The 70,414-nt window shown below is 42.9% G+C and overlaps 3 protein-coding genes across 14 annotated transcripts in view; 2 read left to right on the forward strand and 1 right to left on the reverse strand.

The window, feature by feature from the left end:
• The first annotated feature begins 11,795 nt into the window (after positions 1 to 11,795).
• Positions 11,796 to 55,244, forward strand: ZNF318 (zinc finger protein 318). Of its 6 annotated transcripts, none has more exons than XR_013992397.1 (11): positions 11,796 to 12,361; positions 14,659 to 14,807; positions 19,546 to 20,185; positions 20,931 to 22,376; positions 24,026 to 24,125; positions 26,030 to 26,334; positions 32,774 to 32,977; positions 43,666 to 43,820; positions 47,829 to 47,865; positions 54,308 to 54,345; positions 54,432 to 54,553. XR_013992397.1 is itself a non-coding variant. In XM_081035754.1 (11 exons), the coding sequence occupies exons 1-9, from the start codon at positions 11,906 to 11,908 to the stop codon at positions 47,860 to 47,862; spliced, it is 3,420 nt and encodes a 1,139-aa protein (XP_080891880.1). In that variant the 5' UTR covers positions 11,796 to 11,905; the 3' UTR covers positions 47,863 to 47,865; positions 54,308 to 54,345; positions 54,432 to 55,244. The 6 variants fall into 6 exon arrangements, 4 of the variants coding, with proteins under 4 accessions (XP_080891880.1, XP_080891879.1, XP_080891878.1 ...); XR_013992398.1 differs by lacking the exons at positions 43,666 to 43,820; positions 47,829 to 47,865; positions 54,308 to 54,345; positions 54,432 to 54,553 and adding exons at positions 33,087 to 33,184; positions 33,289 to 33,537; positions 34,373 to 34,491; positions 34,780 to 35,056; XM_081035754.1 differs by having other exon boundaries at positions 43,666 to 43,751; positions 54,432 to 55,244.
• A 5,489-nt stretch (positions 55,245 to 60,733) lies between these two features.
• CRIP3 (cysteine rich protein 3) lies at positions 60,734 to 64,083 on the forward strand. Of its 3 annotated transcripts, XM_081035832.1 has the most exons (8): positions 61,012 to 61,296; positions 61,514 to 61,608; positions 62,020 to 62,077; positions 62,171 to 62,302; positions 63,066 to 63,137; positions 63,262 to 63,356; positions 63,455 to 63,512; positions 63,677 to 64,083. In XM_081035832.1, the coding sequence occupies exons 1-8, from the start codon at positions 61,149 to 61,151 to the stop codon at positions 63,736 to 63,738; spliced, it is 720 nt and encodes a 239-aa protein (XP_080891958.1). In that variant the 5' UTR covers positions 61,012 to 61,148; the 3' UTR covers positions 63,739 to 64,083. The 3 variants fall into 3 exon arrangements, with proteins under 3 accessions (XP_080891960.1, XP_080891958.1, XP_080891959.1); XM_081035834.1 differs by lacking the exon at positions 63,455 to 63,512 and having other exon boundaries at positions 60,734 to 61,296; positions 63,677 to 64,068; XM_081035833.1 differs by lacking the exons at positions 62,020 to 62,077; positions 62,171 to 62,302 and adding an exon at positions 62,488 to 62,502 and having other exon boundaries at positions 63,066 to 63,356.
• The window catches only part of SLC22A7 (solute carrier family 22 member 7), a 6,547-nt gene continuing 143 nt past the window's right edge, over positions 64,011 to 70,414 (reverse strand). Inside the window, exons 1-11 of one of the 5 annotated variants that reach the window (XR_013992406.1) lie at positions 70,091 to 70,414; positions 69,356 to 69,459; positions 69,072 to 69,226; positions 68,779 to 68,947; positions 67,642 to 67,765; positions 67,222 to 67,331; positions 66,547 to 66,761; positions 66,218 to 66,326; positions 65,853 to 65,917; positions 65,256 to 65,462; positions 64,017 to 64,864 (exon numbers count right to left, since the gene is read on the reverse strand). The exon at positions 70,091 to 70,414 is cut by the window's right edge and continues 143 nt beyond it. Coding sequence is in view for 4 of the 5 variants with exons in the window: in XM_081035794.1 (XP_080891920.1) it covers positions 64,810 to 64,864; positions 65,256 to 65,462; positions 66,218 to 66,326; positions 66,547 to 66,761; positions 67,222 to 67,331; positions 67,642 to 67,765; positions 68,779 to 68,947; positions 69,072 to 69,226; positions 69,356 to 69,459; positions 70,091 to 70,414 (1,572 nt within the window). In the remaining variant the exon portion in view is untranslated. Of the gene's footprint in view, positions 64,865 to 65,255; positions 65,463 to 65,852; positions 65,918 to 66,217; positions 66,327 to 66,546; positions 66,762 to 67,221; positions 67,332 to 67,641; positions 67,766 to 68,778; positions 68,948 to 69,071; positions 69,256 to 69,355; positions 69,460 to 70,090 lie in introns of all 5 variants that reach the window. The other 4 variants (XM_081035794.1, XM_081035795.1, XM_081035796.1 and 1 more) reach the window with 4 other exon arrangements.

A 70,414-nucleotide genomic window follows, 5' to 3' on the forward strand; every position in this document is an offset into this window, starting at 1 on the left:
CAACTGTGGAAATGAATTATATTCCCTACCCATATTTCCTTCCATTTTTTTCTAAAATATATTCATATATCTAGATGAATTTCCCTTTGTCTTCTCTCCTTTCCATTTAAAAAAAAAGGTGTGTTGGTGATTGATAACTTTACAAGTTAATCTACAGAAATATCAAGATAAGACTGGGCAGAACTAGAAGCGGGCATCACAGAGACACTGGACTTGAAGCTGGATGCAGGGACTTAACCTGAGGTTGCCTTTTTTTGAGGAGGCAGTGAATGACTTTCATTTGTATAAGGAATGTCAAAAGTGTGTTGGATAGAATTATTTTTTCGAAGAGTAAGTATGGAAAGAAGAATAGATGATGTGTGATCACAAAATACAGTGAATGTTTAAGTTTAAAAAATGTATTACAGTAAAAGACACACTGCCATTTATCGTCCTCAAAATACTCCCCCTTACTTCGAACACACTTATCCCATTGTTCTTGCCACTTTCTGAAATAGTTCTGGAAGTCCTCTTGTGAATATCTTTAGTTGTGCTGTCATGGCTGCCTCGATGTCCTGAATCGATTCAAAACGTTTACCTTTCATGGCCATTTTGACTTTGGAGAAGAGCCAGAAGTCGCGTGGTGCCAGATCCAGTGAATAAGGTGGATGAGGACACACCATAATGTTTTTATTTTACAGAAATTGCTGTACCAGAAGTGATGTGTGACACAGAGCATTGTCATGATGGAGGTTGAAACTGCTTATTTTGTGTTAATGCGTTGTTTGTGACCTATGATTTAAGCAAACTTTAAAACACACCTTCTCTCAACCGTAGCTCACACCTGACTGACTGCACCGAACAAGTTGAAACTTGTCACACACTGTGACTAAGGTTTGATGCACTGCTTCCCATATTGAAGATCCCTGCCTTTCCGTTGGATGGCGCTCGGCAACAGCATGCACCGTAGTTCTTGATCACATCTCGTATGTGGATAATGGGCCATCGGAAGGATTTTTTGAGGTTCTTCTTTAGATGTCCCATCAATACTGAAAACTGCAATTTATGTTAATTTTATTTTCTGTTTAAGTTAGACAGAGTAGATTTTTTTCTGCTGACAACTAAAAACCCTGAGTGATACAGCCTCCCAACCTGCCTTACCCCTTCCTTTCTCTTCACGTCTATCAATTTCTTCCTGAAACACAGAAAGGGTAGATGGCTTTTTTGTTGTTGCCATCCTACGCAAAAACCTCCAAAGGCTTCCCCACTACTACAGGGTAAAGTCTCGACTCCTTACTCTGAAATCCAAGGTTCTCACCAGGCTGATACCAAGCTGCCTTTCCAAATGTGTCTTTGCCTGCTCTCTTCTCAAAAAATTCAAGCCAAATCATCTCCTGGCTGCCTTGGGAATCACCAAGACCATAGCAATGTAACCTCTCCTCAGGACAGAGGGTGTAGCCTTGTTTGGCCACCCCAGTTCTCAAAGAGGTCTCCATATGCAGAACTCCTGTCTATAATAATTGGACATAATAATTCACCACTTTATGACACCTTTTTATTGATATCTTGAACTGCTACCAAAAAGTAAATGAACCTGTGGGCTTCTCAAAGCTAGGGACCATATCTTATTCATCTTTATAGATCAGAACTTAACAGTATTCCTGGCAACTATTGTTAGAGCTTTAAACAATTCAGGGATATTTAAGAAAACTTTTTTTTCTTTTTCCAAGTAACAGTACTAATTTAAGCTAGCTTAAACTAAAAATGGAATCTGTTAGAAGGTTAATTTTATGTGTCAACTTAGCTGGGCCATGGTGCCTAGATATTTGGTCAAACATTATTCTGGGTATCTTTGTGCAGGTGTTTTTATGAGCTTTGTTCTTTAGATTCCCCATCAATACTGAGAACTGCAGTTTACATTCATTTTATTTTCTATGGATGAGATTAACATTTAAATTGGTAGACTTTGTGTAAAGCTGACGACCTCATCCAATCAGTAGAAGACCTTAATAAAACAAAATCTCTTCCATCCTAGCAAGAAGGAATTCTGCCAAGAGACAGCCTTCAGACTTGAACTGCAATGCTTCCCTTGGTCTCTAGCCTGCTGGTCTACCCTGCAGATATTGGATTTGCCAAGCTGCCACATGAGCAGTTTCTTACAATAAATCTCTCTCTCTCTCTCTCTCTCTCTCTCCATATATATATATATGTATATATATATATATATATATATATATACATATATATATATACATATATATATATGTCTATATCTATGTCTATGTCTATGTCTATATCTATATCTATATCCTATTGGTTCTGTTTCTCTGGAGAACCGTGACTAATACGAAGGTTATTAGGTTATCGTGTTATAACAAGAAATATATTTGGTCTTGGTCCCCCATTCCTGCACAAAGCTCCTAAAACCCTTGGAATTTCCTGAGTGATAGGACTGTCTTTGGTTATACATAAGAAGCCCCTTAGGAACACTCCTGAGTTTATTACAATGAGCTGACTTAGGATGGAGACCCTAGATAGCCTCAGGATGGGGCTAGTCCCAGTGATTAGAAGGTTGGAATTTTCAGTCCATCCACCAACCTCTGGAAAGAGGAAGAGGAGAGGCTACAGATTAAGCTCTATAAACTCTTGAACAGAGATTTGATGAGTTTCCAGGTTAGTAAATGCATTCATGTACTGGGAGGGTGGCTCACCCCTGTTCCATGAGGGCAGAAGCTCTTGTGCTCAGGACACTTCTGGACCTCACTCTGTGTACTTCTTCATCTGGCTGTTCATCTATATCCTTTATAATAAACTGGTAAACATGAATAAATGTTTCTCTGAGATTTGTGAGTCATTCTAACAAATGACTGGACTCGAGGAGGGAATGGTAAGAACCTCTGATTTATGGCCAGTCTGTCAGAAGCACAGGTGACAATCTGGACTTACTAATGGTGTCTGAAACGGGGGCAGTCTTGTGGGACTGAACCCCTACCCTTGGGATCTGACGCTATCTTCAGGTTGATAGTATCATAATTAAGTTAAATTTGTAAGACATCCTGTTGATGTCTGCTAAGAATGGGAGAATTGCTTGGTGGTATTGGAAAACATTCCAGAGTCATCTTATGAAATCCAAGAAAAATTAAATAATCAGATCTTGAGATGAAAAGAAACTAGGGTAACTTCTGGAATCTAAGCGGCTGGAGTTAAGCAGTCCATTGCCAGTAATGTGACTCAGTTTCTAATGGTTCTGTACATTGGTGTTTCTCAATGCAAAACTCACAGGAGAAACTAAATGTTGGCTCAGCTTGAATCAGATGCCCACCCATGCTTCAATCAGCTATGACCAGGGAGTGGTATTGTTAGGTAGAAGTTAGAAAATGTAGGAGAAGGAGGAGGGGGGAGGGGTTCCATAGTGCCCACAGAAAAAACTCGTAACTAGCTTGGATTAACTGCCTCCAGCCATATATCTCTTTTTATAACACCAGCTGACAAGAGGTGGTCTGGAGCAAGATAAGGATCTGAATCAACAGACCTCCACCCATCTTAGGAGGTCACGCTCTCCCGTGTAAGAGCACACACCACTTTTCCCCCAAAATTAATGTGTAACTCCCTCACCCCACCCAGCAAACTGTAAGTCCTTGAGACAAGGGCTCTCTCTCTCTCTCTCTCTCTCTCTCTCTCTCTCTCTCTCTCTCTCTCTCCCCCTCTCCCACCTCAGCTAGGCCCGTTCTCTTCCCTGAGAAGTATCACTAATAAACCCTGCTTGCATATTAATTAGCTTGCTGACCTTTGATTCTTCACTTTGTTGGCAAGAAGAACCAAGACTCCCCTAAAGTATTACAGAGCACAAACATGGTTGGAAGTGACATGTCTTTTGGGAAAGGCAGCTTCCAGAGAAGGATGAATTTTTTTGTGAAGACTACAACAAATTATAGTATACCAAACAAAGCATATTATAATTTAACTTCTCAAGCTACTATTTCTTGGTCCTAATTTGACCAGAGCTCTTTGAGGACAAGAAAGCTGAGGTATAATTGTTACTCTCTCAGAACTTAGCTCATATGACAATACTGATAATGTAAAGAAGATCCAAATATGTCTGCCTCTGGGATTCATTCTTACCTTAGCAGGTCTGATGAACCAGCACCTGGGTGGTGCTGGTAAACTAGTTTAGGGACCATTCTTGGGTAAGAACTCATTCTAAGGGAAGAGAGAATCTGACAGGTAAGCTTTGACTAATGGCAAAGTCTCTGTAATGGTTAATTTTATGTGTCAGCTTGACTGGGCCATGAGGTGCCCAGATATTTGGTCAAATATTATTATGGGTGTGCCTATGAGAGTGTATTTGGATGAAATTAAAATTTGAATTGGTAGACTGAGTAAATCATTGCCCGCCCTAATGTGAGTGGGCCTCCTCCAGTCAGCTGAAGGCCTGAATAGAACAAAAAGGCTAACTCTCCCACGAATAAGAGGGAACTGCTCTAGCCTGACTGCTGAGCTGGGAAAACAGTTTTTTCTTGCCTTTGGACTCAAACTGAAACATTGGTTCTTCTTGGGTCACAACCCTGCCAGTTTTCAGACTGGAACTACACCATCGGCTGGCTTGAGTCTCCAGCTTTCCAACTGCAGCTCTTGGGACTTCCGTCTCCGTAATTGTATAAGCCAATTCCTAATCCAAAATCTTTCTCTCTCTCTCTCCTTTCCCCCCCTCCCCATATATATACTTATTTATTTCCTGTTGGTTCTGTTTCTCTGGAGAACCCTGACTAATACAGTCTCAGATGAAAAAGAAGTGCAATTAGTGTTATTTTCAATTCACAAATTCAGGTGAGTGAAAAATAAAACCCTCTCTATTTTTTATGTCCATTTCATTTTTTAACTCTGAAATCTAATTTGATATCACAACCATAGTAGTACCCTGTTAGATTAGTAGTGGTCTCTAATGAACCATATCTTCAGGTATTCATGCCCTTGTGTATTCCCCTCCTGCCCTGACTCTGGACTTGGTCACATGACTTGCTCTGGCCAATGAGACATTAGCAAGTGTGATGCCAGCAGAGGTTTGATGAGCACATGCGTATGAAAGGCTTGCATATCCTCTTGTAACTTTCCCTCTTGGATCCCAGATGTTACAGCTGGTGATCCTTGGTTGTCACTTGTATTTAAGAGAGAAGCACTAAGAAGCTGAGCAGCTCTAGGGGTAGTGGTGGATTTGTGGACAAATGGGCTTCATTGCAGAGTTCCACAAATGTTGGTATCTATAGACCTTAGCTCTAGAATGGTTCAGTTTCTTTAAGGAAGAATCTTCCAGTCTCTTGGCTGGGAATATGGACCTGCCTGCTTGCATTCTGGAAGCAGGTAAAGAAAGGATTGGAAGGTGTTGCCAGGCTTTTGTCCTTTTATCAGTGTAATATCTCATCACCCCGCTCTGCTATGGAGACTGTTCCAGAAGTAACTTCCCATCTTCTGCGAGGAAAGGGAAGGAGCAGTCTTTTGGCTATATGGGCTAGGAAGAGACCAAGGGATCCATCTGCTCCTTATATCAACTTGCAATCCATTTCTACTGCTTCAACACCACCCCTAATCCCACCTTCAGAGGTACATGGGGTCTCTAACATAGTCAGAGTTCTCAGTATGAATCATCTGGTTTCTTCTTGGCTCCCTCCTGCATGCCTACGTTTCTGCTTTGCTGTCCAGTTACCCATCACCATCCCCTTTCTCAGTTCTGTCAACATCTGTCTGCTCTCATCATTTCTCCCATTCCCTTTGTCCTGTGTATTTGTGCCTTTTTTTAGTCCCTTGTTTCTTTTTCTTTTTAAATTGAGATAACATTCACATAACAACAACAACAAAATAACCATTCTAAAGTGAACAATCCAGTGGCATTTAGGGCATTCCTATCCCCAAATCAGGTCACATTCTGAGATACTGGGTATCAGGACTCCAACTATCTTTTTCTGGGGGACACAATTCAGCCCATAAAGGGAGCATGGATATTAGGTGGGAACTGGCATTGTCTGCCACACTTACTTAGAGAAAGAATCATTGGGCTTGTCATCTACAGCTGGGTGAGGAGCTTGCCCAGGCAAAGGTAGCCTGGGAATTGGAGTCAGAGTCCATGGAATAGGAGGGCTTCTAGTCCATGGGGTGACCTGCTGATGGATGTCAGAGCATGGGTGGGTTCAGGAGTGTGTTCCCAGGTGGGGGATTGGCAGCAGCAGCCTGGCACAGAGTGTCAGAGTCCAAGAGGAGTGGGAAGAGTATCTACACAGTGGCAGGGGGTAATGATGGCAATGGGATATTGGTTACATACTGGGAGGCTGATCAATAAAGTTCGCTAGGCCTTTGGATTTCCTCCTTTGAACACTTAAGTATTTTGTCCATGTTTTGGTTGGGGTGTCTGTCTTTGTCTTATTTTTTTATGGCTGTTGTTTATATATTGTAGCTATGAGTCCTTCTTATACGTAGCATATACCTTTTCCCACACCATTCTTTCAATGGTGTCTTTCGATAAACAGAAGTTCTTAACTTTCACGAAGTCAAATATGCCTTGTTAGTTGTGTTAGCCTCAGTTCCCCACAAACTAGAGCCTCATTTTATTGTTAGGGAGGCCAGGGAGCAGGTGTGAGGGACAAGAAGAGTAAAGCAAGAAAGACAGGTAAAACAACAGGATGTTTCATCAACCTGGCCACTACTAAATTAAACTGATTGCTAGATCTAGGGACTGTGCCCTCAATAAAGAAACTTCATCTCAAGACCATCCTGGGAGAAGTGAGATAAAGGAAAAAATGGCGGGGGGGGGGGGAATTATTCATTGGCTTCTGTCGCCCATTGATCAAAATTCTACCCCTCACACTTCCAATTTGCATATATGAGTTTATACCTTAAAAAAAAAAGATAAACAAAATGCTTTGGTGTCATTTTAGTGGGTTTTAGGTACTTAGTGATAAATGCATGAATTGAATTTACCATTTTTAAAGTCATATTTCCCAATTGGTTATTACTGGTGTATAGGAACACTGGTGATATCAGGGAATTGCCATTCCAGCCACTGAGCAGGAAGTACCTGTGCTTAGTTCTCATCTGAAGACTGTCAACATTTTTGTCCTCCCACCCATTTGACGCACAGCTTCCCATAAAGCTATAGCCCCAAACAGAAGTTTGGCAATAGTGTTGTTCAACTTGTATGTAGTGGCAGGGGTGTCCTTGGCCTCCAGCTGAAAACCTGGCCCACTTCCTCCACCTCTTAGAAGGCACTTCCATCTCTCTCCACAGGAACCAAATCTCTGACTGCTACCTTTGCTTCTAGACTTACCTCTGAGCCCAGAAGGTCTGTGGCTTTAGCATATTCACATAGGTGTTTACCTTATTCTAAATCCTAGGTCTCTTTACTTTTCTCTTTTTAAGTTTTAACTATCATTGCTCTGTGTGTGTGTGTGTGTGTGTGTGTGTGTGTATGAAAGACTTAACCCATTTCACCATTTTAATCAGAAGTCTAGTGAGAGTGTCTTGAATTGATGACAGACAATAGTTGTAATAGGATGTTAATTAGATTCTCCCTGTTGTCTTTGGAGTTTCAGCAAAGGCCTCAAAAGCAGAAAGCAACACAACAGATGCCAGGTAGCCCCTTTCCTCATCCACCTCAAAGAGCTGGGAAGAGATTGTGACCCAGTCAGGCAGCATTACTACTCATCCCCACTGAATCTGTATAAGAGAATTGTGTTGGAGAATTACCTGTGGGATCCACATTTCCTTTTCCACCACTCAGGGGAGAGAGAGGGGTTATTCCTTCTGCCTAAAGCCAAGTGAGACAGAGGCCTCCACTAGCACCTCTCAGATGTTTGGCTTATGTATCATGGGGTTTGGAAGTCTGTAGGGACTGATGTCCTAACTTCCACCTGAGGAAGTCCAAAGCAAGATGCTGGCTGACTAGCTGTCCTAGGATGGCGAGTCAGGCGGGAGGCATGGAAAATGAGCTGCACTGCCCTTGTCAGCAGGGCAAAGATGCATGAGTTGTTTTGTGGGCCAAGTGTACCTAGAAGGAAATTGTCCTGGAATAATTTTAAAAGGATCCTTCCCATGAGGGGTGCCCAGAGAGGAAAGGGTCCCAGGAGACTGAACTTTACATGGGATGAACCCCTAGAAGGCCAAGCACTGGTGGCAGAGAGGAGTCATAAGCAGTCAGCCAGAGGAGGGCATTGCCTCAGTCTCAGCAAGAGAGTAATAACAAAGCCCACAAAGGTGACATAAGAGAAAAAAGGCATTTGTGAGTCCTCCATGTCCATGGGCGACCAATTTTTGAAGATAACAGCATCCTACAACAACCAGGAAAGACCACTCTTTTCCCTAATCCCTTCTTCTGCACCAAATCCTTGGTGTGTGGGGGAGGAAAGGGGGAGATGGGGGTGGGGTCAGAAATAGCTTCTAGCCAGTGGGAGATGAGGAGTAAATTCTGAGGAGTAAAGGCAGGGATGTAGAGAAGCCTAGCACACCTCCCTTAATCACAGGAATCTTCATGTCTGAAGCAGGGAAAAGCTGGAGGTGAGAACCTTTAGCTTGAATGAACTTTAGAGTTGTAATTGTTACCCTGGGAAAGACATTTTCACTACTACAATAAGACTACTTGTGTGACTGAAAAATAATGAAGGGATCTGTAAGTGATTTCATACATGACATGGAAAGAACTATGTGAAGGGCAGGTTGAAAGGAAAGCATAAGAGTTTTCTGATTATATACCATGGAAGCCAGCTGCCTTGATAAAAAATAATTATTCAATGTTAGAAAAGAATTGAGGGAGACAAGTTGATACAGAGTGTAACTAATCCTGATTTAAAATGTATTGACTCCAACTGCCTATAAATACCTATCCCATTTTTTTCACATTTACTTGGAACCTACCAAAAATGAGCAACCAAAATTCATATACAGGCTAATATAGACAGGGCATACTTCTGGCATATTTTTAATTATTTTTTACTAAAATAACTTTTGTGGGGTTTTAATGTTTTATAATTTATATAAAAGTCAAAAAATACAGATGAGAAAAAACCAAAACAACAAAAAACATCCCCATAATAGTTATATTAGGCAAATTTTCCCTTAAATCTCAGTGCTTAACATAACAGAGTTTTATTACATGCTCATAGTACATGTTCAACTCAGGGTAGGGTTGATCCTCTGCTCCACACAATCACTCAGGGATTCAGACTGACAGCCTGCACCGTTTGAAACACATAGCTTTCTCAGTCGCCCACAGCAAGAGAAGAGAGAAAATGAAAATCTTATAGTAACTACTCTTCCCTGATTGGGCCTGGAAGTGATACAATGGTGCTTTCATTCACATCCCTTAGTGGTTGGAAATAGTCAGATGGCCCCCTTTCTCAAAGGGGGAAGGAAGTATCCCCTTCCTAGTACCCAGACTGAGAAGAGAACTATTAATAGATATGTGTCCTAGTAATCTGTCCTAGATCACCTAATCTCACCAACCTAGAGGTGATCAAAATTAACTTCTCAGAACATATTATGAAACACAGAGGGTGCCAAAAAAGAGTACACACATTTTAAGAAAAGGAAAAAACTGTCTGACTATAGACCAATAACAAAAGATGAATACAAGTCACATTTGACTTCGGCAATTACAAGAGGTGCTCAAAGTGGTTGGCATCAGTGTTCAGGCACTTCTGATACAGCGAACTACTGCTTGAACAACGTTTACCAAAGTGTTAACATCTCTTAAAATGTGTATACGTTTTTTTGGCACCCCCAGTATATTCTAGACTTCTCAGAAACCAAGCATTTAACTCGTATATTCTGGTTAGGAGCCATCACTTTCTCAGATTGCTTTATTTTCTTTTCTTTTACTTCCATCAATCCTAGTACTTAGTTTTCTTGTCACAAACAAATCACATTTAAAAAAAAATCTCTTTACTGTAAGTAATACAACCAAAGGGAAACAACAGAATTGGATTGAGATGTGGATAATTAGCGTTTGACAGGGTTCATTCATTAGTTGGGTAACTCATTCTCTCCCTATGACTTCCCAGTATACAAGTAATCTCAATTCATGTTTCAAACAAAATCAGTTATCCATCTGTGAAAAATAATTTTATATTTTAACAGATTATGTGAGGATTCATACGTAAAACCCCAGGTAAATATAGAAAATAAACTCATTAAAGTGTTAAAAAACATACGAAGGGTACCAAAAAAAATGTATACAAGTGGACACTTTGGTCAATGTTGCTCAAGCAGTAGTTCACCGTAATCAGAAGTGTCTGGATGCTGATGGTAACCACTTTGAGCACCTCTTATAATTGTACAGAAGTCAAATGTGACTAGTATTCATCTTTTGTTATAGGTATATATTGAGTATTACAATTTTAATAATTTCTTCCTTACTTAAAATGTGCATACTTTTTTTGGTACCCTCTGTATATAGAAGACTATATTAATAATATTGATATGATTAAAGTCTCCCTAAGCCACAAAACCCAAAAGTCAGGAATAGGAAATTGGAATGCCTATGGGAGCAGGCAGGTAATGTTAAGGAGTGAAGTAAACTGAGTGTAAGAAAATCAACCGGTAAAAATTTTACTTTATTGTTACTGATATATGACGTAAGCATATACCATTATATAATCACGTGAAATTTGATACATTTTAAATTTAACATATAGACATGTAAATTAGAAAAATGGAAATCTTTTATAACTAAATTTCTTTGTTCTGCCTTTGCTTTGTAATCAGAAACGTGATTTTCACACCAATTTCAGTTATTGTGTGTCTAGCTGATAGGTGAAAACTGTTAAGGTATTGTTTTATTTTTGGATAATTTCAGTGGTTTAGGACCAAACTTTTTGCGTGTTTTGACCATTGTTTTTCTTCTTCTGTGTTGTCTGCTTCTTGGCTTTTGTACTTTTAATACGCAGGGCCCTGAGACTGCGGACTACTCCCATAGCCAGATGTCCAGGAAATTCTGGTCAGATTGGGGAGTGTGAATCGCTCAGGAACACTCTCCAGGCCTTCTGTCATGATGTGGACTCCTGGTGGTGAGTGACCTTCCACGTGACCAGAAGCGTTCTGATGGAAAGCAAAAATGTACTCGGATGTCTCCTCTGGGTTGAATTCTCAACCCCAAATCAACTTCTCTATTCCACACTTCCCCATCCTGAATTTCAACCTCTAGAAATCAGGCACGCCGGAAAGAACACTGATGGTTGTCGCTCAGCTTCTGTGTGGGCCAGGACTTCACCGGTGGCTCTTACCTAGGTGGGTAATCTCCGACACACCTACTGTTTTGAGGGTTATTTATATTCCCATCATTCGTAACCATTCATGGATTTGCGGGACAGGGTAAGGGCCAAGGTGCTCGCACAGCCTGGACGCCAGTCGCACCCCGGGGCCTCAAGCATCCCGGGAAGGGCCAGGCCACTTCACCGCGCTCTTCTCTTCCGCCCGGCCCACGCCGCGGGGGGGGGGGGGGGGCCTCGGGGTCACGTGGCCGCGGGGGAGGGGAAGTGGGCGGCTCGGCGGCCGCCATCTTGCCAGCTTGGAGGCGGGGCGTGCGGCGTGCAGGTCGCGCGCTTTCCTTCGCTTCCCCTCCCCTCGCCCTGTCTCTCGCCGGCTTCCGCGCTCCTCCCCACTTCTGGCTCCTGTGGCCGCTCCCTGAGTGGAGAACCGGGGAGTCCCGGAGGGCGGGGGGGTGTGTCGGGCGCGTGCTCGCGCCCTCAACCTCCGGCCGCGGCCGCGGGGGCGCGCCCGGCCGGGCCCCCCGGGACAGCGCGGGCCCGCGGGGAGGGGGCTGCTCCGGCTGTGGGGGCGGCGCGCGGCGGCCGTGGCGGCCGGGGCTGCAGCTGCGGCGGCGCGTTGGGGCCCGGCGTCCGGGGCGCCCGCAGTCTGAGCTGCCGCGGCCGCTCTTGCCGGAGCCATGTACCGCAGCGGCGCCCGCTCCTCCGCCTCTTCACACCGGCCTAAGGAGAGCGGCGGGGGCGGCCCGCGCAGCGGCCGCAGCGCGGGCTCCTCCTCAGGCCCGGCTCGCCGCACCTCGCCGCCGCCGCCCTCCGGCTCCTCGTCGCGGACCCCGGCTCGCCGGCCCCGCTCGCCCTCGGGGCATCGCGGCCGCCGGGCCTCGCCGTCCCCGCCACGGGGTCGCCGCGGCTCTCCATCCCCGCCCCGCGGCCGCCGGGCCTCGCCGTCCCCGCCGCGGGGTCGTCGCGTCTCCCCGTCCCCGCCGCGGGCCCGTCGCGGCTCCCCGTCGCCGCCGCGGGGCCGACGACTCTTCCCGCCGGGCCCGGCCGGGTTCCGAGGTGGCAGCCGGGGGGAGTCCCGCTCCGACTTCGCCCGGGACGGCCGTGGAGACCATCCAGGCGACAGCGGCAGCCGGGTAATCCCACCCTTTTGACCGGGACTCCCTTCGTACCCCCGCCCCGTGGCCCCAGGTTCCCGCTTCCATTAACGTCCTCCGCCCCGGCGCCCCAGGCCGCCAGGCCGGGGTCCCCAAGTCGCAGGCCCTGCAGCCCCGTGGGCGCCCTCGGGGACGCCGGAACCCGGAGGCTCCTTGTCAGCCCCGGGAGCTTCCTTTGCACAGTAACGGACCCGGGCACCGCTCGGCGCCTGCTCGGGAGGCCGGGCTCCTTTTCCCGGGAATAAGCCGTTTCTCCGCCCGGGCGAGGTGTGAAGTTGGCCAGGGCAGGGGAGTTTCCTCCAGACCATGGGCCCGGGACTTTTTCAATAGCTGATGCTGCCTCCGAGTTCCGTGGTTTTGTGTCCCCTTAGACCCCAGCTGCCCGCGGACCTCAGAAAAGACGCTGACACCTGGGGTGTGACCTGTCAGCTGCCTGACGTGGAGCTGTTGCTCCGAAATGAAGTGTGCATACCCACGGCCGTTGTGATACGTGCGGCGGAGCATAGTTAGGTGGCAGGAGTGACGCTTAGCCCGTCACTTCACACGCTGCCCTTGCACACTCACAGCCCTTTGAGGGCAGGCAGTTAAAGTGAGGCGTTGTCAGAGACCAGCTGGGGAACCCAGAGAGGTTTGTCACTGAATCAAGCAGTGATGGAGCTGTCACTCAACTCCCATCTGCCTGGTTCCCAGCATCCGTGTGTTTTTGTCCCGTCCTGTTTCCCTGCTAGAGGGACAGCAGGAGGTTAACAAGTTTAGGCACAACATTGACCTCTGACCGGAAGCATCCCTCTGCAGAGCCTCTGGGCGGAGTCCCGTGTTTTGGAATTTATTTTTATTTTCAGTTCACCAATCTTTTTAAAAACCCCTGGACACAGTTACTAATCTCTTGAGTGGTTCCCTAACAGTGTACTCTGGTCACAGGGAATTGACTTGTCGCCAGGTTAAGATTTTCAGAGATGAGCAGGTGTAGTCTGTTAGTTACTACAGAGGGAGCAAGGAAAACAGAACACTTGTTTCCATAACCTCCCTTTTCTTCTCCAGCGTACAACCTGTTTGCTCTAGTCTTGTCTGTCTTGGTAAATGATGTCACCCATTGCCCTGCCAGAAACAGTGATCATCTCCCTTCTCCCACGCCTGATGGGTCAGATGAACTTTGTCTAACCTGTCAGCGGTCTCCACAATGCATCCCCAAAGCTGTCCTCCTGCCATCACTCTTGTCTAAACCCTGTTATGTCAAGCCTGGATTATTACATTAGGCTCCTTTACCCTCCGCTTTTGTTACCTTCCAGTTTATTCTGTACCCAACAATCAAAATGATTTTTAAAATCTTTATACATTTGAGAAGTATTTATTGAACATCTACATGTATTAGGTGCTGTCCTGGGTACTGGGGATATAACAGTGAACAAACTAGTTAAAAATCCCTGCCCTCGTAGAACTTATATGGTAGCAGAGGGAGCTGAATAATAAATAAGAGAAGTAAAATGTTTCGGCATGTTAAATGCCTAAGAAAACAGAGAGGGGAGTTATAATTTTTGATGGGGTAGCGAGGGTAGGCCTCCTGGGAAGGTGACTTTTTAATAACGGCCTGAAGTAGATGAGGATGTGAGCTATGTGAGCATCTGGAGGAAGGATGTATTCAGATCGTATCACTCCCCTGCTTGAACTCCTCTTAAGAATAAAATCCAAATTTCCTAACTGGCTTCTGTCTGTCATCTCTTCTGTCACTCTTATGCAGTCGCAGTGGCTGCCTTTCTGTTGTTACCCCAAACACCTTAAGCTCATTGCAGAGCTTGTTTTTCTTTTTGCCTGAAACATCCTTCCATCTGTTCTTTGCAAGACTGACATCTCATCATTCAGGCCTCAGGTTAAATGGTATCACCTCAGAAAAGCCTTCTCTAACCGTTCTATTAGAAGTAGCTCCTTTTTCCCAATCTCTTTCATACTATGTTTTGATAACTTTATAGCACTATCAGAAATACTTTTCAACTGCTTTTGCCTTGCCTTCTTCATTAAAAATATATAGGTTTGACAGCAGATTTAATTCACTCCTCTAGTCCAATGCAAATACCAGTAAATGAAAGAACAAGAGCTCAGTGATTGGGAGTTGTAAGTGTGGGCTTTCACCTAGGAAAATGGTAGTATTTTTTTAAAAGTATTTTTTGTAGTAGTATCTTACCATAGCCATTTCTTACCTTGTTGGACCACAACTTTGTGTATAAGGAAGAGAACATTTTGGGGTATAGGGATGTCTTGACCTATTGACTATTTTGTAGAGACGTTCTCCTGGTCTGCGTTCTGACTCTTTGGAACAGAGCTTAAGGATCACTGTTGGCAATGACCACTTCTGTGTCGGCATACCAGAACGGCGGCGGCTTAGTGATCGACTGGGGTCGCCAGTAGATACTCTGGAGGACATTGACAGGTAAGCTTCATCGGAGGCAGGACTGCAATAGGGGTTGAAGGTAGAAACGTTGCTGTTTTCTGAATGATGTATTTGAAAGAGTGGTGCCAGCAGTGAAGTTATGCGCTATGTCCAGTACAAAGTATAACACTGGAAAAGGCTTTCTGAGTGGGGGAGCATATGGATACAGACTTTTTTGCTTCAAGAATTATGTAGAAGAAAAGACTTTAAAAGGTCATCCTGGTGTAACTGGAAAGGGGAAAGCTGAGGGGACATAAACAGAGTCCCCCAAATTAAAAACAGTTGAGATGGTATGGATTCTAAAATACTGGTAATAGAGGTCTCTTCTGCAAAGGAAAGTTCTGGACAAAATAGGAAGTCTTTGTCTGATGGTATTATTTTTCAGCTTGTCCAGGCTGAACTATAGATTCAGAATGGGTTTAAATAAATTCATGTGTAATATATATATATAAATATATAAGTATTAATAGAAAGTTAGAGATCTTTAAAAATATTTAATTTCAGTTATTACTTTACAACTATTGAGTGCTGAGGAAGGGCAAATACACTCCACAGAGTATTAAATACAGATCTCAGGTACGAGGAACTTAACTATATATGGGAAATAAATAATCACATTAGATGTTTTTCACCTTGAAAAGTTCAAAAGAGTAAGGATTGGAGTGCAGGGAAAACACTCAGTTTCTAAGAGCTGAGAACACGTCTGTGATGGTCTCTGCCCAGCACATTGGGAGTTTTCACAGATGATTAGCAGTAACAATAACTCAATGTAATGTTCTTTCAAACTAAGACTTCTGTCCATGCAGTGGTCACACAGAGCATAGGCAGGCAGGTGGGGGACAGCTGGGCAGGAAGTCTGAGAACCAATGCTGCCCTTTGGTCATATTTACTTCAAAGCTCCAGTGGCTGTTTGATGCAATGAGGCAAGGCAGTCCTGTGTCATAAAACACTGAAACTTCTGAAGAGAGGGCTTCAAGGTATTATATGATTATATCACTTAATAGAAGCAACAGCCCTTGCCCCTCTGGCTGCTTCTATTTTGGGAGGTGATTGATCAGGCAGTCTGCATGGGTCGTGCATGGTGATCTTCTTCCTTTCTTGCTGACTTTTTCAAGCAACTTTAGCATTTCCTCTTGTTAGGCTTAGGGTGTCACCGCCCTTTGCATGAACTCATTATGCGTGTGTTCTTCAGATAGCCAGTTGTCTGTTTTGGAGTTCCAAAAACTAAAATTTTCCTTTTAGGGAGTTTGCGGCAGTAATCTCCTTTCCCAGGTCATGTATTTCAGAAAGACAAGTTTATTTTAGAGAAAGTGAGATTAAGGTTCTAAAAAGAGGTAGCAGGCCATTCTTTGGACTTCTCGCCCCTGCATGCACGCTCGCTCAGTATGGTTTGTGTGGGTAATGGCTGCCCTCAAACCAGGCCATAGGCGTTCTCAGGATGTCTCTTGACAATGAGGCCAGTTTTCAGGCAGTGCAACAGGTCATTTCTGTCTTTTGTATGTAGGTGTTTGTTTTCTCCTCAGCCCCCAAAATTCTTGAACTGAACTGAATCTGTTCAATTTTATATGAGGTGTGGGTTATAGCCAGATTTCCAGCGTTGTCAGTGTCTTTACCTTGGCAGCTCTGTGTGTAGGACTGTAACTTTTGAAAGTTAGGGAGTAGGAATGAACAGGTTGTGTGAAGACACTTAGCTTCTAGAGACTTGTGAGTGTAAGGCCATTTTCCCCAGGTTATCAAAGTACTCTGCACATTTCCATTCATGAAATTCTTATCCCCTAACTCCTCCTTGCCCTGACATAGGTTGAAGGAGTAGGATTTTACCCCCCTCTGATTTGTCTTAGGAAAAAGAAGCAAACAGCTTTTTTCAGGCATTTTGGGGAATCAGCAGAGGAAAAGAATGGGAATTTGGGGCTCTGGATGACCATTTTTCTTTTTTTATCACATACATTTTTTAATAGCTTTATAGAGCTATAATTCATGTACCATAGAATTCATCCATTTAAAGTGTATAGTTCAGTGCCTTTTAGTATGTTCACAGAATTGTGCCGATTGCTTTTAGACCATTTTTATTAGCCCTGCATCCTTAGCTGTTAGTCCCCCACACCTCCACCCCTAGCCTATCACTAATCTATTTCTATCTTTATGGATTTGCCTATTCTGAATATTTTCTTAAATAGAATCATACAATATGTGATGGTCCTTTGTGACTGGCTTCTTTCACTTAGCACATTGTTTTCAAGATTCATTCATGTTGTGGCATATAACTGTACTTCATTCCTTTTACTGCCAGTTTTGTTTATGCATTCATCAGTGATGGATGGATAGCACTTGGGTTGTGTCCACTTTTTGGTTAGTAGGAATAATGCTGCTGTGAACGTTGATGTACAAACTTACGTGTATACATATGTTATCATACGTGATTTTGCACGTGTTTAATGGGGTTCATAAACACAAAGTGGAACAGTGCAGTGAGCCTCCGCGTACTCATCACCCACATCTGACAATTAGTTTTTTAAATAGACCTCATTTTAGGGAAGAGTTGGACTTAACCAAAGCTTTTACGGAGAGTCTGTCACTGGACTATTCTGAGCTATAGGAGATTAGGCAGCCCTTTCTAGGGCTCACTTTTACTGCAGCCAGTTTTTTCTCTTATCCTTTGGGAGACCTAGGGAAGGAGGACATCAACTTCTAATAAGCAAACTTATTTATGTCTGTATTTACATGATAGCTCATTGTTTTAACTATGCCTTCATTTATTTATTTATTTATTTATTTATTGCCTCTTTTTGCTGGAGATTGCAAGGTTGGACTGAGACTTTCTGAGAGTCATCTCATTCGTTCTAGCTTCCTGATTCTAGTTCTGGATTAGAACTTAGGTTAGTATGTCATTTAGTGGTGACATGTAATAGTTCTTGTGGAGAGCTGAACATGGGAGCATGGATGTACTTGCCACTACCCGTGGAGCTTGTATTTTTTTCCCATTCACTAATATGATCAGAGATTTTTTTGTATGGTAGGTGGTGTTTTAACAATGGCGTGACTCAACTCATGGACATTCCTCCCTGGAAATAGGTGTGTTCATGGCTGACAAACCTACAGAGTAAAATATTTTACTCTGGTTATATTTGATTTCAGAGTTCATCCTTGGTTCATTCCCATTCTTTCCTGTTGAATTCTACATCAAGAACTTAAAATTCCCCAGATTCTTGGGGATGAGGTGAGTAACAGAAATCTGGATTCCCACAAGTGGCATTCTTTTAGAGAAGGTGATAAAGTTTATCCTTGATAGTCTTTCATAAAGTTATTTATAACTGTTATCCAGGTCTAAAACTTTGAACAAAGGCTGGGCTGGTGAAAAAGAAAAAGCGACTCTTTGCTGTTCTGCTAACTCAGTCCCAGAAACCGGAAAGCAACTATAAAAACAAAAACAAAACAAAACTAAAAACAAAAGTCATTTCCAGAAACTCACAAAAAACAAGAGTAGTTACTTAAACAAGAGTAGAAACCGTAGGAGACTCTGGAATGTGAGTGACATGTAAATTTTTCATTCAGATTAGTTAAAAGTTGTATGCTTAAAATGCTGGAGGATCTTTATTTCCATCTGTTATTTAAATCAGAAACTTTCTTTTTGGGCAATAGTAGCTCTGTGATCATAATGCCCAAAAAGGTTAGGACTGTGGTGTGTGGTATAGAGCTCTGAGCTGAAAGGACAGATGTCCCATCTTGTATTTTTACCTTCACGTCACAAAGGTCCAAGACCTTTGTATCTCTATGAAATAAAAATATATAGTGAATCAAACCATCACATCTTTCCTGGGCCCAAGTTTAGCAGAGTGCTTGTGGATATCCAGGCAAGGCAGGAAAGAGAGGAACAAAACAGGCTGTGAGGGAGTTTTATGGCTTTTAATATGTGAGCCAGCAAAACAAAGCATTGGAGAACCTTTTAAAACTTAGGAGAAAATCATGCCAATTAAATAAACCAGTAGTTTTAAACCCCCCACCCAGTTCCCCCAGCAAAATCCTTCTTTTCCAAGTGAAGTATTATGTAGAACTTTGCTGTAGAAACAGATAAAAGTGGGGCTAGCTCAGTTCAATGAGGTGAAAGGCCCAGAGCCACACGGTCTCTGCTTTCCTAGTACCTCCTTCCTTTAGGCAGCTCCTGAGCAGTCTTCAGAATCGCTGTGGAACACAGCTTGATAATCATTGATCTGGACTGGTGTTTTTCAAATTTTAAGGTGCATACAAGTCACCTGGAGATCTTGTTAAAATGCAGGTTCCGATTTAGTAGGGCTGGGTGGAACTTAGAATCTGCATTTCTGAAAGTTCTCAGGTGATACTGGCGCTGCTGATTCAGACCACACTTTTTAGGAGCTAGAATTTAGTTAGTGTGGAGTCCTGTAACCCAGGGCTCTTTGTATTCAGGTAGTGGTGTTCTCACAGCTCCCAAACCCTAGCATGAAACTCTGCAGCCCAAAGTCTCGTCGAAGAAATCAGCCTAAGAGTTCTGTCTGTATAGATAGTAATATTTCCCCTTAGTTAGAGGCTGCAACTGCTCGTGACCCTGAAGAGAGGAAGATGTTCCATGTAAATATATAGAGATTTGTTCCTGGACTTCATGATTTTTGTCTTTTGTCCTAAGCATTCTGTAGCCTCCTTCGCCAGCGTCGGTCTCTTAGCTTTGTCTGGTCTTGCTCTTTCCAAGTCCATTGTATTCAGTGACACTTGTCTCTTTCCTCAGGGATGACTTGACTGACGATTCTGTCTTCACTCGAAGTTCCCAGTGCTCTCGAGGTCTTGAACGGTATATTTCCCGGGAGGAGGGGCCTCTCAGTCCCTTCTTGGGACAACTGGATGAGGACTACCGAACCAGAGAGACTTTCCTGCATCGTTCTGAGTACAGTCCCCATATCAGTTGTCATGATGAGATGTTGCATGGAACAGAACGAAATAGAGACAAACTCAAAGGCTCCTACTCAGTACGACCTGAGGAAAGGAGTCAGGAGGCCAAACGGCCTCGTTATGATGACCCAGAGAAGGTGCACAGCATGGGAAGTGATCACCCAAGTTTTACATCAGGGAGCCGCAACTATCGACAGCGTAGACGGAGCCCGAGCCCTAGGTTTCTAGACCCTGAGTTTCGAGAGCTGGATCTTGCCAGGCGAAAACGAGAGGAAGAGGAGGAAAGAAGTAGGAGCTTGAGTCAGGAGCTGGTAGGAGTTGATGGTGGTGGCACTAGCTGTCCCATCCCTGGATTGTCAGGTGTCCTAACAGCATCGGAGCCAGGATATTCTTTACATCGGCCTGAAGAACTATCTGTGATGCCCAAGAAGTCAATTCTGAAGAAGCGGATTGAAGTGGACATGGAGCCTTCCATGCAGGTCTCTGCTGCATTTATTCTGTGGTCTCTTGGTACTCCCTTTAATGTCTTATAGCCTGGTTAGTTATCTCGGGGCTGTGCCCCTAATGGTATCTTTTTAATGTATTCTGGACCAACATTGTTATGCCTATGAGCTGCACCTCCCAGAACTCTCCAAAGGAAACTGTAGGCCTTATAATGCATCAGTAAAAGGCTTCTGTTATCATAGATTAGGCTTTCTAAACAGACGTTTTGGAGAATATCTATTGTGTCTATTTCTTTAAATTGGGTAGTCCTATAGGAATCTTTGAATATGGGTTTCTTGGAATTGAAGTTTGAAGTGCAAAAGGAGGAGATGATCTGAATTTTCTCTTTAGAGAGATGACAAAATGTATCTGAGTGGTAGGACACTAGACAAGAAATCAGGTTATTCTGATTCTGGACCCACCTATGCCACCAACTTGCTTTGTGATTTTTAGACAAGTCATCTTCCCATTCTGAGCCTTGATATTTTTTCCTGACCTATAAAAAAGATGGCCAGGCATGAGCACTAGTTTTCAGCTGTCCTCTAAAGAGCTAAAGGTTTCCGGAGAGGTGCGTATTGGCACTTAGGGAAGCAAGGGAAGGCTGATACCGTTCCTCCCTTTCATCCATACTTATCTTTCCCCTGTTAATTCAAGAATAACATCTCATCTAAGTATTTATCGCAAGTACTAGTTTTCTGAGTTTACGCATAAAGGCCAAATCAGGTGTGTTTGTCTTTGCAGCTTGAGAGTTTTGGCAGCAGTACTAACTCCAGCCAGGATCACCCTCTCTACTCCAGACACCCATCTGTTCCACTAAGTGGTACTATTGCTGCTTTTGCTTCAGAGATTGAAGACAACAAAGGGACTTTGGTAGAGACGACCCTCAAGGAACCTCAGGGCAACCTCTTCCAGTGGGGTCCCCTCACTGGGATGCCCAAGGACAGCAGTCCTCTCAGAGAGAAGTTTGGAAGTTTTCTGTGCCACAAGGAGAAACTGGATGTGAAGGCTGAGGGACCTGAGCGACACACAGACTTCTTGCTGCCCCATGAGAGAGCTAGCCAGGATGGCAGTGGTTTTTCCCGCATTCTGAGCATGTTGGCAGATTCTACCAGTACACAGGAAAAAAGACGACGTAGCTTCCCTGACATTGAGGATGAGGAGAAATTTCTCTATGGTGATGAAGAAGAGGATTTAAAAGCAGAATCGCCACCCAAGCCCATTGGGAGCTGTGAGAGTGAAGTTATGAGGCAGAAGTCAAGCTCCCTGCCCTCTTCGGCTCCAGCTGTAAAGCTAGAGTCAGTAGAAGAGACCAATCCAGAGTATGCCAAGATTCATGACTTGCTCAAGACCATTGGGCTGGATATTGGGGTAGCAGAGATTAGTAAACTGGCTGCACGCACCCAGGAACGACTTCATGGCAAGAAGCCGTCACGTTCTTCCGCTGATCGCCGTTCCTCAGTTGACCGGCACTTTCCCGCAGACCGCTGTTCCTCTGTGGATCGCCGTTTCTCAGCTGACCGGCGTTCCTCAGATCCTCACAAACTGGACAGCAGGGAAGCACACCATAGCAATACCCATTCGCCACAGGTGTCCCATCCACACCCAGTCTCCCCTGTGGATCCTTACCTGCTCACCAAAAACAGCCCCCCATTCCTAAAGTCTGACCATCCAGTGGGTCATATTGCAGGAGCAGAGGTGGTTGGCAGTGGATTTCAGTCATCTGTTGCAGTCCGCTGCCTTTTGCCATCAGCTCCATCTGCCCCAATTAGACTCCCACACCCTGCTTCTTTATCTCAGTTCCATGTGCCAAGAGCCTCTCAGTTTGCTCCAGCTCGGATACCTCCAAACTACCAGGGCCCTACCATTCCCCCTGCTTCCTTTGATGCCTATAGGCACTATGTGGCATATGCAGCCTCTAGGTGGCCCGTGTACCCCGCCTCTCAACCATCGAAGCACCCTCTGCCTGAACCACACAGGGTCATGCCAGGTACCAAACAAGCTGCTCGTAGCCGTCCCAATCTGCGCGTGATTCCCACTGTGACTCCTGCTGAGCCCAAGCAGGAGGAGTCAGTGCTCGGCTCAATTCCTGCCTCTCAAGTGCCTGTCCAGATGTCCATCCCATCACTCATAAGATACAATCCGGAAAAGATCTCGGATGAGAAGAATCGTGCTTCCCAGAAGCAGAAGGTGAATATTACCTTTGGGTATCCTGTGCCTGAATCTTCTATTTTAACCTAAATTTGTCTTTGTGTTTTAGAGGGAGCTGAAAAATTGTAAGGCCCTTTTACTTTAAGTTCTTTGGAGGCTGTTGTCATCACCCTAAGTAATGTATACCTCCCCCCTGTTTTTCTTAACATTTTCTCACTAAAACTAAAGTCTGGCTCTAGGTCCCACTATGATTGCTAGACTTCTTTTTTAAGTTTATTTCTCTATCTGAATTAATCTGCCTTAGAGCACTGTGGGTAGAAGCTGGGAGCCTTGCCGTCTTCAATATGACCTCATCAGGGAGCGAGTAACCAAAATTGGGTTGGGTGAAGGAGAATTAAATCAGATGTGTCATCCCATTAAGTTTTGGATCCTTTTCCTTTATGATTATGAGGGTTAAAAGCTAATAACTAGCTGCTTGGTAATTAAACCGAGAAATAAGCTTTGCTTGTTGTGGTTTATCTTAGAGTCTAGGAATAAAATTTTTATGTCACTTTTTTATAAAAAAGTAGTTTTTTATACTATCAAGGTTCATTGGATTCCCAGGCTGCAGGAAGGAAGCAGTGGCTGGGGTAAAGATAAAGTAATTCTAGATGTTTTAGAGCAAAAATTATGTAGGGTAAAAATTATGTAGGGATAAGGAATACTGAATAGAATTTTGAATGGAAAAACTAAAACGTACTGTTAACTTTAAAGGTCCTTAATAACTCACTTTGTTTAGGAACGAGAACATGTAATAATGTATAAATTTGATTTGCCAGTAGGAATCAAATAAATTTGATTTGACTTGAGGAGAAGAAAGAAAAGGAAAAATTGGAGGGCCAATTTCATTTTTTCTAGTTTAGAACAAGTTTAGCTAATCTTAAGAAGACAGAAAACATCTCTCTTTATTTTTCCATTGTACTTGGATACCCTGAACTTCACTCAGTCTTCCATTTTGTTGAAGTCTTTTGGGAAAGAGAAGGGAGGATAGTTTCAAAAAGACAAAACTTAAGACTGCAGAAACACTGGAGACTGAGCACTTTCCCTTTAAGAACCTAGCACTTAAGTCAGGGCTGATAATAACAGGTTTTTCACACTAACCCATTAAAGACAAGCCATATTTGTTTTTTCCATTAGATGGTAGTAATACAGTTGAAAGATCATGAGCTTTAGATCATATATTCCTGGATTTTAAATCCTCTTACTATATGACCTTGGATATGTTAATCTTTTATAACTTCAATTTTCTTACTATTAAAACAGATAATAGGAGGATTAAATAAGATGATATATATAATGCAACTAACACAGTGCCTCACCCGTAACACATATTAGTTCCCTTCTTGATGGTTCCTTTTGGGCTCAGACCCACTAATAGTTGCTATCAGTAGCTTTAGGTTAAAATTAATAGTAGTATGTTTCATGCATTAAAAATACTTTCTGGGCAGGGTAGTTTTGGAAAGGATAATTCTATTCTGGAACTTGGATCAGAATGAAATATCACCTGCACTATAAATTTAGAGCCTCTGTGTGCAGACATTTAGATCCTTGCGTTCAGATGTCATCTAGGCTGAGGGCTTATGGAGGAGTGCAGTAGAAAAGGGAGGATGTTGGATGCTGAACGATTCTTAGCATTTTGTACTTTGTAGGTTATTGAAGAGAGGGAAAAGCTGAAGAGTGACCAGGAAGCACGCCAGAAGAAGATGTACTATCTCAGGACCGAGTTGGAGCGGCTTCATAAACAACAAGGTATCAGACACTCTTTTGCATGACTGCCTTTTTGTAGTAACTTGAGTAAGAGATCCAAATGAAGCGTTTTGGGGACATTCAGACAGGTTCAGTGACCTGAAGTCTCACTTTAAAAAATGTTGACATAATTAGACTTACAGAATAGTTGGAATAATAGTGTAAATAATTCTCAGGTATTCTCCACGATTGTTAACATTTAACTATATTTGCTCTATCCTTTCTTTCCCCTCTCTCAACCTGTGTGTGTGTGTGTGTGTGTGTGTGTCTGTGTGTGTTTTCCTGAACTCTTTAAGAGTAAGTTTTAGGTATGATTTTCCTTTACTCCTAAATATTTCATCGTGTATCTCCTAACAACAAAGAATTGATTTGCATAACCATAGTACATTTATCAAAATTAGGAAATTAGTAGTAATATAATGTAGTCTGTTGATACTATTCATATTTCACCAGTTGTCCAAATAATATTCTAAAGCAAAAGAAAATGCAAGATTATGCATTGCATTCAGTTGCATATTTTTAGTCTCCTTTAATCTGTAACAATTCCTGAATATTTGTATTTCATGATGTTGACATTTTAGAAGAGAAGGTCACATATTTTGTTTTGGTTTGTCTGATGTTTTCTTGTGATTCACTTCAGGTTATGAAATTTGGTATGAACATCACAGAAGTGATGCTGAGTTCATATCAAGTATCATTTATCCCATTACTGGTGATGTCAACTTTGGTCATTTGGTTAAGGTGGTGTCTGCCAGGTTTCTCTACAATAAAGTTACTATTTTGCTCTTTTTAATGAGTATCTTATAGAGGAGAGACTTTGAGACTATGTAAATTATTCAGTTGCTCCTCAAACTTCAGCCTGTTAGTTTTAGCATTCATTGATGGTTCTTGCCTGCAGCAATTATTATTATGATGATTATTAAATTTCTAATTTCATCATTTTCTAATTTCATCATTTCTTCTAACTTTATTGTTTGGCTTTCTGTTGTAAGGAGCTTCCCACCCACCCACCCACCCCTCCTCCTCCATTTATCCATTTATATCAGTGTGAACTCACGGAGTTTTCATTCAGTAGGGTATATTTTACTATCATTTATTTTCGTGCTCAAATTGCCCCAGATTTGGCATTTTGGTTTTGCTCATCATTTTTGAGTACTTCCTTATTTTTTGGCACAAAAAGATATTACATGATATCTCTTGATTCTTTTGATATCTCCATCTATGCTTTTGGGAATTAACATATACACTGAGGAAAGAACATAATAAAGCTTCTAAGTACTACAGTTTGGTGATGGCATGGACGAACAGAGTGGGAGAAGACATGATTTCTTCTGTTTGGGTTTGGACTATTTAGGGATGAGAATCTTAATTATTAATCCTGTGAGGATTCCTTCATGTGGAGCTGCCATTTGGAATAAGAGATAACATTAGGTGAGGCTGAGGCAAAACTTAAAAACTCAATGCAGGCACTGGTGAATAGTCCTTAATTCAGATAAAGCCAAATACGTGACTGAATGATTTTTGCCCTCTGAATAATTCTTTGCCTCTGAAGAGGACAGCCACTGGATTCATAGTTACAACATTTTTTAGCCTCTTTGGAGGACAAATGCACACCAACTTGTACATACCATTTTGGGGGTTCAGCGAGTTTCTGAAACTTGTCTATAGATGCTTAGCTAATGACCCCTATATGAGAGATAATATAATCACTCGTCCTTTATCTCCATAGAATCTTCACCTAAACCCCCTCCCGCCCATGTGGAAGGAGAGTTTCACTTGCTTTCACAAAGTTTTATGGGAAAAGATTTTGTGACCATAGTCTTGAGATATTACTACTCATGACTGAAAAATAACTTGTCTTAACTTACTTTTCGTGTGTTTCTTTCTGTTGACATTTGACTACTCAGGGGAAATGCTGCGCAAGAAACGAAGGGAGAAAGATGGCCACAAAGACCCACTCCTGGTGGAGGTGAGTCGGCTTCAGGATAACATTATGAAGGACATCGCAGAACTTCGACAAGAGGCAGAAGAGGCTGAAAAGAAGCAATCTGAACTGGACAAAGTGGCTCAGATCTTGGGAATTAACATTTTGGATAAATCCCAGAAGTCTTCAAATGACAGTAAAGAGGCTACAGAGAAGCCTGGGAAAGCAGAAAAATCTAAGAGTCCAGAAAAAGTTTCATCATCTTCAAGCTCCTCTTCCAACAGCAAGGTAATAACTCAACTTTTCCATTTTATCTTTCATTTCCATGGACTCCTAAAGAAGCTTTCTTTTTTTTTTTAACCCTTCTTCTCCCTCCCCATGCCCCCACGCTGGTTCAAGCCGTTGTTTCTCAGTCTAGTTGTGTAGGACACAGCTCCCTGGCCCATGATGGTATTATGAGCTTGCGTTGGTCGTGGATCGGCCACTCACAGCAGCTCACAGCATCTCTCGCCAGTTGCCGGCCACTCACACTGGTCGCCGGCCTCTCATGGCAGCACACAGCAGCCCACGGCCGCTCATGCTAGCTGCTGGCCACTCACACTGGCTGTCTGCTGGCCGCTCCTGACAGCCCACGGTAGCCCACAGCAGCCCACGCTGTTCTCCGGCTGTCCTCCGGCTGCTCAGGGCAGCCCAGCTCCAGGGAGAGCCGTTGTCACAATCTTAGCTGTAGAGGGCGCAGCTCACTGGCCCATGTGGGAATCGAACCGGAGACCTCGCCATTAGGAGCATGGCGCTCCAACCACCGCCCAACAAGCTTTCTAACTAACCATTTTCTTAGCTTCCTTTTCCATCCTAGTCTTACTCTTCTTAGAGTTATTTTTATAAAGCATAGATCAGATCTTGATACTCTCCTTCAGAGTATTAGCAGTTCCCCATTGCCCACAAAGGAGAATCCCACATCCTCAATATTCAGAACCCTCCGTGTTCTTGTTCTAGCATTTACTCCTTAACGCACTCCAATTTGGCTTCTAATCTTATCATAACTTGTGTATAGTATTTTGTGGGTTCATACTTAGCAACAAGGTCACCGCCATGTAGTACAGGCAGTGAATACATTTCATTTCTCAAATCAGTATTTGATACAGGGAATCACTGTCTCCTAAAAATGCTCTCTTCTCTTGGCTTCTATCAAATTTCTTTCCCTCCTAGTTACTCGCTGCTGCTATTTAGTCTCCTTTGCTGCCTATCCTCTTGTACCTGATTTTAAATATTTTAGTTCTGTAGGACTCAGTCCTAGCTCCGTTCTCCAGAATTCTGCTCTCTCCCTAGGTCATTTCATCCACTAGTAGGTCCTGTTCTATGCTGAAATACCATGCTGACAACTTCCAGTTTTATGTTCTAGCTCAAATGATTCTTTCGAGGTTCAAACCTAAGTGTCGAACAGACTACTCATCATTTCTACTTCATTGTCTCATAAACACCTCATAATCAACATATCCTAAACTAAACTAATGATTGTGCCCAACCTCCCTCTAACTTTTCCTTCCTCCAGTTTTACCCATCTCAATGAATGGCACTACTGTCCAACAGTTTTCATGCCAACAACCTGAAAAGTATTCTTAGTGCTTCCCTCTTCTTAACTGCTTCATACCAAATCAATTACGAATTCTACCAGCTCTCCCTTCGAAGTAAATTTCAGTTTCATCCATTTCACCATCTCCCTTGCCATCCAAATTCACACCACCTTCAGCTCTTGCTTGTACTGCTACCCTCTTACTCCTGTCTTTACATCCAGCCAGTGACCATAATACAGCCTTGCCTCCCTCTTCAGCCCCATTTCATGCATCTTTTCTCCCTTGCTCACTATAATTTCATTACGGGCCTTTTTATTCCTCAAATGCGTCTTTCCCTCTAACATCTTTGCATTTTCTCTTCCCTCTGGTTATCATGAAAACCCACTCTTTCATTATCCCCTCTTGTAACTAACTCATACTCATTCTTCAGGTTGCAACTTAAATTATTTCTCTGGCACCCTTCTTTGATTTCCCAGAATGTTAAAAATGCCTGACATACACTCACAATACCTTGTAATTTTTCTTCTTAGCATTTATGACAGTTCTAATTATATAATTACATATGTTCCCCCAATTAGATTTTAAGGTTCAAAGGACAGGGACCTATCTGTCTCATTCTCCAATATAGTCCCCAGTACATTCAGAGCCTGGCATATAGTGAGTAGTGCTCAGAAACATTACCCCTTACTTACACTGCTACTACTTCAGAATGCTTGCACTTTTCCAGATGTGTACTGTGCTATTACCGTGTTTCCCTGAAAATAAGACCTAGCCGGACCATCAACTCTAATGCATCTTTTGGAGCAAAAATTAATATAAGACCTGGTAATATAAGACCGTGATAGCTGACACGTTAGAGCTGATGGTCCGGCTAGGTCTTATTTTCAGGAAACACAGTATGGCTCTCTAATTTTGCATTAATAATCCTCTTACCTTGGAATAATCTTTCATCCACTAAGGCCCACCTTGAATATCAGCTTCTCCATGAAGAATTCTTGAATGCCACCTAAATTTATGCAGCCCTTCTTTATCACTCCCATAATATATTTGTTTCTTTATAAGATTTATTTCATTTTGTCATATTTAAAACATGATTCACAATGTGTCTGTTCTCCTGCCTGTCTCTTCCAATGAATGAGAGTTTCTTGAGAATAAAAGAGTGGAACTTACTTATCTTTGTGTTTCCCACAGCATCTGGTACATCTAGTATATAGTAGATGTTCAGTTAATGCTTGGGGTAGAGAAAAGGATATTCTGTGCTCTCTAGCACCCAAAGTCTAATTATTTCATGTCTTCATGAGAGAGTTCTCTTTCTCAAGTAGGTAGGACTATACTCTTTTATACCAGGGTCATTGAGTTCAGGGCCTTTGGGAGGAGAACTTGAAAGTCTGGGGTTACATTTATACACCAACCCCATGATAATCTATCTTTAGTTGAGTGAGTCTTCATTTTCTCTGAGGCTAACAGGGATATGTTGCAATTTGATTTTCATTTCAACAGTAAGGAATATTATGTCTACAGTCTCTTTTTTCTACCTGTCCTTGTATTTTTTCTTTCTTTGCCTCTTTAAAATCCATAGTTGGTTTTTGGTTTTCTTTCTTTTCCTATTCATTTCATAAAAAAACACAACAAAATAAAAACACATTTCCACAATTCCATCCATCTAGAGATACCTATTATTAATACCTTGGTATATATTATTCCAAATACTCTTCTTCTGCTCATTAATTTTTTCTTTTTCCATGTCAGACAGGTAATGTGCTGATGTTGTAACAAGGTTTGAGGGAGGCACATCTCACACAAGAGCGTGAACACCCAATCATCACACTTACAACTACAAAAGGGTCACTTTAATTATTTAACAAATATTTATTGATCTCCAAGAAAATGCCAGGCACTATTTTAGATATGGGAAGTATAGCAGGGAACTCTAGAGACAAGGTTCTTATTTCTTAGTCTCATGACATAGGAGAACATAGACAATAAATAAACAAGTGCAGGTTAAGTAATGACAAGTGCCTAAACAACGAAAACAGGATAAAAAATATAAAGTAATTAGGGAAAGTCTTTTGGATAAGGTAACATTAACATTCTATGCTAACCAAAAACAACAAAAGAACGACAAACAGTCTATGCCTATTTACATACATTACTTGATTATTCAAGTGTATTTTGTTGTATACTATTCTCAGTATGTCATGAACATTTTTTCATGTCAGTAGACTTCACTCAACATTTTTAATGACCTTATTTTTCTGATGTATAGATGCCAAAATTTTTTTTTTTACCCCCTTCTTTCCCCTGCCCCATTCTGGTTCCAGCCGTTGTTTCTCAGTCTAGTTGTGTAGGACACAGCTCCCTGGCCCATGCTGGTATTATGAGCCTTGCGCTCCCCCTGGCTGAGGCAGTCAGTCAGCCGCTCACAGCAGCCCTTGCCAGCTGCCCGCCACTCACACTGGCAACGGGCCACTCACGCTGGCCACCAGCCACCCATGGAAGCACACAGTAGCCCACGGCAGCTCACCATGACTGCTGGCCGCTCACGCTGGCCTTTGGCTGCTCACCGCAGCCCAGCTCCAGGGAGAGCTGTTGTTCACAATCTTAGCCTTAGAGGGCGCAGCTCATGGTCCATGTGGGAATTAAACCGGTGAGCTCGGTGCACGGGGGTCCAACCACCTGAGCCACAGGGCAGGCCCCCGCCAAAATTTATTTAACCATTCAAATCACCTGTTTTTTTGTTTGGGGTTTTTTTTGTTTCTGTTTTTGCAGCTTTAATCAGTATCATCAGAAATGAAAACCAAAAGGTGACATTTGAGTAAAGGTCTGAAGAAGGTGACTGAGCAAGCCATTGAGCTAACTTTCAGTTTTATTCTGAGTGATATAAATTGGCATAAGAGGATTTTGAAAAGAGAGATGACATATGTTATATCAGTGCCACATTCGCTGCTCAATAGGTAATAAACATACTTGTAGAAAATGTATTTATGGCTACATAATATAAAAATATTCCCTTAGACAGCTGACCCCAACACTTAACCTGCCTTTTTTCATTATGTTAAACACTTGAGTAACTCTTCACATATATTAATAGCAAGACTTGTTGGTAACTAAATGTTTGGAAGAGACATCCTATTTTTAATTATTAATTATCCTTGACTTACTAATTTCTATTGCTTTAATAAAATAAATCATCAGTAAACATTAAATTGATTCATACTGTCCCTTGAAATGTTCTTTGCAAATTCAGAGCATAATTCTATGCTCTCAATCTTATTAAGGGTATAAAAAAATTTGAATAAAATTTGTGAAGTTTTGCAAAATCATAACTAAATGCTGGTAAAGCAGGCCAAGGAGGGAATGAACACCGTAAAGCCATGGTATAGGTATATATGTTAGATTGTGGAGGGAAAAACAAGATGAATGAAACAAGTATGAGTGCTATGAGGAACCAGAGATGGGGGTATAAATTTTAGATAGAGGGCCTAGAAAAGGTCTTACTTAGAGAGTAACTTTTGAATGAAAACCTGAGAGCAATAAGAGAACTGGCCTTGTAGATATAAATGGAAAGAGAGATCCAGGTAGAGAAAATAGTAAACTCCCTCAGAGAAGACCCTTTCTGGAGCGTTTGGGAAACATCAAGAAGATCCATGAATTGGAGGTAAAAGTGAATGCAGGGAGATGAGAACCGTAGAAGGCCTGATCATGATCGGAAAGTTAATAGGGGCAAGTCTTGAAATTACCTGTTGTTTGACATAATAATTTCCTTAGGAGAAATGTCAAGAAATAGAATTGCTGAGTCAAAGAGTATGAAGGATTTTGAGGTATGTAATACATATTTCTAGATTATCTTCAGAAAGATGGTGCCAGTTAATACTCACCAGCAACGTAGGCGTATGCCCATCCCTGAACTGCTGGGTGTCATTTCTTTAGTGCCTCTTGAATAAGACTCTGGTAGCGAAAGATTATCTTTGAAATGCTAATTGTTTTCCTTTCTCATCCTGTCTTCCTTTCCCCATCAGCCAATATTACAGGTGCCCAGTTCCCTGATCTTGTCCTGCTGGAGAACCTCATTCATGCTTAACCCTCTCTGTGTTCCAAAATTTTGTTTTTTCTGTTCCTCACTCCCCAACATTAACCAAAATTCTTATTTCCCAAGTGTCTTGTTCCCAGCTTGCTGACAAATGAATTCATATTAAAGTATTTATTATTGATAACTTAATGTTGGGGAGTTGATAGGTTTTAAAAAAGGAGTCATATTAACGCAAAGGTTGTAAATTCCAATGGTGATATTTAGACAGAAATATTTTACCCAGATTCCCTTAAGTCATCCCACATACGGAGATGGCGGTCTCCTTTGTGCACAGCATCAGCCCTGCCCTCCAGTTTTCCAAACCAGGGTGCATCTGTGATAAGTGAGTTCACTATCATCTAGTGTCTGCATTTCCATAATCTGTCAGTTACCTTTTCCATTTTGGTTTTTCTCCCCTCCATAGTTGTCTTTATGATTTTTAAATTTATTATATTGAATTACATAGGTAACACATTCGATATCTACCAAAGGGCATACAATAAAAAGACTGTTATTCATCCTTGTTCTCTACTTCCCCTTCCTCAGAGGCAGCCAGTGTTTCCATAATCTTGAGTATTCTTCTAGATATTTTAGGATATATAAATAAATATATTGCCATTGCGATTTATTCTCCATGATGAAATAGCACTATGGAGTCTCATTAGTTCTGTTTGGGCCTTGCAGACAGATTTCTTGTGGGGTTTTCCCCAGTTTGTACAACTTTAGGCACTGGAGATATGATCATACGGCCCTCTTTCTGTACTGTTTCCCTGAAAATAAGACCTGGCTGGAACATCAGCTCTAATGTGTTTTTTGGAGCAAATCTTAACATAAGACTCTCTATTATATTATATTATACATTATATATATTATATTATATTTCATATTATATTATGTTATATTATATAATATACCGGGTCTTATATTCATTTTTGCTCCAAACGACGCATTAGAGCTGATGGTCTGGCTAGGTCTTATTTTCAGGGAAACACGGTAATTGCAATAGGCTACTTCCTTCTTCTGAGAGAAGACAGATCTAGACTGCCTTGAATTCCTTTTAAATGCAGGTTTTTTCCCCCTGTAGGAATCAAAGGTAAACAATGAGAATTCCCGTACTAAGAGCCCCAAGCCTGCTGAGATCCCCCAGCCAGCTGCTAAGCAGTCTGATCAGCCCATTGCTGCCTATGAATATTATGATGCTGGCAATCACTGGTGCAAAGACTGCAATACCATCTGTGGGACCATGTTTGACTTCTTCACCCATATGCACAATAAGAAGCACACACAGGTAGGTGTTCTGCCCTCTGTTATTTCTGCTCTCATCCTTCTTCCCCTCAAACTTCTGTACCCTAATCTGCATTACAAAGCTGGCAAATGAAACATTCTCATATGGGCAGGAGCCCCAATATGAAGAGCCAAGAGATACCAACAAAGGAGACACCATCCCCAGGGCTCAGTCCAGGGGACCTGCCTGTAACTAAACACCATGACAAGTGTAAGTGAGGCTTCGGCCTCTTTTGATTCCTTGAGTACCTGATTATTTGTTTCATTTTTTCCATTGCTGATATTTGCTCTAACATGTGTTTACCTTTCCCACAGGTGATTTCCGTTTAAACTGTTGGCAGAGTGGGTGGGGGTGGGTAGCTGGGGGCTTCTGGTCCCCCCTGGTGTATGGGGGAGAAAAAAGAGAAAATGGGTCATTGAGTTTTTAGTGCTGTTGTGTGAGCGCCTCTGCCTCTTGCAAATAGACACTGGATCCCTACAACAGACCTTGGGCTTCAAAGACCCAGAATGAGGCCAAGCAAGATGCTATAAAGCGCACAGACAAGATAACTGTTCCTGCAAAAGGTATGTTTCCTCCCTGCCTTTTTTTGTAGTTTCCTTACATTTAGCCAAGGAAGAGGTGTCCCTAAACTAAGGTATTAGGAAACAGCATCAATACTCCTTTTGATATAGCTCTAAGAATTCTTTCTATGTGCAAAACAGTGGACTAGGTCCTGAAGAATAAGGGGTGTATAAAACAAGAATGATCTCTACTCATATGGCCAAAAAATCTAACAGATGTTAAACATATGTATACCACTTTCAAATATAATTTTCGTTCTTACTGGCTTATGCACCAAAATCTTATTTGAAATCCAGGTACAAAAGAACAGTAAGAGATGCACTAATTTAACTGCTTTTCAACTAAGAAATATTTTTGAATAGTCATTTTTAGGGGGGTAAATTGAGAGGTAGAAAGTTTTTTTAAACTCCTCAGTTTCTTACCTTCATAGGTAGTTAGTATTGCTATATCCTACAGATCTGTAAAAGATAGATAAGTCCCTGAGTAATAACTACCAGCATGAGAGATCCTGGACTATTTGGGAGTATAGTTTTTAAATCTCCTAAAATACTTACTGCTAGTTGGAGTTTGAGGAGAATTAGCAACAGAAATGAGTCTAACACAGGAAACTCGTGAATATACCAGTTAGTATTCCCAAGAGGTAGAAGAGATAGAGGTCCAGAGTTCAAGCTTTAAGTTGGAAAGACTATGCCATTGGAATTCATCTAAATGCTACTTCTGGGTAAGGCCCTCTATACCATTAACCATTTTACGGCAAAGGGGAAGTGGGATTTCCTTTGGTTGCTGTCATCCTGGGTGGAAATGACTTATTTTTTTGATTTCTTGTACTTCTTCCAGGCTCTGAATTTCTGATTCCCATCACTGGATATTACTGCCAGCTCTGTGAGGAATTTTTGGGGGATCCAATATCTGGAGAGCAACATGTGAAGGGTCACCAACACAATGAGAAATACAAGGTTGGTCTTTGTAGTAGCCTGTGGAGTTTCCCACTTTCTGCAGTAATTCTTTTGACTTTATCATACATATTCAGAGCCAGAAAAAGTCATCAACACTTCAAATTCTGTATAATTACTAGAAAGTTCTCAATCCTAGTGAGAGATGCTGACCTGATAAAGCCATTTATGTCCTTGAGGAAGATGACTCTAGGAATTTCTGCTAAATGAATTCCAGCAGTGGTGGGGCCAAGATTTTCTCTCTTACAGTATTTTGACCACTTGTTGAGCCTTTATCTTTTCTCTTCCCAGAAATATGTGGTTGAAAACCCATTGTATGAGGAGCGGCGGAATCTGGACCACCAAGCTGGTTTGGCTGTGGTCTTAGAGACAGAACGACGACGTCAGAGTGAGCTAAAGCGCAAACTTAGTGAGAAACCAAAGGAAGAGAAGAAAGAGAAAAAGGCAAAGACCATGAAAGAAATAAAGGAGGATGACAAGGTCTCTGAGGAATTAGAGGACCATCTCTCTGAGAGTGGGAACTCTCCTGAAAAGGCTGAAAACAAAAGGAAGGGTAGTATCAAACTCCAATTAAAAGAAGAGGTAAAGAAAGAATCACCAACATCTTCCTCTTTTGGGAAATTCAGCTGGAAGAAGCCAGAAAAAGAGGAGGAAAAATGTTCTGTGGCCCCAAGTATTCCCAAGGAAGAGACTGTGGAAAGCAGTAAGGACAAAGAGGATGGCAAAGCGGAAGCTGGGAAGGCAAAGCCCATCAAAATCAAGCTCTCTGGGAAAACTGTTGTTGCACATACTAGCCCTTGGATGCCTGTTGTGACAACTTCACCTCAGACTAAGATCCGACCCAACCTGCCCATCCCATCCACAGTGCTGCGCAAGTCGGGGCCAGCCGCACTTAGCAAGCCAGCTCCTCTTAACACCTTTCTGTCCATCAAGTCCTCTGGGGCCACTGCTAAGCCTCTGCCAGTGGTTAAAGAGTCTTCATCTGATCTCCTCTTGCCTCCTGACATCATCTCCAAAGCATTTGGAGGCGAAGAGGTGATTCTAAAAGGGTCTCCAGAGGACAAAATGGCACTTGCTGAAAAGAATGAGCCATCCCATATACCTGAACAAATGCCCCCACCTCCTCCACCACCACCTCCACCACCACCTCCACCACCTCCAGTTATACCTCATCCAGCTGCCCCAACTCCTGCTCAAGCAAATGCTGTCTCGGCTCCAGTAAAATCAAACTCAACTGTATCTCACACTCTCAGCCCTGGCTTCCTGGGTCCTAACATTTTGAACCCGGTGTTGCCAGTAGCCATCATGGCCTCAGCACAGCCAACGGCCATTCCTTCTGATGAGACAGCTCCTGGGGTGAGTGAGAGTGACCGGGACCAGACCCTGTTTTCTGTGTTAGTGCGTCCTCCACCTCCCCTGTCAAGTGTTTTCAGTGAACAAGCAAAAAAATTGGAAAAGCGAAATTCATGCTTAGCCACAGCCAATGCTAAGGACCTGTATGACATATTCTACAGTAGTGGTGGAAAGGGGGCCCCTGAGACTAAGCTGAGTGGTGGTCCATTGGCCAATGGAGAAAATAGCAACTTCTCTAGAGCTGAAAGTTCAGACACCTGTTCCACTTCTACTTTGAACAGTAGTGCAGCCCAAGAGGAGTTGCCTCCAGATAGAAGTTCGGTCTCTGCTTCTTTAGTTGGAAACCCTAAAAAGCCCATTGCAAAAACTGTGGTGTCCCTAGGGAAATGGTCAGTTGTAGAACACGTAGACTCAAAAAGCAGATGCAGCAGCTATGGCTTCCTGCAGCCTCTGACGAGATTGTGCCAAAGCAGGTCTTATGAAACTATTACTCCAAAGACAGACACTTTGGCCATGTGGACTTCTAGCTCCTTCCAGAGTAACACTAATAGGGACATATCTCCAGAGGGAAAAATTGAGCTTGACCTGGGAGAGCCAGGGCCACCAGGTGTAGAGCCAGTCCCTCAGCTGTCAGATAAACACTGTAATACTATGGACTCGCAGAAGTTGGTAGAAACCCACCTTATGGAATCTGGTAACCAGGATGAGAAAAGCCAAGAGCTCCACCAATGTAAGGATTGTAGAGAAAGTGAGATAGAGACAAACACTGAACTAAAAAAAAGGGGAGCAAAGCTCTCTGAGAGAATGGTAGGAAAAGGAACATGTATCAGTGTTGGGCCTAGTAGCATAGAAGATTCTAATTTGACCCATAGGAACAGATACATGTGGGAGGGAAAAGCCGAACAGCCCAAGTTGCAAATGACTGACAAGAAGGCTGAACAGTCCAAATTGATGACAGGAAGTGAAATTAAAAGTAAAGTAGTGATTGAATTGAATACGCAGGCTCTCTCTTCCTCAAAGGCAAAAATAGACTCATTTACATCAGAAACTAGGTCTTTACTCCAGAACACACAAGCTACAACTGTGAAAATTTCTGCCCCAGAATTGCTTCTTCAGTCCCCAGCCAGATCAGATGTGGGTTTAACAGATAGTGCACAGGAGCAAGGAGTTTCAACTGGTAGTGAGGAGTGGCTGGAAAATTCTGCTCCAGAATCAGCTTCCAGAACTTCGAGGTACAGAAGCCTCAAACTCAAAAGGGAAAGATCAAAAGACTTTCAGGGTAAAATGATCTATGAACTGGCTGTTTGGAATGAGAACAAGAAGAAGCCAGAGACCTGGGAGAGCCCAGAAAAACCAGAAACAGAAGCCCTGGAGCTTCAAGATGTCCATCCAGAATTGACAGTGACAGTGGAAAGCAAGGCCTTAGAAGACTTTGAAGTTACAGACTTGAAAGTAGAAGAGCTTGCTACCCTGGGGAACCTGGGAGATATGGGTGTTGATTTCTGCAATATGCAAATAGACCCAGCACATAGATCCCCAACTACCCTGTCTCAGAAGGTGTGTGAAGAAAATTCTATGTCACCTATAGGATGTAATCCCTCCGCTCTCACTGACTTTGAATCAATCCCATCCTTTTCTGAGTTTCCATTAGATTCTCCCAAAACCCTGGTGCTTAACTTTGGAGCAGAGGGTGAACAAAACTCATCTAATCCCAGAAATGGAAGGATCACTCCTAACATTTTGAAAACTGGACTTCCTACAGAAAATGTTGACCTTGGCTTGGGGAACCTAGAGGGAACACACCAGGCCCTTGACCTCTTGGCAGGAGGAATGATGTCTGAAGAAGTAGAAGAAACTTCTCAATTAGAGAAACAAGATTCACTCAGATTGGAATCAGAAACAGTTAACCCTGCAGGCTTCGGACCATCCCCTTGCCTTCCAGATCTTGTTGACTTTGTCACACGGACATCTGGAGTTCAAAAAGAGAAGTTATGTTCTCATCTCTCTGTGCCAGGTGTCCTTCCTGAGTGCAGTTCCTTGGAGATGGGACCATTACAGCTAGAAATAGTTAATGCATCCATCACCGAGGTAGCAATTCCTCAGGTAGATGAGTTCAATGGCAACCCTTTGAATTTGGTAAAATCTTTGGCTTCAGGGTCCCCTACAAGGGAGCAGGTAGTTGGAGGCAATATGGTCTCTCAGGAAATACCTGCACACGAAGCTGCAGTTGATGCCATCCAGGACCACACAGAATCCAGTGTTCATGACTAAGAACATATACCCAGAGCTACTTGTGGATGAATCAAATTGGCTTCTAGAATTCTGGTGCCCGGATGATCCAGGACTAGTTGGCTATATCATCTGGAACCTATACCAAGAGATGCAGTCAGCATCTTTCAGTAAATGTTCACGGAAGCTAAAAAACTTACCTACTTTTTTCCTTTCTCCTTAAATACCAGACAAATCAATCATAATTTCTATACATATTTGTAAAAAAGTATTTTCTGTTAATTTTTTTTTTTTTGCCAATTTATTTTCACCTACTTTGTCATTAAAATCAAATGTCTATCTGGCTCACCACATAGTGTGTTTTGATTGTATTTTGGCTTTGACTCTGCCATTTCTGGAATGTGGGGGAGGAGGGAAACAAAGAGCTGACTTCTCCAATTGCTGTGTTGTATTCCCACCCAATTTCCTGGGCAGCTGATGGACCTCTAGGAGAAATACCAGAAAGCCTGCAGAAGTGGAAAACTACTGATGAAGGAAGGATTGTTCATCTCTAAGGCTTCCATTTGGATGCACCTGCCTTAACGTTATTTGAAATGCAGCGTGAGTAGCTCTTTTGTTTACTGTTTACTTCCTTGTGGCATGTCAACCCCCCCTTACTTCACTCATTCTCTTGCTTTTGCTTGAAATGGTCTTGCTAACTCATTTGGAAATGGCCTCAGTAAACATGGAAGAAAATCTAGCAGGCTCACTTTTGGAAGACAACAAATCAGTAAGGCTTATTCGTGGCTCAGTGCCAGGAACAGATACATTTTTTGGGGGGGGCACTTTTATTTTTGAAATGGCCTTTGTTCATTGTATTATGATCCAGTAACACTTTGTGTTAAATTGTTTAGCAGCCATTTCTGTTCTGAAGAGGTCGAAAATCTGAAACTTGTTTTGGGATTGGGCTTAATTCTTTGTTCCACAACCCTTATGTATTCCTTCCTCTACCTCTCCCTTTCCCAAGTCACTTCCACCATTGTGTGATGTTTTGGGTTGTACATTTTGTTCAAAAGATTAAAGAATTTATGAGTCGGCTTGGGCAAGTTGAACTTTATTTTTGATGTGTTAATTACTTGGAATAAATGCATTAATCTCATGTTTCTTTCTGGATTTTTGTTTTGAAACCACACATTTGACCTCCACAGGAAAACTAGAGCAATGAATCCCCACTACCCTATTGTCGATCAACCCTCCCAAGTTATTCTTTGCCCACTTGTCAAGGCTACTTCCTTCATGTCAGATTGTTAGGTTATAAAAAGTCTATGCACCAGTGCTACTTAAATGGATAGGTAGTAAGTAGATGACAGCTGGCTAGTTCTGGCATCTTCCTATTGTGAAGCTTTTTAGGTACCTTTCTGTTGGCTCTCCCTTTGCTGCTCTGGGAACTGAGCTCCCCCGAGAACACACATGTTCTTGCTGAGAGCGCCCTTGGGGATCAGGGAGTTGGTCCTCAGATTTTTTAATCTCTGTCTCAGTTTCCTCTTGACATCTCTCTTGTCAGCAGTCTATGAACTGGCTCAACAGAGGCTTCAGAGTCTTGTTCCTCACCCCCACCCCGAACTCCTCAAAAATAATGCAAAATTTCTGATCTTTTTTCCTAAGAATTCTTTTTCTCCCTGTTTACTTTTGTGAGAGCTGTAGATCCCTGTGTTGAGTTTGGGGAGGTTATTTACTTTTTTCTAGATCCTTGACTAATGTTTATTTAGAAACTGTCCTGGCCTCTCTTCCTCATCACGTGGAAAGGGCACAGGTTTGGGAGCTGTGGGTCCTTGAATGTCCCTCAACCATTGCCTTGCTGTGATGTGGGAAGTTACTTGACTTCACTGTGCCACAAGGATTGTTTTTTCCTTTAAGATGGGGATCATTATCTCCATCTCGGCACCAAATGTGTACAGGGTCAGGCCGCCTTGAATAGTTGTCTAGGGCTGCTTTTTAGGCTGAAGCCTGAGTTTAATGTACTTGTCTGGCCTGGAAACTATAGACTGACTCATAAGGTGCCCTTTAGTAAAACGTAAACCCAGGTGAGCTTCAGAGATATATTTGTTTTTCCAGAAAACTACTCCCTCCCCATTCTAGTAGCCTATCTGCAGAATTTCAGAGAACATAAGAGTTTAAAATCCAGTTACTGATTTTCAGGCCTGTTCCTTAGTAAATTCCAGCACACTTTGGGGAAAAATAGGTGGGTTTAGGGGAAAAGTGGGGCAGGGTTAATCCAGATTGCACTCATAACGTCATTTCATCTAAGGGAGTCAGAACCTTTCCAGGTTAGGACGGGGCCACTTGAGAAGGGTAGGGTAAGGGGAGAGGCAAAATTCAGGAAGGGCAGAACTAATTCAAGTACCTAGGGCTGGAGTACTTTAAGCAACTCCTTGTACTTGATAACTTGAGGCTTTATACCAAGGGCATCTGCTAATCTCAGGCTTTTTCTAGAATAATGCTCACTTACAAGGGTTGAAGCAGCAGCATTCTTTTTATCTGCCTTGAAGCAGCAGAGGGGAGAGCTTTTAGGATTCTCTGGTCTGGGCAGGAAGTGTTTTTTGTTGCTGGCTTCCTCTTTTCAGTGGGATCTCGCTTTGGAGCCCATCCAGAGAAGCCATGTGAAAGGAAGGGCAGAACTCTAACCCAGTCTAGCATTTAGAGGTAAGGCCTATTTTTATTCAGTACTGTCACAGTACTGAATAAATTTTTACCTTAGGAGACAACACGTGCAAGGAGTGGGCCCTAATGTGACTTACGGTGTCATATATCTGTTTTAAATTTCTGCAAACATCAGAAACAGTTTTTATTGGATTCTTTCTTCTGTGAGAACAGCTGATCAGCAGTTAGGTTTAAATTTGGGCAAAAACCTAATTTTACCTAAGTTGTGTAAATAACCCCCTAAAAATTCCCTTGGCTTTGTGAAGACCTCTTGCTTTATAAGCCACCTTTCCCCTATTCACAGCTACCATGTTTCCCCGAAAATAAGACCTAGCCGGACAATCAGCTCTAATGTGTCTTTTGGAGCAAAAATTAATATAAGATCTGGTCTTTATATATATTATTATTATATTATACTGGGTCTTCAATATAATATAATTAATATAATATAGACCAGGTCTTACATTAATTTTTGCTCCAAAAGACTCATTAGAGCTGATTGTCCATCTAGGTCTTATTTTCGGGAAAACATGGTAGCTTCAGGACACATACTACTATTAATAACCTTTCCGTTAAGTACTCCCACTTTACCCCATGCCACTCCATCTCTTAAAAATCACAAAGTCAAAAAGTTAGCTAATGTTTTGGTAGCAAAGCATGGCAGAACATATGGGCATTTGTCAGACTTCCAGGTTCAGGGACTGAGGAAGAATGGGGAAGTGGGGTGTGTGTGTGTGTGTGTGTGTGTGTGTGTGTGTGTGTGTGCGCGCGCGTGTGCGTGTGTGCGCGCGCGCGCTGTGGTGGGGCAGGGGGTTGGACATACAGGATACAGGCATCCAATGGGGACACTAACTATTTTTATAAAAAGGGTAGAGGTGGGTTCAGAGAAAAGACAGCGTATAAAGGAAGTACGTGAGCGGGGGTGTTTTAAATACATATCCCTAAACTTTGGTTCTCGCCTTAACAAAGTTTACCAACCAAGCCCAGGATGAAAATCTAAGTGGTCTTTATTTATTAACAATTTTGTGAGAAAACAGACAAATGAAAATTGTTTTGAGATTGTGAGCACATTTCTTACTTTAGAGTTTAATTTTGCAATAATGTTTATATAATTTTAAACAAGAAGTTATATATACAGTAACAGTATTCATTGATAAGCCAAGCAATCAAACTCATAATGAAAATCTTCTGCCCTTAAAAAAAATCATCACCATCCTGATTTGCCCTCAATCCTTATACACTTTCAAAAGACCATGTACATTTTCATTGTAGTACTTAATGTGGTTGTAATTTTACATTTATGTGTTTCTTTGATTAACATATGCCTCCCTTCCCCCTAACTAGATTATAAACTCCAAAGCAGGAAGTCTGTCACTACTTACTGTTTTTTCATCATTGTATTCAGAGTGCACAGTTGCCTGGCACAAAAAGAGTGCTCAATAAAAATTTGTTAAAAGAATCAATGTGGTAATAGCTGTTTTTTTTTTTTTTTAAAAATTAATTTATTGTTAATACTTAGAAATTTATAAATGGATAAAAGCTGTAAATTGCTGATTATATTTGCTGGGTGCTTAGCACTCCAGAATCCAACTGTCCTCTTCTGTCCTGGATTTTTGTATAAAAAGCACTGTCTATAACAGTGAGTGCATATCAAGGCTGCCAGTGGCCCCTTCATTTCAACAGCATTCTGGAATAGTGGTGGCAGGCCAGAATGGGGGCACACTGTACCGGAAGCTCCCAGAGGAAAAACTGAGGATGCAAAGTGGGGGTAAACTGAACTTAGTTAGCAGTGAAAGGCTTTGGGGACTCTGATTTTCAGATGGCTCCCTTTTTCCTTCCACCTAGATTTCATAGGCTTGTTGAAGTCAGTCGGTCAAACCCCAAATCCCTCTGATTTGGCTGAAGGAGTAAATCAACTCTTCATGGCCCAACATCCTCTTAACACCTCGTCAAAACTCTACATCAAACTGCCAGTTTTATTTCTGGAAAGAAACAAAAAAATTAACCAAAAATGTTTACCTTTGGAAGACGGAAAAGGGATGCTTTCACTTTATTTTGTATCTTTTTTTGTTTCAACATTCTAACCAGGATAATGAATTTTATGTAAAATAGACATACTTACACACAAAATACACACACATATAAAATAATGTAATTTTTAGGTCAGGTTTATGTGGTGCTGTGGAATTAATTATGGACCAGATTTTTGTTTTTTCCTTCTGTATACTTTTTTGCTTAAAAAATAGTGTTGATTTTTTTAAATTGGGTTTCTCCCACTCAATGCATTCCTGTCTTCACTCCTCTCATCAGTTTTCCATCATTACAAGTACGCCTTGCTGCTTTTCCCCCAAGACTTTCTAAATTTCTCTATTCCCATCAAGACTGGGGCAACATACATTCTTCAAGAATCACCATTCTTGAAGAATACCATTACCATTCTTCCTTTCTTCCTGTTCTCTTTCTCTTGCCCCTATCTCTATTGAGCTGGTTATGCATTTTCATTCATGTGCAAGCATTTGGACATTAAATTACAGAAATCAAGATACTTGTCTTTACAAAACTTACTTTAAAGAAGATACACAAAATATATCACACAGTCTTTGTTGCATGCAAAAGAACAGAAGCTAACTCACATCTAGATGTATTCATTCAAAGCTTTACTGGCTTTTGTTCCTTCTGCTTGTTGAGGATCAGGCAAGGAGTTTTGTAGAAAAGAAGGGAAATGAGTGTGATAAGGGAAGTAAGTGAATGAGCAGGGTCAAGAGAGAGAAAATCAACCATGTTGAGTTATTTTTTTTTCATCTTCTCTTTCATACGCTGCCTCTGCTAAAGTTCTATCCAGCCCTCTTACAGCCTACCTGCATAAAGATGATTATGATATTTACTGACTCACCCACCTATCTTCCTTTCTTTCAGGAGCGATTGCAGAAGTCTTTGGATTTCCAGAAGGAAGGACTGCAGAAGACCTCTCTACCCCAGGGAGTCAGGGATAGAAGCCACAGGTAACCACAGAAATGATGAGTGCCCTTCGGGCCAGTGGGCAGTCACCTCTAGGTTCTGACTTCCAGAAGGTGAGTATGGCTGCTGGGGCAGGAATGGGTTGTGGAGAAAGCCATGTCATTTTAATTGCCAGGAAATGGTCAGTTAGGTGAGCAAATATGTCTGTCTGTATGTATCTTTGTACCTGTAGAAGAGGAACAAGATGAGGATAGGCATAGAAGGGATATATTTTAAACTTGCTCATCTTCATCACAAATTATCTCTTGACTTCCATCACTCATTTTGTATCATAACACTCATGTTAAAGCTGTAGAGTTCAGATCTTCTCATGCCTCCGGGGCTCTGGGCACAAATGTTCACATCCCGTAGAACACCTCAATTCTCAGTTTCAGCCTTCTTTACTGGCCATGTAAGAATTAAGGTATAAATGGGTATGTTCTTAGAGGAGGGAGTATGAGTAGACAAAGAAGGCTCAAGGAAAGGGAGACAATCATAACGGGGTTGGTTAAACACTCCTGGGGTTTCAGACTTCAGGATAGCTGTTTATCAGTTTCCTCAGTTACTACCCCCCTCCTACATACATTGAAACATGAGGTATGCAGAAGCAGGGAAGTATCATTCATTTCAAAATACCAAGGAACCACCTTACTCTCGGTCCATCTAAAATGTGAATGGGTGCTTCTTCTACTCCCTTTTGTACTTTAAGGACTCTGGGCTCAGGATCTGTGTTCCTGATCTGTAAATCCAGGCACAGTTAGAGTCTTGGAAATCTAGTTTACTGCCCAAATAAAGCTGTGCTTTTAGGAATACACATAACGCTACAAATGTTTTACAATGTGCCCCCAACGCTATCAAGAGAACAAGAAGTAAGGGATAAGAAGTATCTCAGGGCCTCTTTCTGCTGAGCTTATATCAGTTAAAGACTTCATTCCTAAGGCATGACCCTGTAGATGAAGCAATGGAAAGCAGCCTGGTGCCAGGGCTGCCAACACTTTGTCACCACCACTTTCTCACCCTTGCTCCAGCCCGAGATCTGTTTCTCATCAGCTACCACATTCCTCTGCTCAGGGACAGTAAAGGGTATTGGTCACAGCTTTCATTCCTAACTCACTCACCTACCAACCAGCCCTGGTTTGCTGTTTAGACCTCCATTCTCCAGTGCGGTCTGAAGTCCACCTCCAAGAGATGCTTATCTGGGGGCTGGGCAGGGGGAAGGGGAACATTTTTTAGAATAACGTTTTTCCCTTTGGACTTCATTTATTTGATATGCTAGAGTTCATATATATTATGAATGATGAAACATTTATGATCGTTTTATCAATATAATTTATATAACTTTAAATTTCACATAAGATTCCCCATTTTAAATTGTACACTCCAGTGCTTTTTAATATTTTCAAGGTTGTGCAACCATCACCAGTATCTAATTCCAGAACATTTCCATCACTGCTCTGAAATAAAACACAGACACTCCCAATTATCTCCTCCAAAGTCACTGGCAATCACCAATCTACTTTCTGTCTCTATGGATTTACCTATTCTGGACAATTCGTATAAATGGAATTCATGCAGTGTGGTCTTTTGTGACTAGCTTCTTTGACTTGCCCTAATGTTTTCAAAGTTCATCCATGTGGTACCATGTATCAGTTCTTCATTGTATTTTATAGATGAATAATCACTTCTTGGTGATTATTAATAATGCTGCCATGCACATTTGTGTACAAGTATTTGTGACATGGTTTTAAATTCTGTTGGGTATATCCTGAGTCATATGGTAACTAACTTCTTTAAATAACATCTTATTTCAAAATATAAGGTGCACATAAAAAACAAAAGCACACATATCACAAGTGTTAAGTTCAACAATTTTTACAATACAAACACAACAATTTTCACAATGTAACCAATACCAAAATCAAAAAATAGAATATGACCGACACCCCGGAAGCCCCTCTCATGTCCTCTACCAGTCACTGCTTTCTCAAAATATAACTACTATTCTGACTGCTGTATCCAATATTTGTTTTATGGAGATGAAATTCACATAACATAAAATTAACCACTTTAATCAGTTCAGTGGCATTTAGTACATTCACAGTGTTGTGCAACCATCATCTTTGTCTAGTTCCAAAACATTTTCATCAGCCCAAAACAAAAACCTGTATCCATTAAGCAGTTCTCATTCCTACCTCTCCACATCCCCTGTCAATCACCAATCTGTGTTCTGTCTCTATGGACTTACGTATTCTGGATATTTCATATAAATGGAGACTGGCTTCTTTCATTTAGCATAATATTTTTGAGGTTCGTTCCTATTGTAGCATGTGTCAGTATTTCATTGTTTTTTATGGCTGAATAATATTCCATTGTATGTGTATACCACAATTTGTTTATTCACTCATTTGTTGATGGACATTTGGGTTGTTTCCACCTTTTGGCTATTGTCAATAGTATAGCTATGAACATTCATGCATAAGTATTTGAATACCTGTTTTCAGTTCTTTTGGGTATATACTTGGAAGTGGAATTACTGGGTCCTATGGTTATTCTATATTTAACTTTTTGAGGAACTGCCTATTTTTCATAGCACCTGAATCATTCTACATCTCTTCCAGCAATGTACAATGGTTCCAATTTCTCCACATCCATAATATTTGTTAATTTCATTTTTTAAAACATATTGTAGCCATCCTAGTATTTTACTGTGGTTTTGTTTTACATTTCCCTGATGACTGATGCTATTGAGCATCCTTTCATGTGTTTGTGGCCATTCATGTATCTTCTTTGGAGGAATGTCAAGTCAAGTCCGCTGCCCATTTTTAAATTGGGTTGTCTGTCTTTTTGTTGTAGAACTATTAAAATTCTTTGTACAGAGGGTGCCAAAAAAACATATACACATTTTAAGAAACAAAAAACTGTATTAAAATTGTAATACTCAATATATACCAATAACAAAAGATGAATACAAGTTATGTATATACATTTTTTGGCACCCCCAGTATATTCTAGCTACTGGACCTTTATTAGATACATGATTTGCAAATATTTTCTCCCATTTTATAAGTTGTCGTTTCATTTTCTTGATACTGTCCTTTGATGCACAAAAAATTTTAATTTTGATGAAGTTCAATTTGTGTGTGTGTGTGTATCTGACAATCCATTGCCAAATCCAAGGTCATGAAGAGTTACCCCTGTGTTTTCTTCTAAGAGTTTTATAGTTTAAATTTCTGTATATTTAGGTCTTTGATTCATTTTTAGTTAATTTTTGAATATATAATAGTATGAGGTAGGGGTCCAACTTCATTTTTGCATGTGGATATCCAGTTGTTCTAGCACCATTTGTTGAAGAGACTGTCTTTTCCCCATTGAATGAACTTGGCACCCTTGTTGGAAATCAATTGGCCATAAATGTATAGGTTTATTTCTGGACTTTCAATTCTATTCCGTTGGTTTATATATCAGTCCTTATGCTAGTGCCACTCTGTTTTGATCACTGTAGCTTTGTAGTAAATTTTGAAATTGAGAAGAGTGAGTCCTCCAATTTTGTTGTTCTTCTTCAAGGTTGTTTTGCTATTTGAGCCCCCTTGAAATTTCATGTGAATGTGAAGATTGGCTTTTCCATTTCTGTAAAAAGAGCCATTGGAATTTTGATAAGGGATTACATTGAGTCTGTAGATCACTTAGGATAGTATTGCCATTTTAACAGTACTCAGTCTTCCAATCCATGAACATGGGATGCCTTTATTTAGATCTTCTTTAATATCTTTCAGCAGTTCATTGACCTTTGAACAATGTGGGATTTAGGGATGCTAACTGCCCATGCAGTCAAAATTCTGCATATAACAAGTCAGCCCTCTGCATGTACACATACCCAACCTCCTATAAAAAATACAGTTGACCCTTGAACAATGTGGGTTCAAATTGCTCAGTGCCACTCATATGCAGATTGTTTTAAAGCGTCAACTGTATTTTGTAGTTTTGTGTATGTCTTTCACCTCCTTGATTAAATTTATTCCTATGTATTTTATTATTTTATGTCCTGTTATAAAAAATGGAATTGTTTCTTAATTTCCTTTCAGATTATTCATTGAAGATATATTGAAACACAACTGACTTGTAAGTGTTGATCTTATAACCCTGCAACTTTGCTGAATTCATTAATTTGTTCTAGTGTTGTTTTTTTAATTATTTGGGCATTTATATATATATAATTAATATATTTATATAATTTATATATATATAATATATATAATTCTATATTATATATATAATATATATAATATATAATAATATAATATATAATATATAATATATAATATATAATATATATTATATATAATATATTATATATAATATATAATATATTATATAATATATTATATTATATTATATATTATATATATTATATTATATATATTATATAATATATTATATATTATATTATATATTATAATATATAATATAATATATAATATAATATATATAATATATAATATATATTACATATAATAATATATATAATAATATATATAATTTATACATATAATTTCTATGTAATTAATATATTAATATAATTTATATATATATATATATAATTTATATATAATTTATATATAATTAATATATATATATAATTTATTTGGGAATTTATATATATATATATAATTAAGAAAAAGAAATAAAAGGTATCCAAAATTGGAAAAGAAGTAAAACTATCCATTCTCAAATGACATGATCCTATATAGTGTTGGATTTTTGTCAAATATTTTTTCTGTGTTAATTGAGATCATGTTTGTGGTTTTCTCTTTCATTCTATTAATGTATATTACGTTGATTGATTTTTCTCATGTTTTACCAACCTTACATTCCTGGAATAAATCCTACTTAGTGCTGGTATATAATCCTTTAAACATATTGTTGGATTCAGTTTGCTGCTATCTTGTTGAGGATTTTGCATCTATATTCATAAGGATATTGAGGTGTAGTTTTCTTATGATATCTTTGCCTGGCTTTGATATTAGGGCAATGCTGGCTTCGTAGATGAGTTAAGAAGTGTTCCCTCATCTTCTGTCGTTTGGAAGAGTTTGAGTAAGATTGGTGTTAATGTTTTAAATGTTTCGTAGAATTCATCAGTGAAACCATCTAGTTCTAGACTTTTCATTGCTGATTTTTTGATTACTGATTCTCTCTCTCTACCGTGTTTCCCCAAATATAATACCTAGCCGGACCATCAGCTCTAATGTATCTTTTGGAGCAAAAATTAATATATAAGACCCGGTCTTATTTTACTATAAGATAATATATAATATATCTTATATATATCTAATATAATATATATATCTAATATATCTTATATATATCTAATATAATATAATATATAATATAATGTGATATAATATAGTATAATATAATATAATATAACATAACATAACATAATATAATATGTAATACTGGGTCTTATATTAATTTTGCTCCAAAAGATGCATTAAAGCTGATGGTCCGGCTAGGTCTTATTTTGGGGGAAACCGGTACTTCTTATAGTTCAGATTTTTTATTTCTTCTTGAGTCTATTTTGGTAATTTATGTGTTTCTAGGAATTTGTCCATTTCATCTAGGTTATTTAATTTTGTTGGCATATAATTGTTTATAGTATTATTTTATAATCCTTTTAATTTATGTAAGGTCAATAGTAAGCCCCACTGTAAGCCCCATTTTCTGATTTTAGTTATCTGCATCTTCTCTTTTTTCCTAAGTCAGTTTAGCTAAAGGTTTGCCAATTTTGTCAATCTTTTCAAAGTACCAACTTTTGGTTGCATTGATTCTCTCTATTGTTTTTCTACTCCCTATTCCATATATCTCTGCTCTAACATTTATATTTTCTTCCTAACATCTTTTGGTTTAATTGGCTCTTTTTTTTCCTGGTTCCTCAAGGTGTAAATTTAGGTTGTTGATTTGAGATCTTCTTTTTAAAAATGTTTACTGTTATAATTTCCTTCTTAGCACTGTTTACATTGCATCCCATAACTTTGGATGTGTTGTGTCATCTCAAAGTATTTTATAATTTCTCTTGTGAGTTCTTTTTTGACCTATTGTTTACTTAAGAGTATATTGTTTAATTTCTACATTTTGTGAATTTTCCAGTTTTCCTTCTGTTACTGATTTTTCAGCTTCATTCCATTATGGTTGGAGAAGATACTTTGTATGATTTCCATCTTTTTAAATGTATTGAGACTTGTTTTATGGCCTAACATACGACCTAGCCTAGAGAATGTTTATGTATACTTGAGGAGAATGTATATTCTGCTGTTTTTGGATGAAGTATGTATGTTTGTTAGGTCAAGTTAGTTTAGTGTTGTTCATATCCTCTATTTCCTTATTGAACTTCTGTCTAGATGTTCTATTTCATTATTGAAGTGTAATGTTGGAATCTCCAATTATTGTAGAACTGTCTGTTTCTCCCTTCAATTTTGTCAATGTTTGCTTCATGTATTTTGAGCTTCTGTTTGTTTGTATATGTTTATAGTCGCTATATCTTCTTAATGAGTGACCCTTTTATTCAATATGTATTGACCTTCTTTATCACGTGTAACAATTTTTTATTTAAAGTCTTGCCTGATATTTTATTTAAAGTTTTGCCTGATATTAGCATAACCACCTCAACTCTCTTTTGGCTGCTATTTATATGGAATATCTTTTTCCATGCTTTCACTTTCAACTTATGTTTGTCTTTGATTTAAAGTGAGTCTCTTATAGACAGTGTCAGTTAGATCATGTTTTTTTTCGTAGTAATATCTTGTTCTTTTAAATCAGCTATTGATAGTATAATAAAATTAAGTGGCATATATGTTTTTAAAATTCATTCTGCTAGTTTCTGTCTTTTAATTGAGGAGTTTAATCTATTACATTTAAAGTGGTTACTGATAAGAAAGGACTTCTGGCTATCTTGCTATTAGGTTTCTTGTATCTTAAGTTTTATATCTTTTCTGTTCCTCAGTTCCTCCTATTCAGTCTTCTTTTGTTTGATTTTTTTTTCAATGTACCATTTTGATGCTCTCCTCATTGCCTTTTCCATATATATATATATATATTTTTAGTTATTTCTTCAATGGCTACCATGGGGGTTACAATTAACATCCTAAATTTATATCAGTCTACTTTGGATTGATACCCGTTTAGCTTCCATAGTGTACCAAAAATCTGCTCCTATGTAGTTCTATCTCCTTCCTTATATTTTTGTTACAAGTTTCATCTTTATACATTGCCAATTAACACAATTATAATTATTGTTTTATGCATTTGTCTTTTAAATCATATAGGAAACAAAAAGAGGAGTTACAAACCAAATATATAATAATGCTGACTTTTATATTTACCTATGTGGTTACCTTTACTGGATTTCTTTATTTTTTTTGTATGGCTTTGAGTTATTGTCTAATGTCCTTTTATTTCACCCTAATGGACTCCCTTTGGCATTTTTATAGGATAGGTCTACTAGCAATTAATTCCCTCAGGTTTTGTTTCTCTCGGAAGTTCTTATTTTCCCCTTTGTTTTGAAGGATAGTTTTGTTGGATGTAGAATTTTTGGTTGAAAGTCTTTTATTTTAGCTCTTTAAATATGGCACCTGACTGCCTTTTGGTTTCCAGGGCTTTTGATGAGACATGAACTGTTAATCTTATTGAAGATACCTTTATGTGATGAGTCACTTCTCTTGTGCTGCTTTCAAGACTTTGTCTTTGTCTTTTGACAGTTTGATTATGATGTCATGGTATGGATCTCTTTGAATTTGGCCTACTTGGAGTTTGTTGTACTTCTTGAATGGGTAGATTGATTTCTTTCATCAAATTTGGAGAGTTTTCAGCCATTTTTTCAAATATTCTTTCTACCTCTTTTTCTCTCTCTCTCTTCCTTCTGGGACTCCCATAATGGATGTCAGTCTGCCTGATGGTGACCTATGGTTCTCTTAGCTCTGTTCATTTTCCTTATTCTTTTTTCTTTCTGCTATTCAGATAATAATTTTACTAGTCCTATCTTCAAGTTCACCCATTTTTTCCTTCTTCTAGCTTGAATCTGCTGTTGAACCCCTGTAGTGAGTTTTTCGTTTCAGCTACTGTGCTTTTTAGCTCTAGAATTTTTGTTTGGTTCTTTTTACAGTTTACATTTCTTTTTTTTTTTTTTTTTAAGATTTTTTTTATTAGTTTCAGGTGTACAAGACAAGGTAATACTTAGACGTTCATCATTGATATCCCTCACACTGTGAACCCCCCTCCCTACATTTCTTTTTTGATATTCTTCATTTGTTCATTCTCCTGGTTCCCTTTAGTTTTCTGTCCTTTGTTTTCCTTACTCATTGAGTATATTTAAGACAATTGATTTAAAGTATTTGTCTAGTAAGTCCAATGTCTGGGCTCCCTTGGTGATGGTTTCTATAAACCTCTTTTTTTTTCCTGTGAATGAACCATACTTCCTTTATTCTTTTTTTACCTTGTGATTTTTTTCTTTGTTTAAAATTGGACACTTTGAATATTATATTTAGACCCCCCTCCCATAGTTTTCTATTGTTGATTATTGAAGACTGTAATTGTTCATTTGTTTATTGACTTTTCCAAACTATTTTTGCTAAGACTGTACTTTTTGTTGTGTGTGGTCACTGAAATTTCCGTTCCATTATCTTAGCAGTCAGTCAGTGACCTGACAGAGAATTCGTTAAATGCCTGGAGTGAAAAACAAAACAATAAAAAAAAAATCTCCTGGTCTTTGCAGATTGGCTCTGAGCTGGGGCACTACTTCAATGCTAATCCAATTTACCTAAATGTGACCTTAGCCTTTAACTCCTGGTTGTATGGACCCCAAAGATCAGCCAAAGGTGCAAGCTTAGAGTCCTTTAAGGTCTTTTCTGAAAATACATTGGTCCATGGGCATGTACTTTTCATGCCAGATTTCACCATATACGTGGTAATCCTTCAAAGTCCTTATTTCTTCATGTATCTTCATCCTCAGTCTCTTCCTTTCCAGGCTTTTAGATCTATCTGCTTCCTCCCACCCCCATTCTCTGTCCCTTGCTCTAGGCAGCCACAGGTAGTATATGTCTTTAAACGTTTTCAATGGATGCTACTTGGAAAGCTGCTCCATCCTGAGGGGGGCAAAAAAAGGTCAGCTTCAGTACGGGTCCCTCGGGGAACCACGAGACAGGGAAAAATTTACAGCTTTTGAGAACATGTACCTTTTGAGAACAACGTGTATATTGCCTTCCCCTGGCACCAGCAAACCACATCAGAAATGTGACTGCTGTCCCCAAGCTGGGGAATGGGAGATGGTAAACACATAAGCACAAATGCCACAATGCTTCGTTATTGAAGTTTAGCAGGTTTTTTCATTAAGCACACCACTAGTTGGACAAAAAAACTGTAAGATTTTTTATTAGATTCCAGAGTTCTGAAAAAGTTGATTGTGTCAGTTTTGCCAGATTAATGACAGCTTCAGTGGAGGGACTGATTCTGGGAGCTCTCTGCTCTGCCATTTCTGTGACGTCACACTGTGTTTAACTCTCTGAGGAACTGTCAAACTGTTTTCCACTGCACTTGCACCACTTTCCATTTCTACCGAAAATGTGAGGCTTTCATTTTCTCCACATCTTTCCCAACACTTGTTATTTTATTTTTCTTTGTTCTATTATAGCCATGCTAGTGGTTGTGCAGTGGTATTTCCTTATGGTTTTGATTTGCATTTCCCTAACGACTAATGATGTAGAGCATCTTTTCATGTACTTAGTGGCCATTTGTATATTTTCTTTGGAGAACTATCCAAATCCTTTGCCCATTTTTAAATTGGAATACTTGTCTAAGATCCATTTGTTATATGTTATTTTCTAGTCTTTTTCTTAAAGTTTATCCTGAAAATCATGCATTAAGAAAATATGAATATAAAGCTATCTACAGTGTTAGAACTCTATACAACATGATGTAATTCTTAAATACAAGAAGCATTTCCAGCTGTATAAAGATGCAGTTGTATTAATTAGCACTCTTCGGTCTGTAACAGAAACCTAATTCAAAAAGCTTAAGTAAAAAATGGATAGGGGATAATTTATGCCTTGGTAACCGAGAAACTGAAGCAGAACTAGACCCAGGAGGTCAGAGATGTCACCAGGACTCTCTCTTCCCCATTCCCTCAGCTCTGCTTGACCTCATTTTCTCTCTACTCAGGGGCAAGCTACTATATTCCTTATAAGCTTCTCTCCAGAAAATGAGAGTGTATCTTTCCTTATAACACCAAAAAGTCCCAGGGAGGATGCTGATTAGTGTGACTTAGGCCACATTTCTATCGCTGCACAATTACTGTGGCTAGGTGGCTGAAGTATTCAGGCTCTGGTCATAAGCTCACCATGGGAAGGCAGAATCTACCTTACTGAACAATCTAGGCTATTTTGAATTAATGTGGAATGGGAGGAGATGAGATGCTCCAGAGGAAATGCTTTAAGTAGAAGCTAAAATGTCCCCTATAGAGCTGCAAAGATTCAGAGACTTCTTTGTAATCTTTTCTTTGTGGCTGCTTATCAAGAGATGGGTGCTCAAGTTCTTGTCCCCACCAAGATACTGGTAAGTGCTGCCTATTTTTTAGTGGTGGCTGAAGGGATAGTAAGAGATTAGAAATAAAGATCTGATAGCTCTTCCTGTTCCAAAAGCTCGAGAAAAGAAGAGAAAAAGTCTAATCATTTTGGAGTTGGCAAGAGGCTGGAAATTGGCTCCTGATTCTGTGACATTGAGCTTCACAGAGGAAATGAAAGACTCCTCTATAGAAAGATAAGCATTTACATTTGTCTTAATTCATAAGATTAAACTGTTGTAGTTCCATTAACATAGTCTTACAACCTGGAAGGACTCTTCTTGTGTACTGTAAAAAAATTACCTTTCAGACCTTACTAAGAAGATGAGGAAGTTACTGGTAGTGACCAAGGAGCATTGTCACTATTTATAAGCTGACCTCCACGTCTCACTCCTCTCTTTTTCTTCTCAGTTTCTAGCACATGGAAACGTTTTTTATGCTGCAAATTATTTAGAGGTAGTTACACTTACATACTTTCAGGTGAAATATTTCATTTCCAAGTGATAATTGAGAAGCCAAATACATCTTTGCATGGAAAACCATCTTTTAAAACTGTTGTTGAGTTCTTCGTGAGCACATGTTGAAGGCAGCCATGGTGAAAGGTGAAGGACTCCTTTCGTGCAGTCTTGATTGTGAATTAGTCGAGCTGATGCCTCTGAATCACAAAATGTAGCCTACTCAATAGCCCCACGCAGCTAGCCACAAGTAGCTCTGCAGAGGGCTCTCAGTAGGTCCATGTGATGACAAGTTGATGCTGGAAAACAAGGCGGAAAAAAGTCAAACAGACTCTGGCAAGAGCCATAAATAATACATGATTATACAGCAGCAAATCTCTGCAGGTCGGAGGATTAGTGTGTGTTTAAGAAATAAATTCAGTCTGTTTTTGTTCTGTATGTATGTTTCTATTTTTATTTTTTAAAGTAATATAAACTACAGAAAGTAAAGCTTTCTAGTTGGAGGGTATATTCAGAAGATGGAGTGAGAAAGCGAAAGCCTTATGGGTAATGAAGGTAAAGAAACATGATGAAGAGGTAAGGCTGATTTTTCCCATTAACATACCAGAACTGAGTGAAACCTTTCAAAACAGTCACGTAGGAACAAAGTTTTTGATAATGCCTTAAAAGTCACAAGCATATGGCATGTACTTGAACATGTCTACAATGATATAAAATGAGTGGAGTTTATAGTTGCCATCAAAATTCACCGCAACGCTAATTTGACACACAGTAAGCAGCCATATTTTTAAGGTGTTTTACAGTTTACATAACACTTTCCCACGTTCTCTTATTTGCCATCTATTTAATGAAAGACATAATTGTGTTACCTGCTAATTAAGCTTAATTAGTAAGTTCTTGTAAATTACTGTAATTAGTGGGGCTGCTTTCCTGCCAAAGAAAATTTTTAGTTCTCTTTTTATTTTATTAGTTACCTAGTATTTATAATCAGGATCAGTTTAAATCTTATTCCATTTTGTGTAATACACACAGATCCTCCTTCTATTAAGAAACAAACAAACGCAAGTGCGTACTCCTAGGCAGCTGAGTTTCCCTTGCCTCAGGGCTTGTGTTGTAGCAAAACTCTCAACCCCTACCAGTCCCTTCCTAATCCCTTTAAGCCCTCATCTACTCACACTTGAGGGAGATTTGTGTATAACATTTAACATTGATTAGCCAACAAATATTTATTGAGCACTACGTGCCAGAGCTTGAGCAAGGCACGGGAAGCCTACACAGGGGTTGGCAAAGCAGCCCTGGTCCCCGCCCTCACGGGGCACACCGACTCCTGGGGTAGATGAAGCCTAGATTGGGGTGAGGGAGGTGGGTGGGAAGTTGGCAGACCTATTTTACTCTCCCACTAAGCTACAAACCTAGCCTTTATCAGCGTCTCCATTTGCCTTTTTTCCATGTTTGCTTCAGCATTCAGGCAGGGAAAACCAGCTGTCGTAGATTGTACCCGGTTTACACTCCAGCACAGGATGCTGAAGGAGCGAGTGCCTAGGGCCTGTAGCCCGTTATTGAGCAAGTGAGAGGGAGCTGAGGTTAGGCAGGAATTCGTGAGGTGAAGATATTGAGAAAGGAAGTCTCCAGAAAAGAGATAGCATTTGCAAAGGCCCTGAAACAGAAAAGAGCTTGGCAGCTCATTTAGTGTGGTTGGAGGGGTTGATGCAACAGGAGAAATGACTAGAAGACTGAAAGGTGGAGGGTCCTGGAGCCAAGTTAAAAACTTTATCTTGAAGGCACTAAGAAGCCATGGAAAAGTTTTAATGACATTTCTCTGTCTCTTGTGTCTCAACCCATTATTTACCTGGATTGGCCCTCTTCTCTTCAGGTACAGACGTGCTGTGCAGACTGATATTCTTTCAGACTGAAACACACAGACAGCTTAGCAGAAACCATGCTTAGTAGCACAGAGTGGAAAGAGTATGAGTTCTGGATCAGAATGCTTGGGTCTGTATGACATGGAACACATTTCTTAACCTCTCCAAGCCACTTTCCTTTTCTGTACAATTGGTAATGTAACATTTAAACCCCTCATCAGGTGTTGTAGATCAGAAATAACAAGTATAGTGCCTAACTACCACTGGTACTCCATAGATGGGAGCTATCACTATTTAATCAATGCTTTCTTTTTAACACAAATTTCAAACTCCTCTTTGGGAGTGAAATCACAGACTCATATATTGTCAAATTGTGGCAAAACCTTAAAGGTCTGTCTGTCTCTATATGATGCTTACATCCCTTCTACAACACTGAAGTTTAGTTAGTTTGTTGTCCAATATTACTTATAACATCCAGAGGCAGGAAGCTCACTACTGTCTAAAGCAGCCACTCCATGTTTGGGCTGGATTACAAAGTTCTTTTCTTGGACTCAGCCCAAACACATGTGCTTTCCTGTACATCTCACCTGAGACCCCTGTAGCCAGAAGGCTCAGTAGTGCCCCTAAAGCCTCTTCCACGTGAGAGCCTCCAGATGCTGTGGGAATTCTATCCGTCACCACTCACCTAGAGTTGAAAAGCTTTTTTCTTGCCTAACAACAACAATAAAGGGGTCCATTCATCAAGAAAATACAACAATCCTAAAACATACATGTACCTAACAATAGAACTTAAAAACATGAAGTAAAAGTTGTTAGTGGGAGATTTTAATAACAGTAACAACAACTATCATTTACTGAGCACCTACTCTATACATGGTGCTATCGATACACAGATGTCAGTCAATCCTGTCAATTGAAGAAAGTCAGAAAAGTGAAAATAACTTTAGAGATACCGAGACAAAGGTCTGTGCAGGAGAAAGCAGGGGGTGGGGATCACCAAGGGAACAATTATCTTTATGGAAGTATGAACTAGGGGCCTGCCTCTTATAAGAGACAACACAACCTGCACCCTGACAATTGAGTAGGTAATTCAGTAGCCCCCCCTTATCCGCAGTTCCGCCTTCCGGATTTAAGTTACCCACAAGCAACCATGGCAGTCCGAAATACTAAATAGAAAATTCCAGAAATAAACAATTCTTTGTTTTAAATTGTGCACTGTTCTGAGTGGTGTACTGAAATCTCGTGCAGTCCCACTCCATCCGGCCTGGGATGTGAATCGTCCCTTTCTGCAGCACAGCCACGCCACAGAAGCCAGCCCACCTGTTAGTCAGCTAGCCGTCTCGGTTATTAGATCAACTGTTGCTGTATCACAGTGCTGGTGTTCAAGTAATCCTTATTATACTTATATTGTTATAATTGTTCTGTTATTGGTTATTGTTAATCTCTTACTGTATCTAATTTACAAATTAAACTTTATCATAGGTAATGTATATATAGGAAAAAACATAGTATATACAGGGTTCAGTACTATCCACGGTTTCAGGCATCCACTGGGGGTCTTGGAACACATCCCCTGTGCATAAGGGGGGGACTACTGTACCCACATTCAACTGGACTTATCTATTTGTGGTATTATAATAGTATTTTAGAGGTTTAGTCACACAAAGTATTTAAAACAGCCACTGTCAGTAACTGCAAATGCATTCCTACAGGAAAGGTTAATGTTCCCTGTTAGCATTCTTTACAAAGCCTCTTTTAGAGCCAGAATAACGGAAACCAGGCAAGAAAGAAGAGTGGAAATATTGTGATTTGCTGTTAACTGCAAATGGATAACAAATATTGGAAAGAAGGGGCCTCAACTTGTCTTTCCTAAGCACTGAAATAGAAGAGATGAGGCATACTGTGTTTGTCATGGCCATAAAAACAGGAAGGCCACAGAAGATGGGGAGCAATAAAGCATTCGGCTCCCTGACTTACGGCAAGTTGTGAAAAAGCAGCATGATATCACACTCTGATGCCTGTTTCTTCTATGGGGCCCCATGCTGGATGCTGGGTAAACATGACCTATCTGGGAGGCTGAGGCCGGTGCACAATGTGATCCAACACAGAAGAGCTCAGGAATCTTGGGAAAGCGTTATCTGAGGTGCCCTGGAAATGCCAAGCATATTAGATCGTTGGTCAGATGAAGCTAGCAGCCCTTCCTAAAAGAGGCAGTGTATGTAAGAATAAATACAACATGAAGTCTTCCCAACCTCCCAAAGTAGGACCTTCTCCATGAGAGCCAAAGAGAACAAAGGCAGTGAACCTCCAGCTGCCTTCTTCATGAAGAAACAAATGAGAAGCAGAAACACGAGAGTAAAATATCAGTGGAGACTAAAACTAATACTTTTCAAGTTTGTTAAAGAAGAATCCCTTGAAGGAACAGTTATAAAACTAAGGGCCTTGAAATATTACCCAAAACAAATAATGAGATTGTGTAGAAAAGATTCTTTCACAATGAGGAAGGCTTCCACCGTTAGAAGTCAACAAGGAGGATAAAGCAAGGGTTACGAGCAGAAGGTAATGATGAAGACAAGTGAGGGAGGACACAGGAGTGTTGAGTGGGGGTTTGTAGACTCCAGTCCCATCCCCACCGCCCAGTGGAGGGGACCGAAGTCTAGAGAGTCTTGGAATCTAGACACGCAGCGAGGACTGCTTTCACCCCGCAGGGCACAGCACTGCAGCCCAGTGATGAGTTCAGCACACACTCCTTCACCCCTTTCTGAACTGACTTCACAGAGTAGCAGACCTTACTCCAGAAAAACCTTCATTTCACCATGAATCTTCATCAAGGGATTGTCTCCTGTGCGGGGCTACCTTAAAACAAAAAAGGAGTTCCCTTCAGGCATTCTCATCGTCATCATTATTGAGACATTATCCATTCTCAAGACGTGCACATACCATAAAGTTTACCCTTTTAAGGTATACAATTCATTGATTTTTGGTATCACCACTATCTAATTCCAGATCATTTCATCTCCTCATAAAGAAACTTCATATCCATATTCCCAATTGCCCCTCCCCCAAACCCCTAGCAACCACTAACCTACTTTCTGTCTTTATGAGTTTCCCTATTCTGGACATTTCATGTAAATGGAATCATATGTATGTGGTGTTATGTGTATGGTTTCTTTCACTTAACAATGTTTTTATGGTTCATCCATGTTACAGCATGTTCTCAGTACTTCGTTCCTTTTTATGGCAGAATAATATTCTGTTATGGTTATACCACAATTTGTTTATCAGTTGATGGACTTTGGGTTGTTTCCACCTTTTAGCTATTGTGAATATTGGTACTATTATGAATATTCATGTACAAGTTATTTGTTGTGGACAAATGCTTTCATTTCTCTTGGGTATGTACCTAGGAGTGCAATTACTGGATCACATGGTACCTCTACGTTTAACCTTTTGAGGAACTGCCAGACTGCTTTCAAAGGGCTGACTTATTTTATATTTCCATCAGCAGTGTATGAGGGATCCAGTTGTGCTGCATCCTCCCTAACACTTACTTACTGTTTTATTACAGCGGTTCTAGTAGGTGTAAAATGCTATCTCATGTGGTTCTGATTTTCATGTCCCTAGTGACTAATGATGTTGAGCATCTTTTTGTGTGCTTGTTGGCCATTTTTATATCTTTGGAAAAATGTCTATTTAAATTATTTGCCCATTTTTAAATATATATTCGGGTTATTAGACCCTTACCAGGTATATGTTTGCAAATATTTTCTCCCATTCTGTGGGTTTAAATTTTTGAAGTGTCCTTTGACAAATATTAAAACCTCTTAAATTAGGAATATGGATTGGTGTCTGACTTATACCTTTAAATTTAATAAGCATTATAATTTTACAAGCACTGTTTGCAGATCACACTTTGAGGCTTCCAAACGAAAAGTCTTGAGTTCATTATGATAGCTATTGCTTTTATATCATCTATATGCCAGGTGCTGTTTAGGCACTCCGCGTGTATTATCTAATTCTCACAACAATCCTATGAGTAGAGACTTATCATATGCATTGTACAGATAAGACAATGGAGGCAGAGGGAGGTTGAGGAATTTGCCTGAAGCTCAAGAGTAAGTAGCAGAGATGGGCTCCAGATTCCGTTGCTGTTAACCACCGGCGAGACTGCCAAAGTGGAATTAAACCGTTTCAAAGAACGCCTAACCCCTCACTTTGGGTTTGAAATAACAGTGCTTTCGTGGCGTCTGCACTATGGACATTTTCCCTCTTCTTATCAAGCCAGAAACTAGCACCGCCCCTCCAGGTGTCTTCACTGGTCCCTCCCCGCCCTGCCAGTGTGGCTTCAGTACACTCTGTCCAAACCCGTCAGAGGCTTCAGTGTTTGCAAGTAGATGCGAAGTCGCCTGTGTCCCCCAGGTGGAGCAGGGCTAAATTTCTGGCGACCAATGGGCATCCAGGAGCAGCGAATTCAGCCCAATGAGGCTCACAGCTGAGCCCTGGGCGGAGCCAGCAGAGAGGGCGGGAACGGAGTCCTCTCTGCGCAGCCTACTGTGTGCAGCACCGGCTGCACCGAGCGGAGCCATGAGTTGGACCTGCCCGCGTTGCCAGCAACCTGTTTTCTTCGGTGAGGCCCGGGCTGAGGAGGGGGAGAAGATGGGGCTAGTGTGAGCCGCTGGGTTCCCTGAGGACGCGCGGAGCTGGCCACGGTGTGGTCCCAGACTCCCTTTGCACCTGTGGGGCGCGTGACACTCAGGCGGGATGGGCGGGGCTGCGGGGGGGAAGAAGGGTGCCTGCTGCTTGGCTTGGCGCCCCGCAGCCTGGTTCCACCTTGTTCCCCACAGCGGAGAAGGTGAGTTCCCTGGGCAAGAACTGGCACCCCTTCTGCCTGAAATGTGAGCGTTGCCACAGTGTCCTGTCCCCAGGAGGGCATGCGGAGGTGAGACCTGGCCAGAGCCCATACCCCTGTGTCTGTCACTGTCCCCCAGGCACCAGCTAAGTTGCGGCCTGGAGGCCCACGAGAGGCAACCTTAGTAGCCACTCCCAAGACCACCTATGTGGTGGGTCCCACACCAGCCAAGATTTGGGAAGCCTGAGTTGTGCGGGTGGACCCTGTGCCTTTGGAGGGGGAGGAGAGGGCAGCACCACTGCTCCCTGACCTGCTCTTGCCCTGTCTCCCTGACCGCAGTGGCAATTCTGGCACGCCAGCCCACCCCTGATCCTTCCCAGCTCTATCAGCCCAGGCCAGTGGACAGACACACCTGGCAGTCTGTCTGGGGGGAAGGCCCATGGGGCACAGGACAGGCCACCCTTGACCCCAAGCAACCCCCTTTCCTCTGCTTGTGCCTAGCACAACGGGAGGCCATATTGCCACAAGCCATGCTATGGGGCTCTCTTTGGACCCAGGGGTAAGTACCAGCCTGGAAGGGGACTGGGGCAGCAGAACTCTCCCTGTGGCTGGGAGCTGGGCACAAGCCTGACCTCCCCTCCTCTCTCTGCAGGGGTAAACATTGGTGGTGTGGGCTCCTACCTCTACAACCCCCCCACTCCGACTCGTGCCAGCACCACGCCCCTCAACCCCAGCAGCTTCAGCCCCCCCAGGCCCCGGACTGGCCTCCCCCAGGGCAAGAAAAGTAAGTGAGGCTGGGCACCAGCTACCTCTCCTCCCAACCTTTCCCCAGGCTGAAACGGGGAGGGGGGAGAGGGGGGATCGGGTGACAATCCCCTACACAGTCCAGTGCCTAACTTTCCTACAATTTTGTGTGTGGCAAAATCTTCGCTTACCCGTGACCCCTTTTTTGATGTTCCCTCATGTCAGCGGCTGAGCTCAGAGGTAAACTGGGCAGATGACATTACCACCCCCCATGTTACTGGTGAGGAGACTAAGGTCCAGAGAGGGCAAGTGACCTTGTGCCATCACAGCTAGTCAGAGGCAGAGCTGGCCTAGAACTCAGCCTTCTCCCAGGCCAAGGCCACAAAAGGAATGACTTAGGAGTGAGGGGTCATTGAGATGGGGCCAGCCCCCCACATTCTTCCACTTCTCCCCTCTCTCTGTTCCTCCCGTCCCCTGCAGTGGGCAATGACATCATGCTCCCCAACACCTGACACCCCTACCCTGGACATCTCCTATATCAGCTCAGGTTGCCTGAGGATTGAATTGCTGACAGGGTTGGGCTGGTGGGCTGAAACCCTGGGAGGATGAGAAGGCAGCAGGTGGTCCCTCCTGTAGATAAAGATGGGCCAGGGGACTCCGCTCTGCCTGAGGGAGGCATACTCATGCCACCTGGGTGGAAGGCCAGGCGAGCATGGTATTGGGAGAGGACAGTGCCATATGCAGGCTCATACTGAGGGGCCCTACTTAGGCCTGGCCCCCACGTCAGCCTCTGCCCCCTAAAGGTCCTCCCCACACGAAGATGTTCACTGGGGAGACCTCGCTGTGCCCCGGCTGTGAGGAACCTGTCTATTTTGGTAAGTGATGAGGGAAAGCTGGGGGAGGGGAGTGCAGGATGGCCATCCAAGGGCAGGAAGGTGGTGCCAGGCAGGTGGGTCTCCGTGCCCTGCCCCTACGGCTACTACCTCTCTCCACCCCCAGCTGAGAAGGTGATGTCTTTGGGCAGAAATTGGCACCGACCCTGTCTGAGGTGCCAGCGCTGCCGGAAGACCCTGACTGCTGGGAGTCACGCTGAGGTGAGCAGGGAAGGAATGGGTGGTTATGTTGGGAGGAGAGAGGTTAGAGATGGGAAAAGAGCCAAGCTGAGAGGGCTCTCTTTCTCTCTGTGTCCCAGCATGACGGCGTCCCCTACTGCCACATTCCTTGCTACGGCTACCTGTTTGGCCCCAAAGGTGGGCAGCCCCACCCCAGACACTGGGCCTAAAGTATGGCATGTGGGTCTGTGTGGACAACTTCCCCTATACTCAGACATACCCCAGGTCCCTCCCACTTCCCTCCAGCCCTCAGCCCAGCACCCCCCAGTCCCAAGGCCCTTGGTGATGGGGCTCTCCCTCAGGTGTGAACATTGGTGATGTGGGCTGCTACATCTATGACCCCGTGGAGATCAAATCCGAATGAGATATTCACAGAAGAGGACACCCTAACTCGGGCCTCCTACCATCCCTCCATGGTCCAATGGGAGCTACAGAATTCTCCAGTCCCATGGAGGTGGGAGAAGGTGGAATTCTGGCTGCCTGGGCCTCAGCTCCATGGTAGACCAGAAAGTCTACACTTTCTCTGTCAATTCCTCCCTTTCCCATTCCTATCTGGTCATGGGACTCGGGCCACCCCGTTTTGAAGGATAGCCTCCTGGCCTTCCCAATCGCTTTCCCCACCAAATTCTGTAACTTCAAGGTAATCATAAAACTTGTGTTTATTCTGGCTTCTCCAATAAAAATGTTGGCTCCCATGCCTTCAACTCTTCTTTGCGCATGAGGCCTAGACACTGTGTCGGAGGGTGGGGAGTGGGAGTGTGGGGGTGGGGGATGCATTACCCCGCAAAGTGCCAGGGAGGGAGCAGGCCAGCCAGGGAACAACAAGCGCTATTCGCCTGGTCCCCTGGCCCTGTCATTGGGCCGCCCCTAGTACCACACGTGGAACAGCGTGCCCACCAGCTCTGTTGGTACCAGAAGTCATCATCGGACAGTCCCTCCTTTAGCACCATTTCTGGAAGCCCCTTATTCAGCATCTCATTGAGCATGACAACAGATAGATCCTGCAGTGAGGTCTGTTAAGAGGTTTCATTATCCATTTGAGAGATAAACAGACTGAAGCCCGAAGAGGGAAAGCCACATGCCCAAAGTCACACAGCAAATCGGTGGCAAAGCTGGGATCAGAAGCCAGGGCCAGGCTCAGTGGCTTCCTATCCAGGGCTCGTCCCACAGGTCCATGCTGCTGCCCCAACCCAAGGGGCACCTTTATGTACAGAATTGCCCCAGCCATGAAAGGGGTGCCAGAATTCTCCAGCAGCCCATTCATTCTAGGAAGTCACCCTATTGCTGGAGGCTGGATGAGCACAGAGAGGGGCATTGGTGGCAACTCCTGCCCCAGGCAGGGGGGCTCAACGCCCCCCTCGCCGGTCACAGGGCCTGCCCTTCTGTTCTCCCAGCCCCTGATGCAGAACTGTGGAGGGTCTGCCCCTGATCCCACTCAGTCGTGGACCTGCTTCATGGGTATCTCTTCCTCCTGAAGACTGGATGGGGCACTGGAGAGAAAGGAATCATGAGCAATGCTTTAGCTCCAAGCCTCCCCCCTCTGCCTGCCCCACCAGAGCAGGCCTAGGGCTTCTCCAACTCCTGGTATACAAACACATGACCTCCCACAAGTGACTCCCACACATTTGTACACATGCCTGATTTGCAGGCATACCTGAGTGGACACACATCCAGCTTTTCCTGACAATCTTGGGTACTTCGGTATACACACACACGGATTCGTGTACCCTTTTATACATGCAGTTTACATACCTCAGGTCACGTACCCATGCTCACTCACATTCATGCACCAGATACACACAGGTAGACATGTCTTCCTCTTGAGTCCTACCTAAAGTGTTTGGTCCCTGAGCACCCATATCCACATGCATATGCACACACCTCTTCCTCTCCACATCCTGGATGGTCTCTGGTAGCTGTGCATGCCTTGTCTCTGGCAGGAACAGGGCAGTGCAGGCACCCAGCAGGGCAATCCCCCCATAAGTGAGCTTGGGCAGTGGTAGCCATACTCCATCCAACAAGGTCGCCAGTGGAGCCAAAGAGCCTCCCAGCCGGCCCATCAGTGCAGCCAGCCCCAACCCTGTCTGTCTGTTCAGAGAAAGGATGGAAGAGGGGTTTAGTGCCCACACTTGTTTGGGGGTCATGCCTCACAGGGCTTCTCCCTTGGACTAGCCGGCCTTGGTACCCCTTTTTCTCCCCAGACAACTAAGAAAGCTGGGGCTTCTTTCAGGTGGTCTTCCACACATCCCCGGATGCGGGGCCCCCCGACCCAGCACCCACCAGGGGATGGGCCCCCATTCTGACAGAGTACAGATCAGGTATCACCGAAGGAAAAGAAATGCCACCAGAAAGGAGATGGGGAATGAGCAATGTGGAAGGAAGAGGGTCAGCAGCTCATACAGACCCTGCCATGTTGTTAGAGGAGGTGCAAAGCTTTCTAATCATACCCTGCTGCCTACAAGTCTCCTCCCCACCTACCAATAGCCAGCTGAAAGGGCCGCAGGCCTTCTGTCCAGAGACAACCCCCATGGCAGCTCTGCCGGCTGTAGGGAATGGGATGGGATGGGATGGGATGGGTAGATGGGGCTTTTTGCAACTGTTCTCTTTTAAAAGAGACTCAGAGAAGTTGTCTGACCTCGCTAAGGGTCACTTAGAAAATTACATAAAATGCCCCGCCTTCTCCCAGACTGAGGCTGAGGTTCTGATTAGCTCTGTATTCCGGGTGCGGTGCAAAAATTGGGTGAGAGGGACTGGGGTGCAGTGTGTGTGTGGGGGGGGGTTGGTAGATGTGACTAACAAACCCTCTCCCCGGGTGCTTTGCCTGGGACCCAGGCTCCCCTCACCTGAGCACAGTAGGATACAACTCCGTCGTGAACAGGTAGACAGTAGTGAAGGAAGATTCAGAACAACCTTTCCCTATCACCCCCAGGGCGGTGCTCCAGGATGCCATCTCTGAAGGGAAAAGGGGGTTCAGGAATGGAGGTGCAGCCTCCGAAGAGGGCGGGACTCAATGGCCTTGGGTCGGTGCCTCCGGGAATGGGCAGAGGTTCTAGGCCAGGAGGCGGGGCCTCCTGGGGGAGGAGGCGGGGCCTCTTGGAGGGGACGGGTCCGGGGCGGGGCCTCTTGGAGGAGGCGGGGCCTCTCGGAGGGGCGGGTCCGGGGCGGGGCTCACCGGAGGACAGCAGCAGCCTGCCGCCCAGGGTGAGGGCAGTACCCAGCAGCGTCCCCGCCTGCGTGAGGCGGCGTCCGGCGTAGCGCACCGACAGGTAGACGAGCAACTTGGCGGGCAGCTCCACGGCTCCGAATAGCAGCTGTGTCAGGTACACGTTCAGCCCCAGCCCAGACACGTTCAGGCTCAGGCCGTAATAGGCAAAGTTCACTGCAAACCTGAGGGGGGTCGCCGTGCCACTTAGGGGCCTCCTTCCCACCCCCTGTCCCCTCAGGGATCCCTGGCCTTGTAGAGGGACCACCTCCCCCTTCTCCAGAGCCCGCTGCCCATGACTTCCTGTCCCCATAGACCCCTCTGAGTGTGCAGCACGTGCCAGTGGCCAAAGCGCCTTTACCGCATCTTCACAGCAACCCCGTGACGTAGAACATAACTGTAAAACTCCGTTTTACAGAAGGGACACTGAGGCTCAGGGTGGTAGATGACCTGTCTAAGGTCTCGCACTCAGGAAGTGTCTCTGATGCTTGCTCCATCTTCTGACCTTGCAGAGCCCCACCCCCGACCCTTCACCCAGCCCCCACCCCCACCCTTGTACCTCTCACACTCAGCACCTTCCTGGAGTCACCCCTCCCTCCGCGCACCCCCCTCCCCATCCCCCCAGGCCTGGAGCAGCCTCCTCACCACACCACCACGCAGCACAGTGAGATGTGTCGGAGCCGGGGTGTCCGTAACAGGTCTAGGTAGGAAGGTCTTTGGACCACCCGCTCCCCAGCGGCCACTTGGCTCAGGGTCTGATGGGAGGGGAGGAGAGTTTGTGAGATGGAGTTGATTCTGTGGTCGCAGCAAAGCGCATTGCTCTCTGTGGGTCTCTATTCCTCCCTTCTGCAGCATGGGGGTGGGGAGATGCACATGGGAGCTGAGTAGGGTAAGCAGAGGCAAGGCTGTGGCACAGCAGAGCCAGGCAGGACATCCTGGGGGAGCTCTCCACTGAGGCAGTGGGCCCCACGAAGGGGGTGCTTGACACATGTCACCATCATTTACACACACACACACACACGCACACACGCACTTACATGCACTCACACACTCATTCACTCTCACCTCCAGGCTCAGGCTGTCCTCACCCACAGGCCGTCCATTGAGCTTGGCACAGCAGAGCAGGTACTTGCGGGCCTCCTCCACATGGCCCTGGGTCAAAAGCCAGCGTGCAGACTCAGGCACCCACCTGGGGAACAGCAAGAGGCCCTTTACTCAGCCAGCGCTCTAAGCCGTGTCTCCCTCCTGGGCACACCAGTCTGTCAACCTCCAGATTCTTACTCACACAGTCCCCTCAGCATGGAAGTTCTTACAAAGCCCTCCTCCCGATTCATCCTTTAAGGCAGGGGTGTCCAAACTGCGGCCCGTGGCCCAATTGCGGCCCACAATCCATTGTTAATTGGCCCGCAGCAAATTCCAAAAATATATTTAGTTTACTTAAATAAACCAGGTGAGGCAATACGTACTTCACCTCGAGTGAGTGGCCCAGCTGTTTGTGTGTTTTACCGCATATGGCCCTTGGTGAAAACCATTGATAAAAGTTTGGACACCCCTGCTTTAAGACCTTATATAAAAGCCACATTTTCCCACCCTTCTTTGCCTAGGCCTAGGTCCTCCATAGCCTGGGAGGCCCTTCTCTTCTCTGCTGAATTTCTCTGATCCCCAAGACTCCAGAACCAGCCACCCACTTCCCCCACATTTAACAGGAGGGCATAGGTTGAAGGACAGACAGACATACAGACATACCCAGAGGGGTCATCCAAAGCCAGTTCATTTGGGGGTGGGCAGTGAAATATGCCCACGCTGCCTGGCCTTCCACCCTCCTGCGTGTTCGTCCTACCCGTGTGCTGACCCTGTCCTTACCCCCCTCCTGCAGAATGCCAGCCTCAGGTCATGCCCGCTCTGTCTCTCATGGTGCTCATGTGTCCATCCCCCTCTGTCCTTCTGAACCTGCCTTTGGATTCTGGTCTCTGTCACTCACCATCTCTCACCGATTCTGTCTTTGTTTCTCCATCTCCCTCTCTCCCTATTTTGTTCTCTGTTTCTCTGTATCTCATGGATCTCTCTCTCTCTCTCTCTCTCTCTCATTAAATGTTTCTCTTTCTCTTCGTCTCAGTCTCTCTGTCTTCAAATATCTGCCTCTGATTAATGCTATCTCTGGCTTCCTGTGCCTCCCACTCCCCAGCTCCCCACAGGTCTCACCAGAGGCTGACGATGCCTGGCACACAAGGCAGGGTGACAGCCACCAGAAGCCATCGCCAGTCCCGTATCAGGTACCCGACCAGTGCCAGCAGCATCACACCCACTGACCAGAAGCCGCTGCTCAGGACACCTGCCACAGTGCGGTGTTCCACATCCAGCCACTCCATCTCTGGGCCCACAGCAGGGGCCGGAGACAGAAAGACAGTGAGCAAGGGCCAAATGGGCTTCATCTCACCCCTGACAATTGCCTCCCTCCAGCCCTCTGGGCCCTGCCCTTCCTTTGCCTGCCTCACCCAGTGTTATCACAATGATGGTGAAGCCAGACAGGGCTGTGCCAGTGAGGGTACGGGTGATGACAAACATGACGTAGCTGACCGAGGCTGCAGATGCCAGGCCCATCACCAGGGTACTCACGTAGGACACGAGCAGCAGACGGCGCCGCCCAAACCTGCATAGGTGTCATGCAGGGTCAGCTCCCTGTAGAGGGGAGGTCCCAAGACAGAGGTAGAGTAGGCTCAGATCCCAGCTAGTGGGGGGGGGTTCCCCACTTCCTTATTGACCCCCCACGTCACCCTACCTGTCAGACAGGTATCCGAAGGCCACGGCCCCCACCAGCACACCAACGAAGAATAAGGTGGAAGTGACTCTGTTCAGGCCTTTCCGCTCACATACCAGGTCCCACTGCAGGGAAAGGCAAGGAGGGGCCTCCCATGGGCACAAGTCCCTCTCCAGCTGCCAGCAAACCCTCTTCTCCATACCCTGGGACCTTCTCAGGTCAAGTGTGCCATCCTGGCACCTCTGTGTCAGATAACAAACCCCTGACCGTGCACCCCAGCCTGGGAGTGGGAGACTTTGCCCTTCCCCAGCCCTGCAGCCTCTGCTTCTTCCCATGGAGGGCTTTGACCGTGAGGGAACGAGCCCTATTCCTCTCCAGAAAGACTCTGACCCCACCTGCACTCACCTCCAGATGGATTATGTAAATCCCAGACCTGGGGCCCAAAAGAAGAGGGGAGAGAAGGAAGCCTCTATTGTTTCTCCACCTCTTACTGTAGAAACAGCCTTCTCAGCTCTGGCCCCAACTCGCTGGAGGCGTCTCAGCCCTTCCCTGCCTTAGTCACCTCCCAATTAATAGTAGCAGTTCCTGTGTTTGGGCTCCTTACTACAAGCTCAGTGCTTAAATTCATAGACCCCATCTATAGATGGGTAGACTGAGACTCTGAGAGGTAAAGTGTCTACTGCACACATAGTAATCACTCCAGGCAATGGCAGGCCCATCCCACTCACGTGTCCCCCAGCCTCCTGGCTCAGGTACCTCGGTTGCAATGGTGGAGGAGAACTCCGAGCGGTCATACTCCCAGCCCTGAGGGCAGGGCACGGTGGAGGGCTCACCCTGCAGCTCCCCAGGACTCTGCCCCTCTCCCTGCAACGTAGTGTTGTGGGGAGCCTGGGGGTGGGTGAAGCGGAGGCAGGAGCTGAGTGTGCCATCAGGCTCCTGGGGAAGGTAACCCTCCAGCCATGCGTCCTGGTGGCTGAAGTTGGCAGGGGTGCCAGGCAGGGCACAACGGTGGGCAGGCACAGCAGCCAGGAAGATGGGCAGGAGGAACTGCATGGGCATTATCAAGCGGGGCAAAGCCAG

This window comes from Rhinolophus hipposideros (genome assembly GCF_964194185.1).
Source record: "Rhinolophus hipposideros genome assembly, chromosome: 3".
NCBI classification, from domain to species: Eukaryota; Metazoa; Chordata; class Mammalia; order Chiroptera; family Rhinolophidae; genus Rhinolophus; species Rhinolophus hipposideros.

Bases quoted from the DNA above. Each gene is read 5' to 3' on its own strand.
- ZNF318 (XM_081035752.1), top strand. From the start codon at position 11,906: ATGTACCGCAGCGGCGCCCGCTCCTCCGCCTCTTCACACCGGCCTAAG. The intron at 24,126-26,029 runs GTATCAGACACT...TTGACTACTCAG, and splicing joins GCGGCTTCATAAACAACAAG to GGGAAATGCTGCGCAAGAAA. The intron at 32,978-33,437 runs GTAGGTGTTCTG...TCTTGCAAATAG, and splicing joins ACAATAAGAAGCACACACAG to ACACTGGATCCCTACAACAG.
- CRIP3 (XM_081035832.1), top strand. From the start codon at position 61,149: ATGAGGCTCACAGCTGAGCCCTGGGCGGAGCCAGCAGAGAGGGCGGGA. The intron at 61,297-61,513 runs GTGAGGCCCGGG...TGTTCCCCACAG, and splicing joins CCAGCAACCTGTTTTCTTCG to CGGAGAAGGTGAGTTCCCTG. The intron at 62,078-62,170 runs GTAAGTACCAGC...CTCTCTCTGCAG, and splicing joins GGCTCTCTTTGGACCCAGGG to GGGTAAACATTGGTGGTGTG.